The 71,455-nt window shown below is 40.3% G+C and overlaps 3 protein-coding genes across 3 annotated transcripts; 1 reads left to right on the forward strand and 2 right to left on the reverse strand.

Moving 5' to 3' along the window:
* Positions 1-2,462: 2,462 nt before the first annotated feature.
* On the reverse strand, positions 2,463-20,278 carry COMMD5 (COMM domain containing 5). Its single transcript, XM_032995949.2, has 7 exons — positions 19,891-20,278; positions 16,521-16,681; positions 15,367-15,395; positions 11,400-11,450; positions 7,298-7,393; positions 5,404-5,479; positions 2,463-2,992 (listed from the first exon to the last, which is right to left on the reverse strand). Exons 1-7 carry the CDS (start codon positions 20,276-20,278, stop codon positions 2,891-2,893), a joined length of 903 nt encoding a protein of 300 aa, XP_032851840.2. The 3' UTR covers positions 2,463-2,890.
* Positions 20,277-33,030, forward strand: FAM199X (family with sequence similarity 199, X-linked). Its single transcript, XM_032995948.2, has 6 exons — positions 20,277-20,464; positions 23,339-23,558; positions 25,344-25,493; positions 25,819-25,980; positions 27,083-27,343; positions 28,239-33,030. The coding sequence occupies exons 1-6, from the start codon at positions 20,277-20,279 to the stop codon at positions 28,407-28,409; spliced, it is 1,152 nt and encodes a 383-aa protein (XP_032851839.2). The 3' UTR covers positions 28,410-33,030.
* Positions 33,031-54,842: 21,812 nt separating this feature from the next.
* Positions 54,843-64,310, reverse strand: ESX1 (ESX homeobox 1). The gene is made up of 5 exons (XM_042807513.1): positions 64,109-64,310; positions 63,806-64,022; positions 63,661-63,706; positions 57,527-57,813; positions 54,843-56,218 (listed from the first exon to the last, which is right to left on the reverse strand). The coding sequence occupies exons 1-5, from the start codon at positions 64,299-64,301 to the stop codon at positions 55,993-55,995; spliced, it is 969 nt and encodes a 322-aa protein (XP_042663447.1). The 5' UTR covers positions 64,302-64,310; the 3' UTR covers positions 54,843-55,992.
* Positions 64,311-71,455: the final 7,145 nt, after the last annotated feature.

The following is a 71,455-nucleotide window of genomic DNA, read 5'->3' on the forward strand; positions in this document are numbered from 1 at the left end:
CCTGTTGGTCTGTGAACAGTGTGTAATAAGAAAAAAAAAAAACAGTGCCCTTCCCATGCAAACCTCCTACCTTCCTAACTGATGACTTAGTGATCGGCTTGACAAGACCTGGGGACCAACAAAACGAGTGTCCCATTCAAGTTGTATCTTTCATTGTGTGATACAAAAAGGAGGATTCACAGTGTGTCCGTGAAGTGTAACCAAACCTAGAGTGAGTTAGGTAAAATAATTTCTGTTCAGACAAACCCAGGTTCTTAGGTGGCTACTTTTGTTCTGTATTGGAACAAAAGGGCTACAGTCAGAAGTTCAGGGGAATTCAAATTCCGGAATATTTTAATTGTGAAGAAGATACTCCAGTGTTGAACAAATACTTAACACATAATTCACCATGAAGTTCTGAGAAGCCTAACAATAATCTGAAGACTCGTATTTTATCAAAACTGATGAACTACCCACCAGCCATTTTGGTGACAACTGCTGTTTCACTGGAAAGCTAATCTGTCAGAAGGAAAACCCAAATTAACTGTTAAATATAGAGGAATGAAAATCCCAAGTGTTTAAGTACCCCTCAGTGTGCATGGTAAACCTACAATTACAGTAAACTCCTGCTTAATGTGTGGCACAACAAACTTGAGACTAAGAGGTCCATCATCCCTTACAGAGAACACAAGGAAAAGTCAGGAAGCCTTTCCATTTCTGTAGAACACAGGCAATTGCTGTTACAGAACAACTGAATTAATATATTGACTAGAAGGTGAAAGTATTTATGGATTCTTCTACTCTGACCAGTAAAAAAACACCTTGCAAATGTCTTGAGAAATACGTCATTTCACACCCATGCAGTCTTCCATTTGTCTGAAAAGGCTTCACTTACCATCCCAGCTGAGACGCTTTTCCAGTTTGGAACCATGTAAACCTGAACATTCAGAAGGGAAAGGTTATAACAAGGAACATAAGAATGTATGTTTTGTTTCATAGCTTGTGATAATGTAATTCCTGAAAGAAAGTGAACAAACTTCACAAAGTAAAACCAAAAAGAAAACACCACATTAATGCAATTTACAGTCCACTTGAAGTTATAGGAGCCAATTCCTCTTAATATGCTTTGGTGTGACCTGAACACAGTAGTTAGGATGCAGAATGGATCAAACCTGGAAGTTATTGATGAGTAGCCTACAAAGCAAATGGAACATGCAGCTTTTGAACAGTTTGAAATTATGGCTGACAGGTTTATTTGAAACTCCAGGACATGTTCTTGCACAGGTTTCGAAAGCTTTCTGGACCACAGCTATTTAGCTGTCTTTAGATTGGTATGAACTGCTGTCAAAGAAGTCTCCTCTTAAAAAGTATAACAATTAAGTCTTTTTATGCCTGTTGTGATTCTTAAAGTCCAAGAGCCAAGTCATCTTTTCCTACACAAACACCTGTGGGAGTGCACAAGGCCTCCAGAATTCACGATTTTAATTTCTGCAGGGAGTGAGGAAGTTAAAGGCAATTTCTACAATCACAAAAAATGAAAGAGAGAAGTATGGGGGGTACTACTGAGGTAGAAACCCTGAAAGTAGGTAGAATAAGCCAATGCTTAACAATGGTAGTGGTATGTGCTTTCTAAACTACCTTTGACAGCCAGATAAATCCCACAGTTCTAGGGCCCACGGCCTGTGCTGCGTTTGGGCTGTTGCTCACAGCCTCCATATCTTTACTGCTGGGGGAAAAACTCATTCAGGCAGTGACTGAGGACTGCATCCCTTCTTGGCAATACTTTTAGGGACATACTTGTGGTCCCACAGTGTTTAAATGAGACTAAAAAACATGCAATTCAAATTAAGGGAGTTCTTCCAAGGTTTACTCATGGGGCAAAGGAGTGACTTAAGAGCATTTCAGTTGGAAGGGACCTACAATGATCACCTAGTCCAACTGCCTGACCAGTTCAGGGAACTTTAGCCTATGCCTAACTGTTTTCTTGATGTGGGGGCTTGGATATGCTCATACTTGTGACTTTCACACCAGAGGCTATACACAGCCTCTTCATCCTGGGGTCTGACTGACACAATTAATGAATATACAGCTGTAGTGGTCTACGAGGTTACTGCCCCATCGCAGTTCGCTATCATCATAGTGCCAGAGGTTTCTGCCCAGTAATAAGTTAGATGATTTCGTTCACATCAAATATACAGGCAATACATGAAACAAGCAGCAGGCATTTCCAGTTTGAAATCTGTGAGATTACTGCTATTTAGCCCATTCTGATCAACTACATAAAGACTTAGATTACATCTTTCCACTTCTGCAATTCCATGGAATTAGTTTTGGAAGCTCAGTCAAAACTTCTTTCTTCATGTACATACTTCTGATTTTCTTCAAAATTAGCCTTTAAATAGCTGTAGGTATACCTCAGTCACTTAGCAAGAAGACAGACAGCAATTTTACTTATGCAAAACTCAAATTCACATTTGTCATACTAGAGTGCAGGAGTGGTTTTTTTATTTTCTTTTTTATTTGAGATATTGCAGAGCTTTCTTATGATACACATTGACGGGGCTTCCGGTAGCAGGCTTTCAAAAATAATTAGAGTGATGAATCATAATCAGAAAAAAATGATTCGTACATCTATTAAGACAGTTATTTAAAAAATGTTTTGATGAATCATGCAAAAACGCTCACAAACAGCATTATACTTTTTCATAGAGACGTTTTTTGTTTTTTTTCCTAAGTCTTATGAAAAGAGCTTGTGCTTTTAACACTTGAGTCAAAAATATTTCCAGCAGACATCATAAATGCTACATTGCAGTTCAGACAGGCAAAAAGCCATGATGGTCCCCTGCTTTGCCATTCACAAATCACACTGAAGGCTTTGGATCTGTTTTATAACCTCCCAGATTAAAAGTGTTCAGTCCTGGATCTTCAGTATGCTCCTTTTCTCTAAATCATTCATTTCCTTTAGTATGAGTGCAATGTTATATCTCAGTTCTTGAAACTTTGCAACTGGCACCTGAAACAGAATATTCAGGTTAGAAAACATGAAACAGCTTCTGAACTTTGACTAGGGCACGCCTATGGATAGGGGACATTCCACAATGTCAGCCCAATCTCTCTTAAAGTAATATTTTTTTTTAAGATTTAAGACAAAGGATTTGAGGTTAATAAAATTCAGTTAATTCAACTAAATCATCTGGGTGAAAAAGAAAAGAGTGGGAAAACCCAGAAATAACAGCTACATAGTACATTTTCTATACTGTCTGACATGAGAAAGGAAGTACTCCGGTATGTAAACTGATGGTTTCTGTGGGGACGTAAGATAGTCATGGATTGGAAAGAAAGACACCTGGAACATCGTGGAGCCTACAGAATTCTCAGGCAACAAATTCCAGATATTCTGCTTCTCCAAACTTGCACGAGAAAGGAATTGAGCCTCAGAACAAGAGAGTTGGCAACAACCTCAAGAGCAAAGAGGACTGAGTACGGTCTATATATGAAAGGCAAAAGATTTTGACTAAATATACAAAACATTTTCAACCATGCAGGAAACTAATGGACTTCCTTTTACCATTTCAAGCCTGGGAAGCCAAATGGATGGAAATCTATTCTCTGTTAAGACACAGAGCCACATCTGAGCACAGGCATAGACTGGGTGACACAGATTAACATTTGTGCAGTGCATAAACGCACATGCTCACATGAGTACCAATAGCAGTCTAGCTAGTCCCAGGCTGCTCTGCAGAGCACTGCCTAATTTACTTTTCTTCTCTGACGACACTGAAGACACGCAGTTCTTCTGACAGAGTCCCTTGTCATCCTTCTGCCTACTGTAGCACAGATATCAATTATGGGAGAGGAATCCAACATCTGATTTGCATTTTCCATATGCATCAGAAATACATAAAAAGGCATCATGTCCTTTTCACTTTTGACATACATACAACAAGACTCAAAATGCTGCAATTCCCATTGCTTTAAAAAAAAAAACTTCATTGTCAGAAGTCACACTGCAACTAAAAAACCAAACCAAACCCAAGAGTGTAACTTCTCCCTGTGGCATACACGTTTTAAAACTGTTCATAATGGAATTATCTTCTGGATTTACCATCTTACATAAGCCCTGTCAGCAGGACCTTCTGAATGTGTCTGAATGAAAGGAATCTGAAGAGCTGAGGATTATATTTGCTTGCATGTGGTACCTTGAACCAAAACACAGGTTCATCCCAAAGAGCTACTAACTGTGGGAAGACCACTCATGAGATACAGAAATCCTGTTTACACACAGTTCTTTGGAATTCAGATCTAAGCAGCAACAGCAAAGAGCTGATTCTAATAGAAGCACATTGTTTGCTATCAGATATCCACACTTCTGCACATGCTGGACAGGCACACCAACACATCTCCACTGCAGAATAGCGAAGGATCTTCCACAGACTTACAGCAAAAAAAACTAAAACCAAATCAAAACAACCGGGAACAATGCCACCAAGAACAAGACTAGACATTATATACCAGGAAATAAAGCCCCAAATCTAAATAGCAAAGAATGTACTAGTTTTTTATTCTCACAAGTGAAACTTACTCTGTGACACCCTCAACACTTTGCAACGTAGCACAGAATTGGTGCTGTCCTCAATAGCTGCCTTCTTGTGAAGCATTGTAACAGTAAAATCAGTCCACCCCTTTCAACCCACAGTGCTTTGGTGCTTCCTCCAGACTACTACTAACGCATGAACTGAAGCCAAAATCTTTCCAGAATTCAAGTGTAACAATGCCTGCTGTGCACTGAATTCCTGTATGCACGACCATGTTATTTATAGAACAAATAGCATTCCTTTTCAAAGGTTAAAAATATGGAAGAGTTTATGCCATCTTCTGACAAGCCTTTACGTACAGTGTCATAAATGCTGCCACTGACTAAGTCTGAGGTAAAAAGCAAAGAGATTTTTTTACTTTCTTTCTGGCAGCAAGAACTGTACTGAAGAAAGAGAATAGAACTACCTCTGCTACAGAAGAGAATGTTACCATTCTCTACCAAATGTAGGAGGTTTAGAAATATATCATACGTTATATAAACTACTCCAGCAATTTTTCTGCCCTCGAGAGCCACCATCAGGTCTGAAGGTTACAGTTGATAACAAAACCATAATTTTCAATCAAACCGGGTATTATGCCATACTGCTTCTCACTAATTAGTATTTTTCTAACAAATGAGGTTTCAGCAAAATGTGTGTAGGAACAAGGTATGAAATTATTTTGGTTGGTGTTTTGTTATATATCGTATGTGGCAACACGGAACATGAAGGAAACTAACCAATGATAATGCATTGTTTACAAAAGCTTTAATATTTTAAATGGTAATTCAACTTTCTAAAAAGAACTTCAATTCATTTCTTTTTTATTTATTATGGCAATCAGACTTACTTCAAAGCGATGAGCTGTCCCGTCTGAAAGCTTCATCATCATTAGAATGGATGGTTGAAGTGCACGGGCCAGTGAACTGAAATTATTTACGTTATTAGTATTACAACAATAGTCATCAGCAGTGTGAGGAGTAGAGCATTTTACATTAACAATTTAATATGTTTGTGTAGGCTTTACACAGAACATGAGTAATTTCAATCACACGAGTCCTGTACCTGGCTGGCTGGAAACTCATGAACACTGGAGTCCTGTCCAATTTACCTCAGTATTGAGACTAAAATATTTTTTAATAGTTAAGTAGCTGAAAGTTTAGGAGCATTTTCATTTCACATAATAATCAGTTTAGTGGAACTATGATAGGGACAAAAGCTGACAATGTACTGCTAGTAATAATGCAGTTTTCTTATGCAGTTTACCATGTTGCATTAATCCTTTCCATCCCTTCATACTTTCAACTGCCATCTCATTTGGGAATCAAACTCTTCCAGTCTTCATCCTAAATTTGTGAGATGTTATTTTATTTGATGACCCAAGGAGGGGAAGTGAGTCATTCTTGTGCAGCTTTCAGCAACCAATGTTGCCAAAGCCTGCTCAGGTACTGACAGGCGTTACAGCCAGAAGCCATCCATACCTCTTTGCAGAGGCTGTTGCTGGATGATAAACATGAAATCCCAAGGGGGAGGTTGACTGGAAAGGAAAATAAGGAAAATAGAAAAGGATAATGTATTGCTCCTGTGTTGTTTGGAAAACAAATCATAGGATTTGCCTGCAGCTTGCAAGCATTGTGCCTGAGGATGTTTCTCTGCACATTTTTGCTCTCTTAGAGGTACAGATTTTTTCTGCATAGTGATACCTGTGTGGTGCTTATAGCACTGCTCATCTGAGAGTCACCTGAACTAGTAGCTTGTGGCCATTACAAGTTTCACTTAGGAGCCTTTTTTTCTTGATTTCAGGAAGACTATCCCCGATTACCCATGGGCCTCTCAACTATGGCAGCAAAGAGACTGCACACTCCCTTGGATGCAGGTATTCATGAATGCAATATGAAGTCACTCATGCTAACAATTTACACTACTGACAAATCATCTTCCAGTTTCTGTAACCCTGGTCCGTTGGTTAGAACTAGACAAAGACCAGGAAGACAACAGATTTCTGTTTCCTTCTGGCTCTAGCCAAAAATCCACCCCCCCAGCTGCCTCTGCTGTGGCAGATGGCAAGAAGCCATTCACTGCAGGCACAGACAGGATGATCACAAAGGCCTTTACTACTGTTTTGTAAAAGAAATGAGGATGTAGATCAACCACCAATTGCATAACTATGGCAGTGTAAAGGTGCTGTTCTGAAGCCTCTCTTTGTAGACTCTACAGCAGACTGTACAGGTAATGGAAAGTCATTTTATTTGACATATACAACATAGAAATGATAGCCTACTTGAGAAGTTGAATAGATGTTTTCCCTCCCCTGCTCCAGTAAAACTGAGAGCTTGGCTGGCTGTGTGTGGCTCAATCCATCTAATTTATTTCATCATCCCTGAGGACCTGTGGAATTGTATCAGCTCCATTAAGTTTTAAAATATTGAGAGACTCAAACTTGGAGTGCAATGTTTCTAGCACAGAGATTTTAGAGATCAAAACAAATAAGGAGACTAAAAAGTATCATTAGTAGAAGATGAAAGTGGCAGTCTGTTGGCAGAACCATGTTAACAGCAGTAACCTGTAAACTGACTTTTACCCTGTTCAGAAAATCCCTCGGGGTATTTTACCATTTAATGCTACATGCCAATCCCTAACAGCAAGATACATTTTAACACTGATAACATTCTTAAGCAGCTCAAGAAGTCAGTTTAACCTTGGGTAAAGTAATTTCTAGGGTCATGCTGGATTCTCTTTCATACCTTGTGGATATAGCTACATCCACTCTCCACTTGAAGTCCTGGACACTTGGCAGCCTACTTTTTTGTATCAGTGCTGTGCCTTCGAAAGCAGGACGCCTACAGAGTAAATCAGAAATGGGAGACTGAGATGCAAATTCATAAAAGAAACAACAATCTAAAGAGAAAATAAGATTCCTCAGAACAAACCTGTCCAGAATTTATTTCTCTCCTTCATCTATTCTCATTTAGAGAGGTCTGAATGAGTGGAGGTTTTGTGTATTTAAAACAGCTGTGTTCAGATTAATGACTTTTCCTACACTTAACTACGGTCCAAGTTAAAAAAAAGAGACCAAGTGACTCTATGTAATTCCAGTAAACTGATGTTGCTATAAAGTTTAGTAAGAGGCATTGTGGTGGCTGACATATCTGTTAATTATATGCATCTGTGAGGCATAGAAAGGGATCTGCAAATATATCTTTACCTTCATGCAGATCCAACAGGAGCAAGCAAGCAGAAACAAGACAGATGACTTGAGCAAAAAAGTTGGAATAAGGTCACTGTGCTCATTTAGCAGAAGGCATTTAGTATTAGCAAGCAGTAATGTTTTAAAATATAATATTAGAGTGTACTTTGAAGCATACTTTTAAAAAAATAAAATCACACCACGGTTCATGATAATCAAATATAATTTACAAACTAAGTTCCTTACATAATGTTCACTGCCAACCCCTGCAGAACCTTCAAGGTTTTTGTCTAGTCTAATGTGTAAGAAGCCAGAGACTTTATTTATTACTAATATTGCAGGAAGAATCAGGCTGATAAAGCCTCAGTTTATTTCTGCAAGGAAATACAGTTGACAGTGATTAAACTTCAGATGGTTGACAATCTTTAAAATTTTAACAGCATCTTAAGCTCCTGGTAAGTAAACAAGCCAATTCTGATATAAACACATAACAACCACCCATTTTTAGATATATATGCAGAAATATCCTCAGAATGAGGTCACTCAGCTGGTCCACGCACGAGCTAGTCTGGACATCATGTTACTTACCTTTTTTTTTTTTTTTTTTTTTTTTTTGCTAAGCATCCAATGTCACTGGAAGTTATTTATGGTACATTTCAAAGCTACTCCAGCACTCCCGCTAAGGGCAAGATAAGAAACGTTACATCCTTTATCTATAGTGCTAGACATAATCTAATTACAGACTCTACATCAGAAAGGAATCCTCTCTGAACAAATCAAGGACTGTAGGAATGATAGTCTAACATCCCTACTCAGATTCTTGTGTGCAAGTTAGCTGGTGCCTGTAGAAACTGCCCAGAAAGATTAATGATTTGATAAGGTGCACAGGACTGACAAGCTGAGATCCTCTAATTCTCTTGCATTTAGCAAAGGCATTACAAGAAAGAAGTTATCCTTTTTGTGTGGGGTGGTTGCGTGGTGTCAGAAGTGACACAGAATCCTAATAGTATGGTAAAGGAATGAGCAGAAAAAACAGATCAGCTGTTCTTACTGTCAACTGCTGGACAGGAAGTAGGGCACCACAGCTGGGTGCAACCATGAGGAGCTAGAGTTTAGGACAGTCATGAGCAGGACTAAGCAATAAGAACAGGCCCTTCCCTCAGTGGCGAGCTGCTGCCCAAGTATTGCTTAATTTGGGGAATGCCTAAAAATAGCCACACTGCTACCGCTTCCTTAAGACACGCTAACTCCCATCAATGGAAGACAGTCCATTCTGTGCAGCACCAGCATTTTGGGGGAAGAAAGACTGAGAAAACAGAAGATGTTCTAGTTAGTGGTGGTGGGAAAGGTCAGTAATGCCCAAACAGAGGGGAAGCTTGTGAATATCGTTAAGCTATGGCATTTCTACGGCCAAACCACAATGCTTTAGTTCTGGTCAGGACTGCACTTCAGTACCATTCCCTCAGAAAGAGTTGCGGCTTTTACAGTTTACTTAAAGCTTCTGTTAGCACCTTCCCAGCTCGGACAAGATCACAGCTGGAACTGCAAGAATCCTTTAAGGATGACAGAATGTGCATAATGTCCAACATACATACAGAAATTATACAGGCCATTAATCAAGCCATTGATTTCTAAGTGGAATAGCAAAATGGAGCAGAAAAGACTCAATTGATTTGATATCCAAAATCTATGGACTATAATTACATTTTGTAAACACTCTGTGCCAACAGCTGCAATACACTGTCAGTACATAGTGCAGAAGGCAAGTTAGAACAAGTAAAGCACCACAGATCTACTAGAGACCATCTAAATTATATGTCAAAAGGATGATACACCTGGTGACAAGAACATCATTTGCCAAAAGATTCAAAAGAAGAGCACTCAGAAATGAAAGATTAGGAAATTTGGAGCAGCAGTTGACCTAACAATATCAAAACTAAAGACAAATTCTGGATGGTTCCCTATGCATGTAACAAGTCATGCCTAGCAGGCCACTGAACAGGGAGAATGAGTAAACTGGTATGTGTGAAATGCTGACAAATGGCACAGAGAACTCACCCTCCTGGTAGAAATGAAGGCTATGCTATTTAAAAAAAAAAAAAAAAAAGCAGTATATTTATTATAAACATTCAGGGAGGGAGAAGATAAGGTTATCATTTTCCTTTAAAAAAAGTTTTAATTTCATGCAATTAGTAAATTTTTTCTTTCCCTTCAGTCTACATAGCTTGATGGAACTGTGGGGACACAGAAATACAAATGTCAAATTTCCAGTACTTCAGAGCTGTTGTTTAGTGAACAAAATTGCAAAAACAGGGTAAGATGACAGGAAAAGTATTAAAAATGGATTTTTCTGGGTTATTTAGCTCATACTGAATTTTTGATCAGATGCTAATACTTCCTTACCATCACAATCATATATATTTACAACTCAGTAACTGTATGTATGATTCAGTGTTACATTTAAGACTATAAAAGCAGATCTGTCTGGAAATCAAATCTGAGGTGCTCTTCTTTGGTCTCAAAACACAGAGCAAGATTACACTGGGTAATCACAGCTTTCAAAATCAGAAAAAGCTAAATTTTCCAGCATCGTGATTTCACAGTAGAAAACAGACAATCATGCATGCTTCAAATGACATCTAAATTTATCTTCTTTCTCCACTGCAAACAATATTTCCACTTTGCAACCATGAATTTTGCATTCTTAACACCTATAATTCAAACAGAAGAGCAAAGAAAAGATGAGAAGGCTGAATTTATTTTTACTTCAAGAACCTTTTGCTTTAAGCCAAGATCCTAACCAAGGAAATGAAAAATATTTTTAACTCTGGTAGCAGCATTCAGACTCTTATGAGGGTAACCGAAGTACCACAACTGTGATTATCAGGATTCCATGCAGAATATCTGGAGCAGCGTTGGGTTAGTGATGCTATGTGCTGAGTGACCTCAAATTTCAAGGAGGGAAGTTTTGCATATGCAAGAGGTTCAAGCAATTTCTAGATGTAGAATAAGCTAAAGATGGTTGAGCAGAGAACCATACAGAAAAAAGGAATCCCTAGAATGGAGAAAAGAGATAGGCTGTTCAGAAAGTTCTTGATTTAATACTTTGTCTGGAGCTACTGTGGCATACTGCTTAGAAAATGAATTACAGCTAGGACAGCACTTGATATCTCATATGTGTCAAGTCACCCAATGTGAATTCCCAATTCAATTGTACACTAAGACTTGATTAAACACCATATGAGAAAGCTTCCATGAACCATAGCACATAGAAACAATATGCAAGGTTGACTTGCCTCACAACAAAGCAAGTCTTTCACTTTTGCTCTAACTTGCAATGATAATGATGATAAAAATGCTTAATTCTGCAGTGCGTTTTTCATCTGTAGGTATTGATGTACCTTACAGAGTTTACAGAACATTATAAAAACTGAGGGGTGATGATCACAGAAAAATTGAAAATTGGCATGAAAGCTACTTACTGCATATATAGCGATACATGATGGACATCATGTTATATTGAATAAAATAATGGGACAAATCTTGTTCTCATTAATTTAGAGAATTTTGCTGTTCCTTCAATAGGCATGGGATTTCTGACAGCAGAGCTCTGTGCAGCCCTGCTGGTTGCACAATGCATTATACATGAAGATACTAACCTGTTACCAAAGACTATACTGGAAAAGTCCACAATGAAATCTTCTGGTATCCTTAAAGAGAAGAGCAATAGGAAATAGTTAAGTGTTTTGTAACCATAAATACATGGCCTTAGATTAAAAAAAAAAAAAAAATTATCTATTATAGAACACAGAAAATGTGTCAACTTTTTCCATCTTCCATTGCTTAAAATTGCCATCAGCTCTTACGTAAGCACTTCAGTATTGATTCAGCCTAGGGTCCCAAAAGGACAACCTATGTTTTTATATCAAGAACCCTAAAAACTGTATTACATTTTCCTGTCCTACGTAATATGGCAACAGTGAGTTTCCAAAGAATCCGGTATTTGCTTAACTTCTCTCAGTAAAGTCAAGAAAAGTTTTGCTGATGGCTGTGACAAGTGCAGAAGGCAGGCCTAGCAATGCATGCTTTCAGAAATCCTAAACCTACACGTTATTTCACTTTCACCTGAAGTGTAATTTAAAGAAGACAGAATGTATTGCTCCCTCAAAAGTAAAAATAGAAGTCCTTGTAGCTAAAATCACTTACAAAAGGAGCATATCTAACACGGGGAGGACAAGCATAAATTTGACAGGGACCATGAGAATTGGTTGCAAAGCCTAACTCGCATTCCATCCACTCTATGCCTCTCCACTATTTTACCATTCCTCTGACACTGTTGTTGCCTTACAAACAAGCTGCTGTTGATTTTCAGTTCAATATATCAGGCTGTGAATTGCAAAGACTGCAGAGCAAACACTACCCATTCAGCTGCCTTTGCCACAGGGACAGTAACCTCCTACAGAGAGGCAGGCTGGACAAGTGGCAAAAGTAACTACTTCTGGTGCCACAGTTAAATCCAGCACTCAGTATGAATCAGTGCCCAGAGACATTACTCAGCAGTGGCTTGAGAAACACAGCGGTATAACAAAGAAAAAATCAAAGCAAACAAGGAAGTTACCTGTCTTAAAGGGCTTACAGTGTCTAATGATGGGAGAAAAAACAACTCATCAACTCACACAGTAGGAAGATGAAACATCTGTTATTAGAGCTTGAATTCTTAATGGAAGAATGGGGTTAAAACACATTTTTAAATGGTGCTTGGATAAAACTGAATTCATATTAGCAAGGTAGTTATCTGAGGCAAACTGGGAAGTGAGGAGGAGGGACTAGAGAGTGGTTTTTTGGCTGCATGTGTCTGTCTTCCTTTCAGAAGAGTCAAGACCCTATTTCTCCAGACATTACTTATACTTTCCATGCAAGTTTATCACTTAACCCATCCTGATGATGACTGAATATCCTCTGTATGTAGTGGAATAGCTGGAGACAGGGGGATTGTAATATGATTATGATACCTATCACAATACTTGCTCAATTCTAAGAGCAAGCGTTACTAAAACGGAAGCATTAACGCTACCTTGGAACTTGCATTATTTTTGCTGTGCAGTTAATGACTTTGATGAAAATTCTGTTCCTGGCTCAAGCAGCTTACTTACACAAGGCCAGTCATACACTAAGCAGATCAGACACAGAGCATGGCACAGCTCAGGCCAGAGCTACAGATGGCAATCAGTTTTCAAAGGAACGTTCTGAGGAGTGGAAGGCAAGAGCAAGGAAGAAGGTGTGAAACTGTCTCAATCCCATGTTATTGGCCTAATCTGTACAGTTATTAAACAGCCTGAGAGGGGAGGGAAAAAATAGCACCCACAACCTAGAATGAATTTATTCTCACTGGCTCAGCCAATCAGGCCAAGAAACAGGGGATACAGAATGGCAAACCTGTGAAACCAGTAGTACTGATCTAATTATCAGAAGTGGGCATGTCTCCCAGCTTCTCTCTCCACCAAAACTAGAGGCCAAGACCAGCTGCATCACCAGGAAATTGAGACTTCCAAGACTTTATATGGGTGGAATTAGTCCAATCTTCAGCTTCACTGAAGGAAACAAAATAGAATGCAGGAGAGGTAGAAAAATAAGTAACTTGTCTCAGAGCTCAAACCTTTTAAAAGAAGACACAACAAAAAAAAAGGGAAATGGGCCATTTTTCTGCCTTAAAATGCAAAATATCTGCCCAAACACTGGGTGCCAATAATGCCAAGACACTGCTGTTCAACCAATTACATGTGTTCTTCATGCACATGATCACAGGATGACCCACAAGGAATCACTGCAGAAGGATAAGTGTCTGAATGTAATTAGTAGGTGCCTTAAAAACAAACAGGTATTTCATCTCCAAACTCAAGTGCATTAGGAAACATAGGAAATTACATTTCCCATAGTAAATTTGGTAGCACCTTTAACATCTTCAATTCCTAAGTATCATAGCTTTAGAGTAGAATAAGCTATTTGGTCTTCTAAAAGTTTAGCCACAAGGTGAGGTGAAAAGAGCTACTCACAGGAAATAAGACTGTCAGAGATGGAAGTTAGGAAGAGTCCCAATAATGTGAGAATCATGGGAGCAGAACAGCAACGAGCAGCACATAAAACATATAAGTCTGCAAGCAACACAAATGCAGTTACCGGAACTATTGCTGCTATATCACTCATGTTAACCAAAACAACAAGATAAAAAAGATTTATCAAGATACAAAAGATATAAAAAAAAAATCATCCAAACTGAAAAGTGTCTTCATCATTCCATGAATAAACCATAAAGTGAAAAAAAAAAAAAAGCAAAAACAACCCAAACCAACTACAAGTGTGTAAGGCATTAAAGTGTGGCCAAATGACAGGGGCGCCTAGGAGTCTGTATTTCTAGATCCAGCCAGTGACTTCTGGCACTCCTGTATACCAAATTTCTCCACTGCTCAATAGAGGAATATTCACCCACCCCAGAGAACTTGGCATGGAGCTTTCAGTGCTCTTCATTATTCCTTAATCACACTGAACACATTCTGTGTGCACCATAAAAAACACCAACTCCCACTGGGTCAAAAGCAATTCATCAGTTTCTTACTGACCTACTTTAACCTGGGTGTGAACTCCATGACGTGGCAGAGGAAGCAGCTTGCATTTTAGCTCACAAGACAAAAGGCAGGCCAAACTCCAGCACTGAGCTGCAGACAAAATTGTATCAACTAACAAGGAACCTTTCATCATGGCCCCAATTACACCTTTCACCGATTACACGTCTAAATCTGCAGCTTTAATTTGCCTCAAGTTGTTCATAAAGTAAATTATGTTTATGACTCTGCAGAACAGCCACTGTGCACGTTAACGGACAAATAAGGATGAAAACCGACACAATTAGAAATATATCTATCTGTTTCTCCTAGGTAGCAATCAGAATGCTAAGGATTATGGGAAATAAGCATTTTAAAAGAATTGATCCTTGGTGCATAAGTTTCTCTATAGATGAAAACATTAACTGCTCATTGCTACTGAATATGGAAATAAGGGAAAACCTCTAAATATTATTAGCATCTGATGTCTAGCTCTTAGCATATGGACTTTTATTCAGAGATAGTAAAAATCTGTATCATACTGCTCAAAGCAAGTCTGTAACAAATGTTATGTTTTCTTGAGTAATGGGCCAGAAAGATCATAGCTGAACAAGGTGGTATGATTTCATGAGCATTATAACATTGGCCTTTCAAAGAAGAAAAAAAAGTAGGGCAGTTTCTTAGCTCCTGAAATGTTACCACTGTCTTACTAAACTTGTTAAAGAGTATTGCAGGGCAAAGTGGGGATGGCAGTGAGAAGGTCACTCACATTTGCATAACCTACATTACGGACTAAATTAGACCAATCTCCCCAGCATGTGAAATTTACTGCTCATGCTCAGTGTTAAATCAAGTCTTACACAACAGCTGTTTTTTTCCTCTGGCTTCATATGATATTTGCCAACAGATGTATTATGCGTTATTTACAGGTAATTTTTATACCAACTTTGTGTGTCAAGAGCTGATTTGGGGAAGCAGTTATATAAAAGTTATGAAAAAACAAACAGATTAAAAAAAACAGGCATACCTGAGCTCCTTTAAGTCTTCCTTAAAAACCTAGAAAGACAAGGAAGGTGAAATTTTACAGGATGTAGTCTTGAAAGATCATTTCTTACCTAGTGAATTAATAGTGGTTACTTGCTTGGTATCTCTCCCCAAAAGTTTTAGTCTCTGGTGCCAGTAGTTTTGAAATGACAGGTTAAATATTGAGAATTCCCAGAAGCGTTCAGTCAAGTTATGAGAAACTAATTTTAAAGACCTAAGTCTCTTGGAAGCCTTTAGTTTTGAGAACAATATTCTTGCCATTTCTTTTATGTAGCTATCCACAACACATTCTTCTTTTAGAGTAATTACGTGGTCTTATTCTCAAATATGTTTTGCAGTAACTTGTTTAAACTATGACAACAGAATGGAAGTGGCAAAAGATAAACTCTGAATAACACAAGCATACTTTCACTATGTTTCCTGTAATATATGAGCTTTCCCGGTATGCCTGGGTAAATAGGAAAACAGTATCTTAAACAAGAAAGAGGTGTTGGATGCCCAGAAGTGGTTCACTCACATAAAAATAAAATGAGAAAAGAAAAAATGTAAGGTAAAGTAACATGAAAAAGGAAAGCAAATAGCCATGAAGAAGTGATAGGGGTTGGGAACATGGCAGATGTATACATATTCACACAAAACATCCATAACATAAGCAGAAATAGCACTTTCTCCTGATTTCCACTATATTGTTCTGGCTGTAAGACCTTCCTTCATCTATGGAAGAAGCACGAAAAAATGCAGGCAAACAAATATGAGAAATTTTAAGTGTGGACAAAGTAATTGGTGTGTGTGAAAACACAGTTAGGGTGAGAGAGAGAGTTGATGCCAATGAAATTACACTTTGCAATGGTTTCTTTTGGGGTTTTAATTTAAGAACGAAAACAAACAAGATGTTGAAGCAGAAAAAGATACAGGAATGTCTTTCCCAAAGCTTCAATAGTCTTCCAAAAATCTCACTGTAAATCTACCCAACAAATAAGATAATAAGCTCTAGATTTTTAACAGTTTTTTCCACCCACTTTAACTTGGAGCAACATTTTTATGTGCAGCTCCCCACCCTGGCAGATAGGGTTTCAATGGTAACTCATCTGACGCAGCTTTTGACTTAGCAGGACTCCAAGTACTCCCAGAACTCACTTCTTGTTTGAAAGTTGATAAGGGGAGTCTCAGTGCTTCTCGGAGAAGGGTATACATGCCAGAAATGAGGAAAGCAAGTTGCTCTTCTGAGAGATTAGTGCTTTCTGCAATCAGCTTGACAGACTCCTTGCAGTCTTTTCCTTCCAATGCATTAACAGTGACTGTGAATAAGAAAGCAAAGCAAGATCCCTTTAAAAAAAAAGGAACGCCTGGAGACTGTGAACATTAACATACACATGTCTATGATTTTACTTGACTTAAGGTACCAACATTTTTCAGGATGTGAAATTGCCACTGCAGGTGTCTCTAAATACCTCTGATCATCCACCACCACAGGTCAGTCTCGCAACACTTTACTAAGAGAATTTCAATGGATTAAGCTTTTGCATTGTAAAATTGAAGATGTTTTCATGTTGAAATTCATTCCAGTGGGATAATGCAAAAAAGATAAAAAAAAAATTCATCGCTTACAAGTACAAATCTAACTTGAGCTTCTATCAACAAACTTGCTCATATCAGAAGTCTGCTTACAGCTTCATTACACTTCTGATACACAGGATAAAAGAGGATTGAGAGAGTAAACAATTCAACACTGTTCTCCAACATTTTATAGAATTCATTTATCTTGCAATGTCAGCAGAGACTAAGGATTAAATGAGCAAGGAAACAAAACTAAACCTTCAAGTCTTGTAGTCTGCACAACTGCTGATAATACAACCTTTAAAGGAAATTACTGTTAACCCATGTGGCAATATTATACACTAATAATTGGTGTGGGTTTATCTCAATCTCAATCTTCATCTCAATCTTCATGATTTGGTTATTCTTCCCTTTTCCATATATGCACTGGCTTATATAAACTTCTGTTGTCATGTCAGCCTCTGTCCTGCACTCTAATCAGTCTTGAGGGACTGCTGGAGCCACAGCAAGCCCCACTGTGGATAAAAAATTAAGATTACTGACACAATCCCATTGCAGGATCAGGGCATTAGATTAGTCATTTATAATGAGCCATATTAGTGCTGTGAATAAAATGTGGGAAGTTAAAAATGTCCACCAAGTGTTACTGAAAGCCAACACTAAGAGATTGGCTTAATACTAATGTTTGGGGGAAAAAAAAAAAAAAAAAAAAAAAAAAAGGAAGAGTTTTAATCAAACTGCCAGCCTTACTTTTGATATTAGGTGAGTTCCACTGGCCACTATCTTGAAATTCTGGATAAATTCTCTTTGCTTTTCACATTTTTAAATGCACACCAAATTCAATGGAAAATCATGGATTATTCAAGTGGCTGACTGAATTTGTCTGGCACTATCTGCATGGCAGATTTCGCACAGCTTAGCCAGGGTGTGCAAGGTGCTAGTACCAAGCTTTCCATGCTGTCTGAAAAAGGCTCTGCTCCATGACAACAAAACTGACTTTGAGAAGAATCTACTCAAAAGGCCAAATACAGATCAGCACTGAGGTCTGCCTACTAGATCATGCACTGGGCAGGAAACAGGCTCCTGTCTACTTACCTACTTAAATACAACTCTGATCTGTTTCTTCAAAGAACAACAGATTGCTTATAGTTTTTAGCTAGACAGTTTTAATGACAATATTGGTCTTCCTTCTGTTGACCAACCCTAATAACTGGCTAAAAATCCATGTCTTATTTTTTAGCCTACTTGCATTACCCTTGAATACAAGATTTTTTACTCAGTATAGCTCTGGGAACTCAGAAATATCAGCTGTACCAACATTTCCAACTGTCAGTCTGAGGGAGAAAAAAACAGAATAACCCCAAAACATCCTAAGAAAATCTCACTACTGGATCATTTGCTCCTAGTAGAGGATTTCTGTGGTCTCAAACTTACACTTGCAGTTCAGCAGAGCCCCCAGTAACACTGGCTGGATAACACTGAGATAATGGTATATGCAGTTTTTACACTGTGAACTGAACAGGCTATGAAGCAGCATCTCATTTTTTATATTAGTTATTGTTTAGCAACAGGGTAACAGCAAGAGTCTTGAAAAACTAACTTAGTGCAAGTGCCAGAGCAATTTAGATATACTCTGTTGAAATCCATCATGTCTTCAAAGGCTACTAAACCTTCAAAGGCAAAAAAAAAAAAAAGCTGCTGTCCTGCAAGCTGTTAATCACAGACCAGCAAGAGCAGAAGCCGACTGGTGATTTCTGCCTGCGGTAGGGTCACCTGCCCTGGCTTCAGGTGGTTGAGGAGGACTGTTTGCTCCCTCTACAGTGGGAAGCATTTATTGCACACCTAAATGTAGGCTGTAATTTACACTGAAATTAAACCCAGACGGGGTTTAGAAGACGGTCAGGTCTTCCTGGTACCAACACAACTTTTTGGCTTCAATTGTCCCTGTGCTAGACAGCAAATATGGTTCAACATCTGCATTTACTTTTGTCCTAAATGCCTCTGCCTATATGTAGCTTTATTACTTTTAATTACTGTAGGGAAACTCTGCATACATTGCTCCATTTCTGACACTGTGCAGCGGCACTTTTAAAGACAAACCAGCTACCAGATGCTTTGACTCCTTAGTGACTCAAACCGAGGAAAAAACGCCAGAGAGGAGGTTGGCTGGGAGAATGGTCCCAGCACCATGCCATGCTGTGCAGCAGTTGGCCACAAACAAGCTGTGCTTTTTCTCTGCCAATCAACTCTTAGATTATTCTGTGATTATTTTGCATATAATAATTTACTTCAGCGAGGGACTCTGACTCTGGTGGTCAAAGATACCTTGAGAGAATCTCGCCCCTCTTGCCTTACCACTGGGAGAAACCTCACCGACAAAAATCAATTCAATGCATCTTTTTCAATCTTAGAGCCCCAACTTCAGTAAGATACCTGCACTTTGAGGTTCTTTTATTTTCTCCTGAAAATGTTTCTCTTATGAAAATAGCCATGGGGCCTCTGACTGTCACATGCCCTACACAATCTCCCAGTGACTTAACCACTGGCTCTGGGACCGAGGGATTAGAGGAACGATTTTAACAGTGCTCCGTGTGAGCTTGTGGGCCAGCCATAGTTTCAAGAGCTCACACCTCGTTCTCACAGAGTTTACAGAATTTTAGACTACAGCGAAGAACACCCGTCACTGTATTTAACCCTCAGCTTTAGCTTCCTGGAGGAAAAAAACAAAGGGAAGCGTGCCAGGAGAGCTGCAGCCCAGCCCACGCACGGCCGAGGGGAGCGATGCCCCCAGCCGCCTTTGCCTTCCCGAGAAGGACCCACGGCTGCCCCGAGGAAGCGGGCGCCCGCCCATCGGTGCCGGCGGGGCCATCCCTCCCGTTCCCCCGCGCCGGGGCAGCGGAGGCTCCTCCCGCGCCCGCACGCCGCAGGCGGGCCACGCTGGGGCCCTTACCTTTGAGGAGCCGCCGGAAAGTCTCCTTGCCCACGTCCTGCACGCCCCGGGCCATGGCCTCCACCTCGGCCGGCACCCGCGGCCCCAGGAAGCCACCGCGGCCGCCGCCGCCACTCTCGCCGTGCCCGCCGCCCGGCCCCGCCGCCTTGCCCGCCGCCGCCATCTCAGCACGGCCCCGCGCCTGGGCCGCCCTCCGCCGCGGCAGGGGGCGCTGTGCCGTCCCGCCGCCGGAAGGAGCCCGCCGCGAGCCTGAGGCGCATCCCGGGACCGGGCGCTGATGGCGGCGCTGGCGGCTCGCTCGCTGCGTGCGTGAGGCGTCCGTCTCCTCCTCCTCCTCCTCCTCGCCGCTGCCGGGCTGTGCCGGAGCCGGTCCCGCTCCCGCCGCCATGACCGAGGAGCCCTACGAGAAGTTCCTGGCCCCCGAGGAGCCGTGCCCGCTGCTCTCGCACCAGCACCCGCCGCGGGGCGGCAGCTTGAGCCTGAGCGAGGAGGGCTGCCTGGACGTCAGCGACTTCGGCTGCCAGCTCTCGTCCTGCCACCGCACCGACCCGCTGCACCGCTTCCACTCCAACAGGTCCGCCCGCGGCTCCGCGGGGCCCCCCGGCCGCCGCCCACCCGGCGGAGCGAGGCGGCCGGGTGATGCCGAGGGGCGGCCGGGCCGGGGCTGAGGCGGCGGCTGCCGCCCCTCGCCGGGGACCCGCCGGGCGCCGGGGCCGGAGACGCCCGTGCGGGAGGGCCGCGCTGCCTCCCCGCGCTCCCCTGCCCGGTCCGAGCCCGGGAACGGCTGCGCTCCGGCGGGTGCGTCCCGCAGCCTCATGCCGCTTCCCTTTGGCAGGGCGGCGTGCGAGCTCGGGCTGGTGTTGGCTGATGACAGGACAGTTGCTAGTGTGAGCTCGATCGGTTTTTAAGATGCGTTTATTCCTTCCCAAATTTCTTAAAACGCAGTTCTGAGCACTGTAGGATGGCCAACTAGAGAGTGGTGGTGGGGGGTGGTGTATAATAATTAAAAGCAGGCCTTGTGTCGACACCAAGCAAACCTGTGAAGGTTCAGAATGAGTCAGGCGGCTTGGTGACTGCACTGATTCCTGCAGAAACATTTCCATCCCATGCTCCTAATTAAGGGCAAATTATTCTGTCTGTAATTTGTAGAAAAAGTCTATTCTAAAAATGCCATGCAGCTCCACAAAGAAATGCCAGTTGTGGTTATAATATCAAAACCACAGCCGTGCTTACCTAAGACCCTAATTCTGCTACTATTTATGCATGGTATTGAACTTATATAGCTTTTTTTTGAGAACAGTTTGTGAGATTTCAGTCTTGAACATATGTGTGGGATAGTTTTAGTTCCTGTTCCGGAGTTGCAAGATGTTTTTACTAGCTGTTAGTGTTTCTACTACACCATAATGAATAGTGAATAACAAGGTAATTTTTCAATTGAATTTTGTGGTATCATGGAAATTACACTTTAAAAGTGTCATTCACAAGGGCAAGCTCGTAATTATTGATTCTTAAATGATTCAGCATGAAGAGCATTGATCAAATATGGTACACTTTCATGATCTGGTTCTTACATGGTAAGACCCAATTGTGACATGAACAGTAAGATGTATTTGTAGCATAGAGGTAGCATAAAAGTGTGATATTCACCAAATTTGTATTTAATTAATTTTGTAAGTTTCTCTTTGCATTGCCTTTCACTTCCCAAGTGCCTTATTCAGGCTCGCACATTTTACAAACCCAGGTTTGTAACCCAGGCATCTTGAATGGGTATTTCCCCTCTTTGGGCAAGGACATTCCCTGTCTTGCAGTGATTAAGCCCTTGCAGATGCACAGTTCAATCTGTGGTGTTCACATAAGGCTTTCTATTTTTTAACGTTACAAGTCATTTTAATGTAGTTACCACTTGTTGTTAATCCAGTTCACCCCAGCAAGTCCAGCAGGGCCCCCTAGGTAGGGGAAGGCAAGGGCTGACCGCCCCTGCCTGCAAAGATACTGCATACCTGGAGTACCTGTGCGTAGTTGGTTGGTGGTAGAGCCCTTATACCTCATCCTGTGTTTTGATGGGTCTGGAAACTTTGTCTACTCTATCTTTCCTTTCCTCAGTATTTCATGACTATTGAAACTAGTAATGTTCAAAAGCATGCTGTGTGACCATGCTCATATTCTGGTCTATACTGATTGATTGCCCTGCCCGCAAAAGTCTGTACCAGTAAAACATCACAGATGTGTAAAAGATGTGGAAAGGGAGGGAGGGCAAGATCTGAATCTGCTAAAAGAAAAGTTTTTGAAACCTCTTTAAGGTTGGATCAGTTCACAGCTGGCCAAAAAGATGTGGGCATGCGTCCATCACAAACATATTTAGCCAGCCTGGTATGCAGTTTAAATAACAATGGTGACAACCAGCCTTTCTGGATGATGGCATTGCTCAGCTTTTGCAGTTGGATAGAGGAATGTTTTTGTAGTTAGCCAGGCTGAAGGGGATAGGCTGATGGAACAGGGGTTGATCGCATGGGTTTGTGCAGTGAATGTTAGAAGCCCTTTTCAAATTGTTTTGGCCGTATTGCAGTGCTGTGCTGACTCATAGTTGTCTCGACCTACTTTTCACCAATATGTAAAATAAATCCAGATATGGAGTCTGATTTCATGAGCTTGTTAAATTCTGGCTTACTGTCATTAGAGTAAAAAAACCTGTTCTGTGAAGTTTGAGTCCTCAATTTCTTTCCTTTAGCAACAGCATTAACTAGCCTTTTAAATGAAATTATGAGGGGGGGGGAAAAAGTGTCTAGTTTTGGCATGGTGGCATCTTCACACAGGTTACTTTCCCATCTTGCGCTATCTCATTCCAACAGCATGTCCAATATTTTTGGCATTCAGAGTTGAAATCAGTGAATAATGGAGCCTTGAGTATATTCATAATGTGTTTCCTTTTTAAGCTTTAGTTTTATGTGGGATTATCAACCTAGGATTTCTTTTTGACTCCTACTTGCCCTGAAGGCCAGTTGATTTACTTCTGAGTTTCGCTTATTTCAATTTACATGGAAATTTAAATATCCTAACATATGGGAAATGATATTTTTAGTTCAGTATAGTTAAAAAAAATGCCAGTTCCCCCTCCTCCCGAAAAAAGACAATTTACAGACTACAAGAATCATGGCTTTGGGGTGGAAACTATTAATATATTAAAATAAAGTCGTAATTATATTAACTGTCTATGGATTTTTGCCTTGCCTTTCTTAATGCTTTCCATTTGATGTTGTTTATGGACCTTTAAAAATATTTTAAAATCGAATACTTCATTTTACATAATTATAACTTATTTCAATAAAATCGATGTGTAATGTTACTGGCAAGCAAAGTGGCGATAGTTTTATGAAGCTTAAAAGAATGTTTCAGCACTCATGATGCCAATATGTTTGCTGCTTTCTATTTGTTTTGTCCTGTTTTGCAGGTGGAACTTGACATCTTGTGGAACCAGCGTAGCCAGCTCAGAGTGCAGTGAGGAGCTGTTCTCATCAGTTTCAGTTGGTGATCAAGATGACTGTTACTCTCTATTGGATGATCAGGAGTTCACCTCTTTTGATTTGTTCCCTGAGGGTAGTGTCTGCAGTGATGTCTCTTCTTCTATCAGCACATACTGGGATTGGTCAGACAGTGAGTTTGAATGGCAGGTAAACTAGTTCCACAGTAAATGTAAAATTTTGTTTAGACTATTAAGTGCTGGGTTTAGCTTTAATTTAAAAGTCCTCAGCATTTGTTTCTTGGTAACTAGTGAACGTAAGAGCAGATATCTGAATCTCCAGCAATAAAGAAAATTGTTTGCTCCATTTTGTTCCAGCGTTCTTAGTCTGGAGGAAAGACTGAATGTCAGCTCTTCAAAGAGGGATGCTTAACTATCATGGTAGTTTGGGTTTAGTGACGTGTGTCGTGTAGCCATGAGCCTAGATCCTTTGTACTGAGGATCTGCCCTGATAATGAAATCTGGTTATAGATGTCTGCTTCCAGTGATTTAGTATTATTAAGCCTTCCTTTGGAACAGAGCTGGCATGTAGGTAAAGTGTAGAAGCTCTTGCCCTAGCCTGTTTCCCTCTTTTTTTTTTCTGTGCCAGTGAGAGTACAGAGCTCAGTTTGTCTCACCAAGATGGGAAAAGTGTGACGGTGAATCACAACCTCCTTTTTCCTAGTCTGTATTGGATGCAGTTCTGGTCAGGTATCTCTAGTTTGTGGTAGTGTTCTTTGTTCAGCAGTTTTTCAATTGCAATATGCAAATCTTTTTATATATTATAGACTTAAATTGACTTTTTATATTGTAGACTTAAATCAACTCTGAACATATACATAACTGAAATAGGAAACATGGTGCTTCAGAATACACTGAGGAATATCTTTAAATTTTGTCATAAAGCTTAGTCAAAGCATGTACAGAGTCTTCTAAGTGCAGTATAAGGACTGAAAACACCAATTTCAAGAAAGTGCAAATCCTGTTCCAGAAGATGCAAATGGACTTATATGTATGTGAAATAACATGGACTGAAATTAACTCTGAATTTCTTACTGTTTTAGTTTAACTGCTAGTCTCTATGTATATTATATCACAGAAGTTACAAGTGCATTTATATAACACAGCCTGTAGGAACAACTCAGATGGGATCCCAAGGAGTCGGTTTCATTGAGTTGTGAAATTTCAATTGCCTGATAAACTCAGCAATTGTTTTGAAAAGAAGGAATTTCTCACGTCTTAATTAACTGACAGCACGTTTGATTAGTAACTAGCTTTTTTTTATTATTCTTTGTTTTTTAAAACAAGCATTGCTTAAGAGACATACTTGATGAGACTTAGAGAATTTTAGAAAGACCTTTTTGTAGCTCTTTATGGTGTTATCTGTCAGAATCTGAGCATGAGTAATCCAACTGTCACACTTTAACTGAAAGTGCATTCAGAAATTGCATGTCAGTTGTACAAATGAAGCTAGCTAAAGTTCTGCAGTTGCTTCCAGGAAAATGACAGTGATTTTAATTGAATTGTCTTGTGTAATTATGGTGTGTGGTATAAATTATAAACCTACTTTGAAATGATCTTCCTTAAACTAGACTTCTGCTTTAAAATGGGAGGTTCTGATTTAGGTTTGGATTGTAATGGACAATTTACACTGGTGGAGAAGGGGAACAGTTGAAACGCCACAACATTCTGCTGTTTCCTTAAATGCTAATTTTTTAAAAGAGGATTGATAAGTAGAAAATATAGTGCGAGTTGAGTTTGCTGCACTTGCTGGTTGTTGGAAGGTTCAAAGGAATGCTGTAAGGTTATGAGTAATCATTAAGAAGTTGTTAGAGTACATAGATAAGGGATGCTTTGCTAATTTGACAGTATGTTTTGAATTGTTAATAGCACTAGAATGATTTTTAATCTGCCTACTGTATTCTAAGGCTTTGTTCTTTCTCTTGCATATTACAAGTTGCCTGGCAGCGACATTACAAGTGGGAGTGATGTACTTTCTGATGTTATACCTAGTATTCCGAGCTCTCCTTGTCTGCTTCCAAAAAAGAAAAACAAGCACAGGAACCTTGATGAACTTCCATGGAGTGCAATGACAAATGATGAACAGGTGAAGTCGACTTTTTTCCTATGTGAGAACTGTAATATGCAGTGCCACATCTTAATGAACATATTGATTCCTGTAAGTGTAAATGTAGACCTATGCAGTACTACCTGATTATTGAAACTAAATCTTCTTGTCTTTTGCATCTGTAGTAAACAGTTTAACGTGTACTCAGGCTTTTTACCCTGAGTTCTTGAGGGCACTCAGTGAGACTAGAATCATAGGAAATATGATGCTTGAGCACATTTTATTCTGTTGGTGCTTCCTTTTTTCTGTCACTCATTCAGAATCAATGCTACTTTTAAATGACCTGCCTTTCTTTGGGTCCTAGGTTGAATATATTGAATATTTGAGTCGCAAAGTCAGTACAGAGATGGGCCTTCGAGAGCAACTTGATATTATTAAAATTATAGACCCTACTGCTCAGATCTCACCTACGGATAGTGAATTCATTATTGAATTGAACTGTCTCACAGATGAAAAACTGAAGCAGGTGAGTTAAGGTTTGTACATTTGACTTTGGGATTTCAGCATCTGATATGTCTTGCAAAATCTCTTATGGAGTTGTGATCAATTTTTCTACATAGTCATTAGATATAGGGAGATACACTACAACACAATCTTTTCAGTGAGGGAAAACAGAGTTCAAAAGCATATTGTATGTATTAAACCTTTATGTGAAAGACTGGTTATATATTCTCAATGTGTGTTAAGCCTAAGCTGGTGTGTGTGTAGTGAATTACGCTGTGGGCTCAGTACTGCATATGACAAAGTGTATTCTACTTCATGACTATCAACTGGTTGAGGATGTTCATTTGCTCACTGAATATAAGCTAGCATTTAAAACTCGAAAGGATTAGAATTCATTAGGGAAGACCATACATTTCATGAAAAAAAGGAACATTGAAAAATCTGTTTTAAAGATGTTAAAAAATACAGATTATAACAAAGCAGGGTACCTGATTGATGTAGATATATGCTACTGTTTATTAATCTTTGTACTATTGCGATGCGTTGTTGGGAGAAGATGCAGTATCCAAACAAGCAGAACTCCTCAGTGTTACTCTGTGATAATGATGAAGGTAAAAATTGAAAATGGAAAACACTGTCATGGTCTTGGCCTATTTCATATTTCAAACATTTTACAAGTATCATCTTAAAGTAAAAAAGTACCTCTTTCCTTACACCTACTTTTGTTTGAGTATATCTAGCAAAATAAAGAGGTTTGATACGTTAGGTAAACAACTTAGTTCAGGTGAACTTAACTGATATTCATGTTTGGTGTTATAATAACTTATTGTTACGTAGTGGAAAACTTCAGGGGCAGGAGAGGGGAAAAAACCCCAAACCTTGTTACTTAGTTTTCTTTCTTCCATAATCAAGTTAATATTACATTAGTTCTTAGTTAAGTTCTCTTGATGACTGCCTGATGGGTTTGGATTTAACCAGCCACAGCAAAATGTTTTAAAAGACTGACTGAAGGGATCTAATAACTTGATCATTAGTACTAGGCAAACTGTGTTTTTTCCATGAAAAGCAGTATCTCAGTACAGTATTGGTCAGGCTTTAGTAATTCCGCTGCCTCTGTTCTAAAGGTGAGAAACTATATCAAGGAACATGGACCTCGTCAACGGTCTGCAAGGGAAAGCTGGAAGAGGAGTAGCTACAGTTGTGCAAGTACCAGTGGTGTGAGCGGTGCCAGTGCCAGCAGCAGCAGCGCCAGCATGGTCAGCTCAGCAAGCAGCAGTGGTTCTAGTGTTGCTAACTCCGCTTCAAACTCGAGTGCCAACATGAGTCGAGCGCACAGTGATAGTAATTTGTCCACAAGTGCTGCAGAAAGAATCCGGGATTCAAAAGTAAAGTTTCTTGTTACGTACATGTGCATTAAGCTGTCTAATTTGTTAAGGTTGCTTATGTAATCTTAACTGGGATATTTGGACTGAAGGAGCATGGTTAGCAACTGAGGATCTGCTGAAGTTATCTAGCTAAACCAGTGCTGACTGTTTCCTCTGACAGGACCATAAGGAATTTAAACCTTTGCTCTTCCCATCACTTCTCTTCTAAGTGAAAGCCTGATGTTTGTATGTAGTAGATCTTCTCATTACTTTTGTTTAGAATAAGGTGAGTGGGGTTTGAATAAGGGCTTGTGAATCTGACTTAATTCTTTGAATGAAGACAGTTTTACCAAAAAAAAAAAAAAAAAAATATTCAAGATAGATCAACCTAATCTAGGCATATTTTTTGAATAGAAAAGACTGTCTTGGTTGTGTTGATTTCCCAACTAGAAGTTTCATCAGGCTTTTTGAATCTTCTTCAGTTTATTCTTCCAACATGTCTCATGAAATTACTTGGTGAAGCATGTTTCAATTTAAGTAGTACTGTGGCAGTTGTCCTGTCTCTGTAATTTGAAGTATGGAGGAGAGGAGCATTTCCTGCTTGCTCTTCGACATTTCAGGTTGTTATTTTAAGACTGTAACACTTCCCCTGCAATAAAAATTCTTCGGATCAGGGACTCGGCTGTGCAACATCACAGGGTGACGTTGTGCCTCATAACTCAGATGTGGTAAATGGTCTTGATATTTTAATAATGGATATGGTTTTGGATGAACGTTTACACCACCTCTGAGAATTCATTTTAGCTATTTTTCAGAGCAGATATTATTTTAGAGGTTAACTTATATTTGCCAGCTTTAAAGGTGGTTTCTAATCTACAGAACACAATCTTATTTTTTCTTTTCTGTCTTTTGACAGAAACGTTCCAAGCAACGGAAACTACAGCAGAAGGCCTTACGCAAGAGACAGCTGAAGGAACAAAGACAAGCTCGTAAGGAAAGACTGAGTGGATTATTTCTTAATGAAGAAGTGCTCTCCTTAAAAGTGACTGAGGAGGACCATGAAGGAGATGTGGATGTTTTAATGTGACAGGGGTGAATTTATCAGTGTTCTTTCTAAGCCTTAAATGTATTATCCTTATTGTTTACATATATTTCTTGACCAAATTTTGATTAGTGTTAACAGTATGAACCAGATCTTTTCTCAAGTGTAACTTTGGTAAGAAGGTCTAAGTATTGAGGAACTTCAGCTTTTTGAGACTAATTTTGCAACAAAGACTCCAGAAACTTAACTGTCTTCTGAAAAGCTGCTGAATAGATACAATTTTAAGGAAATCTGAACTCAGCTAACATGCTGACTTACTTGCAAGATGTAAATCTAGGGGTGCTTTTGGATGACATTAAGCATGCATTATTACTGTGCTTCAGCTTTTTTTTTTTGCTTTTTTTTTTTTCCCAATTTAGAGTTACTATAATGTTTGGCTTGTTCTGTCTTCCCTTCCCATTATTAGGAGGATTGTTTAGCCTAGGAAAAAATCTTTAGTTCTATAGGGCTTTCTTCACCCTTGCTCTTGGATCATACAAAATTGAAGTAGTGTGATAAATCCTTTTCTAGAAGTTGTGATTTAACTAAAACGACACAGAAAACAGAAGCAGGACTTCTAATGCAGGGAATCTGTAACACAGATAATGCCTAATAATGTAGTTCTTTAGGAAGCAATCAGAATTCAGAAAAACAACTTGCAAGCTAGGTCTCCAGAAAGTTATTTTGCTGCTCAGTATCTTATAGTATGATTACTACTAACTAATGGTTGACCAGTACATCCCTAGTATTGCTATGAAAAGATTCAAATAAAGATATCTTTATGCATTCAAAGTACACTAATCTGCAATTAAGTTGTCTAGGACATTACTTCACAATAGTTTAAAATGCTACTGGAAACAGAAGTGCAAACAAGTGGCATACAACTTTGGTGGCTTTTTTACCCAGAAGCATATCTAAATAGATTCATGTTGTTGACAGGACAACTTAATGCAGCTGTGCTTTCTAATTGTATGTTTAGCTGAGGATGTGTCTTCTGTGTGGGTTGTTACACCATTATGTGTTTCAGGATTCTCCTTTTATTGTCTATCTGCTTTTGAAATTTCTCTTGCTAAAATGTGAGGTAAAATTGTGGCTTTCAGGTGGGGAGGTAAAAGTAGTTTTAACCTGTTTCCTAATTCTGACAATCTGTAAGGTGACACTTGCCTTTATCTTGGAACTACTTGTTACAGAATGCCTTTCCCCCACAGCTGAGCTAAAAGTGATACTTCCAAGTTTCAGTGTGAAACTTAAAAGATTATAAATGTATTTTCTAGTTCTGAGTTTAGGAAGTAATTTTTCATTATCTTCATGTTTCTTTAATTTTGCTCATATGAATTGAGGAGTTTGGCAGTTTAATGTGGCCCCAGGTACCTGTAATTGCAGGATATAGCCCAATCCTGCAGAATTGCGTGATCAACTTTATATAGGACTGCTCACATTCATTTTGCATGTCCTGCACAGACTTACTAGCCCTGACAGCTGAAGTATTTTTCTTTCAGAAGTGGCATTCCTTGTAGCCTCAAAATAAACTAACCAATAACATATCTGAACAATGGCCTCTGAAAAGGCTTTGATAAGAAGTGAGTGAAGTTCATAGTCAGTCTAGTATTTGTGAACTTAGTCACTCTTACAGCTGCTAGACAACAGGTACCAGACTTGCCCACTGACTGATGAAAAGCTGCGTAATGTCATTTTAAACTCAAGTGTTAGCTATCCCATGTGGCCAGATACTTGGCCACTAACCAGAAGGGGCTGTTACCTGTCAGTATTTGTTTGTGCTGCACTGTAGCTGTTGATACCTGTCTGCCTTCTGTAGAAACAATACCAAAAACTTCTTAACAGTATACAAGTTACTGAGAATTTAGATTGACTTAAATCCGGAGCTTCTTTTAAATATCTTGGATGGGAGAAAAAATTGAATTGCTGTCAATTCAGCTAATTTCAGGGTGCAGTCGTTGAGCTCTTGCAACTTACAATGGCTGTAATGGATGAATTCATCATGAAACGTTTCACTGTGTATACACTGTCACAGTTCAGTACAACCTTTATTTTCTGAAGTAACTTTGAAATGTAATTTTTTTTTTTATTTCCCCTGAAGAAAAATGCACACTTAATACTGTAGAGAATTGAAACTGAAATAAATTGTAAGAAAAGCAAGGTATCTCAGTGTGGTGGAGCATGAAAGTGTGTCACTTTATGCTGTTTCATCAGCTTTTCAGTTTAAAATCCCTCAAGCTTTGTTGGGAGAAGACCCCCCTCATTTTGATGAGGTACGGTTCTTTTGGTGACCTGTCCACTAGCTCCTAGAGATCATGAAATGAGGGAGGATAGTATTTCCATCTTGATCTTAGTGTGAGCGTGTAAGTGTAAACTAATTGAAATGATTACATGGATCCAGTTGCTCATCTGTTACATTGGATGAAAAGGTCCTGGGTGCCACAGTAGCTAATTGTGGTATGTCATCCCCAGCTGGGTACTTCAGTTACTTGTATAACAATTAAAATGACAGAAGAGAGTGGATTTCCAGGGGTTCCATGGTAATAATTTATAGCTCTGTAATCTCATAGTCACAGGATGCTAATAAGAATGACCTAAGAATACAAAACTGAATGTTCTGATAAGAATGCAGAATTAACATCTTGCTTACCTGAATCTTTGTTGAGTACTTGGCATCTCAGGGCATCAGGCCTGAAGTAGCTGTGGGATTCAAGAGTTTTCACATACTTCTGCATGTTCGTTTTTTTTTCCCTTTTTCTTTTCTCATCCTTCTTAGTTCTAGTGACATACTCATTTTGTGGAGGGGGAGAGGTGATTTTTGTCAGATTCTTGTCTTTCCCTGCATTATGCTGTCTGCTTACCCAGGGAAGTCATCGTCAAGTCACCATCCCTGAAGGTATTGAAAAGAAGTGTAGATGTGATGCTTAGGGACATGGTTTAGTGGTGGACTTGGCACTGTTAGGTTAATGGTTGGACTCAATGATCTTAAAGGTCTTTTCTAACCTAAATGATTCTATAATTCTATGAATTTATATTGGATACCCATGGCATTAGTCAAATGGTTGGAATTTTAGTTAAAGCAGGTCTTGCCAATTTGAGTGTTGGCCATTGTGGCTGCTGTTTTGTTTTACAGGAAGTTATCTACAGATTATTGGGTTCAGATGGATAAAGAAGAGTAACAGACTGCTAAAATCATGTGTTATTAGTGTTTTTACAAAAAATAATCAAATCTCTGCTTTTTATTCATAGATAAAACATGTCAATCTTAAAGGCAAAATAGAAATAATAAGGAAAAAGCTCAGTTGTACTGCTCCATAGTACTGAAGCTGTATATCTAGGTGCTTTGTACTCACTGTAATATGGATGTAATCAATTTACACTCTGTAACATTAACAGTTTGCTTCCATGGTAACTTTTTCTCTAAAAAGGCTTAGAAGGAGCACTGAAAGTCTTATTGCAAAAGGACTGTAAACAGTAGAGAACATTATTTTCTCATATGATTTTAAATATGCGGAAGAAAGCTAGCTGCCTGACAAACCTGTCTTAAATTTTGTCTGTGTATCTAATGTCATCCGTTGTCTCTGTTAAGATAATATCTATTTTTCTTTATCTGGGAAACTGATTGAAAGATGGTTATAGTATGTTCAGTATGAGATGCTTACTAAGAACAACAAGAAAAGCCTTTGTAAGACTTTTCTGGGCTTAACTTTTAGTTCTCCTATTGTGGTTTGAAACTCTGGGGAAAAACCAAACCAACTTGCTTGAACTTTCTCATACGCATTTACGTCAGTGTGCATATACAATACAGAAACATATAAAAATGGCAATATTTACTGTTCATCTATGCTGAAAGGCCTGAAGCCATTTCTTTTCTCCTAACACTCTTTCAGCTTTGAAATCAGTTGATGCATTGGTCTATAAATATTAATAAACCTGACTCTTTGGGGGGCTCTTGAAGTTCATTCTTGTAAGCCAGATTTTGATGTCAAATGTTGTTAGATTCATTGGTTTAATGTTCTTCTTGCAGTTCTTGGTCATAGAAAAGACAAGTCAGCATGCAATTTTTCCATTTAAGGATTCAAAGATAGTTTATTAATCTACTAAGGGCAAACCCTGGTAATATTGAAAACTCTATTTTGACTATTAACTCTGATTAATCATACTTGCATTCTCTCTTATCTGGCTAACTTGAAGACACTTCCAAATTACAAATAAATTCTTCACTTAAAAATAAAAATAATTGTAATGTTGAAGCCTTGAATATAGTTCATAACCAAAGCAAGGGGAAAGTGGGGTTTTGTGATGTTTTTTTCTTTTTCTGGGGCAAGATGGGGGTATAGATTAGAGTACATGGTACTGCTTAAATTGAGTTGGTTTTTTTTTTTTTTTTTTTTCCAGGTTCTCTGCTAATTGTATTGCTAAAATGCACTTTTGTATAGAATACTGTCCTTTGTACATTCTGTATCTACTTTACACAATGTTTATAGAGATTTTTCTGAAGTTGTGAAGGATTTACTGAAAGCTGCAATGCTGGTGACTGATGCTGTTGACTTCAAGTTTTCATTGTATTTGCAAATAGTTATGTGCATATTGAAGTACAGGTTGGAATTAAAATTGATGACATAGCAAAGATATTCTCATTAAACTATATGGTATCTTCTTGAGAGCAGGGGAATTCATATTTAGGCCTTGCATACTACCTGTTCAGGCAGAAAGTACAAATAAAGTAGCATGTTAATTGTGCTTTGTGACAGAAAGGAAACCAGCCCCTCCTTAGCTAGTGTGGTTTGTTATCCTCAAAATCTGATCAAAATTGTTTTATAGGAAAACAATTATTTGTTGTGAATGATATAACCCAAGATCTTGTACTGAAAGCTGTCTGTCCTTAGTTTTGATTTTTGTGCCAGAGGATTTTTTTATATACATATACTATATACTCTGTAGCTGTGGGCATAGGAAGTCTAATCACTTTTGTTGCCAGTAGTAACTCTGAATCTTCTTCTGCTGTCACCCTCAGTAGCTGTAGCCATCAAACCACCACCTATCCTGTGATGATTAAAATCCCTAACAGGACTTACAGGCTGACAACCTACCATGCTCTTACAGTTCATCATGCAGGCACCAGTGTGTCACTATTGTAAATCCAGATCTCATTTGCTGCAGCAGAAGCAGGTATGTGTGGCTGTACCAGAAGTTGCAGTGATGCACACCAAGACACGCAGCACCAGCAAGGACATGGCAGTGGCAATGGCTTTGCAGTCACCAGTGTTTGAGTAGGCTACAGTGAGGACAGTTGCCAGCCTGTGTATTCTGTCTAGTCCTTGAACCAAATTTGCCTTCTGTACTACTGAAGTTTCAAGTGTAATATTACAAAAATTCCTTTTTCCCCTTGGAATCTAGCAGAAAAATCCTCAAAACCCAAGATAATAGCTGTCATAAGGATGTATTTGTCAGCGTTCAGAAAGTGTCCTGCAGCATCTCGGAGATCTAAACTGCCTTGTTCATCCCAGCAAAGGCTCAGAAAATGCTTACAGAAGTTAATTCTCATCAAACACTTAGAGAAGTTAAAATTGTCCAACTGTTACTATCTCAGCCTGTTTCTGTAGATAGTGAGGGATGGAGAGAGACAAATGTGGGCAGAAACACTGCATATCCAAGCAAGTCTTGTCAGACTGTCAAGAGACCTTTAATTGTTGAGTCTGTGACTGTGAGGCTGCAGAATGTAACTGCAGAAGCTATTGCTCTTGTGGTGCTTTGCCTTCACTTCCACAACCTGCTTGGGGTTTTTTGTCTGTTTTCACCCAAAGGAGAGTGACAGTGCAGAGTGTTTTGCAGCAAAACAAATAGAAATGTGCCAGGGACTTTGACCATTTGTGGTGGTTGCTTGTGGTAAGGACTTACTGCTCCCTGGGTAGCACCTAGAAGCTGCAGGGAAGTTGATGTTTATGTTTTCCAAATCACAGGATCCCAGTGAGCTGGCCTGCTTTGCTGTGGACTGCTTAACTTTCCCAGTAAGTTCAGTTGCAGCAGTTCATTACCGAGGTAACAGTTTTATGGGTGAGTTGTTACACCTCCTGCAAAGCAGCTGCCTATCAAATGAGGGCATGTGGTCACAACTAAACACTGCATGTTATGCATCTCTTATTATCCCGCCTTAAACATTTCTTCATTTATCTCTTGAGTGTGTCAAGTTTCACTGAAGTGAGAAAGTCTTATTTGATGGCCAAACACTATTTGGGCACCAGCTGAACCACAATTTCCACACTGGCAAAAGAAATTGACAAACTGCTAAACTGATAGGAAAAGATGGCATTGGCTATGATCTTGCTGTCATCAGCCCTCTCTTACAACTGGCCAGAACTGTAGACTTGGCCCAAACATTTCCCGGTACAGAAAGAGTTAGAATTTGGTTTCCTGAGATCCTTTGTATGTGTTCCTCAAAATCCTGTGTCCTACTAGAGAGAAAACATTTTTTTTTCACCTCCTTCCAGAACATTAATCTCTTGTAAATGATTTCTCTGGTGCTGAGATGGAGCTTAAATTCAAATCCACATTTCTGCTTCTGACCTCATTTCATGCTCTTTTCTACACCCTGCAGTGGCTTGCACTTGGCAGCATCACTGATGTAAAAACTTGTTTCTCGTAATGTAGACCACAGCCCTGAGGCTTAAGCGTGATAATTCCTCTTGGTCGTAGACTCCTTCTAATGCTACTTCAGTTGAAGTACCTGCTGTATTGCTACAAAGTTTCTCGGAGAAACATTTATTGCTGTAGCTGAAATGTAGAGTTCGACCGCCAATTTGCTGTGATTTTAACGGAAGGCGAGCGAGTCACTCGTATATTGTCACTAGAGGGAGCACTGTAGTCGTATTACTTGCCTTTGCGAGTACAGCTGCCAACGTTGCTTTGCTACACTTTACTCTGTTATGTCCTATTAAAAAATTATTAGGGGCATTTGCTTCTCTTATGCTGTTTTTGTAGGAGGAACGTGTCTGTTAAGAGTTAGTCTTACAATAATAACATTTCCAGTGACTAGGGGAAAAAAAAAAAAATCTACTTTTTCTGTGGTGATTGCTAATTCCTGCCTGGTACTGCTTATTGCAATTGAAAGGTAGAAGTATATTTCTGTTTAGTGTTACATTTTGTATGCATACTGTATTGCTGCTTTAAATGTCCTGGTCTGCTTCAAAATTCAGCTTTCTTCAATGTGGGCTGAGAATTTTGCAGTCGAAACTATTAGGTAACAATAGAAAACAAGCAGTCAGCTTTGAATGTACCAAGTCTCATAATGTAGATACCTGCCTGTCCCTGGGAGGCAGGGGAGACAAGATATACCTCGACTACCTTATTTTTTTTTAATAATAACTTGTGAATAGGGCTTTGGGGCTTCCTTTGGAAGAAAGGAAAATACTGCTTCAATAGGAGCTGTTCTCTAGTTGAGTTTTTTTTTCTCTCTACTTGTCTGACAATTATTGCTAGCTTTAAAAATAGCTTACTAATGCACGTTGTAACTGCAGAGAACATGTGAGGAGTTCTCCCTGGAATCTCAGGTTCATTCCTGGAAGTCAAGCTTTTAATGGTCCTGTGCAGAATTAGAAAAGCTTTGAGCACTCATATGATTGTGCAGATATGCTAGTGACTCATCCTCTTCTGTCTCTGTGTCAGTAGCTGTCATGAAAACAAAATGCAAAAGAAATGCAAGTTCTAGTCATCAAGTGAAATACTTACTTTAGACAAATATTTGTTCGATGTGTGACTTATAAGGTCTTCGGTTCAAAACTGTCACATTACTGTAGTAGAGAGATACTTCCTCATGTTCAGCGGGGAAACTGCTGTCGGCAGGCCTTGAGCACGCCGGCTGGTTACAGGGTGATCTGAGGCAGCTTGCTGGAAACTGTCTGGCCCTTGCATTAGCCATGCTCTTTTAAGAAAAAGCAGTATCTTTTCTCAGTTCTTTTCACAGGAGCATCGTCATGCAAATCCTGTGATACAGCGACATTCACCTTCAAAGCACACTTGGCTGCTGTTTCTTCAGTGTTGGGAGAACTGATGTCATTGGCCTAGTACTTGTGAAATCCTGGGCTTCATAAGCACATGCACTGTGGTTTTCCTGATCGTTACAGCACGGCCTTGCAAGAAGGCAGGATGCTTCTAAGCATATCAGTTGTTTACATATTGCCATCTTGAATTTAATGAGCTGCATTATACCAGTATCTCATAAAAATATCATGTCTAGGAGCAGTATGCTGCTTCTGCTGTGGAAGAGTTGAGGTGGCTTGGCCCTCAAATGCACTTTTTTTTTTTGAAAATGGAGAAATGATCTGAAGGGTTGTTAGTTCCACTGTGACAACGATGTAAAGTTTCTTGTGAATGCTTTGCTTATCCCTCCTTACTGATGGCTTGTAAATGGGGAAAAATACAGAGCGAATGGTCTGAAAGCTGCGGTGCCAAGTTCAAAATAGCACTTTAATGTCTATATAGATGCCTGTTTGTAACGTGGCTCCTGTGAAGGTACACTTCCTACACAGGCTCTCAGTACCAGATTCTTAAGTCATTAATTCTAGGAGATTTTTCCTAGGGAAAATGTGTGCCTGAATAATCTTGAAAGGAGGGACTAAAGTTTTGAATTTAGATTGCAATGAGATTTAAAATGTGACATATAGCAGTTAATGTCTACACAGATCTCTTAATTTGTTTTTCTTGCCACCTAGTTCCTGTCTATACTTCCTGAAGACATTAAATAGTAATTACAACATGGCAGTTCATCATAGAAGTTGCTGAGAAGATATTTTCAGTTTGTTGCAGACCCTCCTAGTTATTTAGGTGATTCTCATTTCTTGGTATTTGTTTCCGTTCTTAGTTAGTCAAAAGGCAGTTGATTTAGTCCTTGCTTGCTTTTGTTCAGTATAGAAATAAATAGATTAGTCATAGGGTTTTGTTTCATCTTCCACTGTGTGTAATAGGAGCAAAGGAAGAGCTGAGACAAGTTAATGTTAATAACTGGTCAGTGTTGATGTGTGGACAGCTTCTTTCAGACATAGTTTATATCACTTTGTAGGTTTAATGTCTCCTGCATTTGAGAGAGATCTAAAGGTGTAATGTATCAATTGATACATTGAGGAGCAGTGGAAGTATGCAAGAACTGTTAATGACAGGTGTATTCTTTGAGCAAATAGATGCTCAACGTGCCAGACATTTTTATGCATGTCCAAAGATCTTGTACTTGACCTTCTTCCTAAGCCGGCGCACAGTGGTGTGTCCACTACCTGGCTGGTACTTTCTGGCAAGAGCAACGTGAGCTGCTTAGCAGTTAGTATAGATTACTTTTGCTTAGGACCTCACAACTTGTAGATGATTCTACTTGGCAACTCCTCTCTGCTCTATTAGAGTGTAGACCGGCTTGGGGACCTCCACACCACGTCCCTTTATTAACACTGCTACATTGTGGAGAATCTAACTGCAGTGTCAGTGCAAACCTTGTGTTTTCCAGAAAGGTGTGTGAATCCTAGTATTACAAATACTGCTGAGGAGAGCAAAGATACTGTGTGTGTTAAGAGGGTCTAAAAACTTGTGAATTATGGTGCTGACTATATAACTTTTCACCATACAGTCATGAGTATTATTCAACTAATGGCTCCCTTCTGAAAGCATAATTGAACGCTAAAGTTGATCAAATTGTCATGTATTCATTTAATGTTCTTTAAATCACGTTTGATACTCAGGCAGTTCTGCTTTCAGATAGTCCCTGTCTGGCAGCACAGGGATCCAGGACCTATCAGCTCTAGGATGGGTTCAATCTTTTGCCCTGTAAAATTACCCTTTGTAGGTTGGAAATTATCACTCCAGAAACAATTTACATTGGCAGATTAGGTAGGCAGTTAAAGATACTTGCGTGAGTCTATATGATTATTTAATTTCATTCAATTCAAGGTGAGGAAAAAAACATTATGATGCTAGCAAGCCTTTATGAAGTTTGAATATTTTTTTCTCCTTAATATTTAAATAAGGTGAATTTATTTACCAGATAAAAAGTATTCATAGTGTGTGTATGACTTACAAACATGTTGTTCAACAAATCCATGCACTTCCTCCTAAAACAATTTAGATCATAAAACTGTTTGTAGGAGTTAGAAATGTTAGTCAGCCGAAAATGAAGTAGTCTAAAATCTTAGTACAAACCCATTTGTGGACTGATAAACCCATTTGCAGAGTGATAAAATGAGTGTAATTTATGGTCTAGATACCTTATTGGCACATGTATTAAAATTCTGGTATATGTCTATTTTTCTTAGTATTGCATTAACTGTAATTTCTATGTAATGCTTCAATTCATTTATATATTTGCACAACAGACTATCAGATAAAAAAGTGCCAAAATGTGTATAAGGAGGTCATCACTTTAGCTTAATTGTGCACAAATTTCCTGCAGACTCTGAGGCTTAAGACCAATAACGAGACTGCTACAGCTAGAATAAACGCATTAGCCTATGAATTTAGAGCTTCTACCTGCTTTGCAAAGGGAGAATCATCTCTAAGTGAGCCTAGTAACATTGATTTGTGATTAATCATTTTACTTAGTGACTCATCTATGATCACAGTACAACAAAAATGTCATGTTTGCTTAGTGGCATTAACTCCATTTATCTTCTCTGCATTCGGAGAATTGCCTTGTTGTCAATGTGGGACTGAGAATACAGCTGAACAGTACTGTTAAAGGACTTACGATGTCAGTTTACCTGAAGAAGAGTATAGACAAAAAAGAAAAAAAAAAAAATTTTTTTTTGGCCAACCATTCCTTGAAACTTAATTGTTCTACTTGGTCAAGCCACACCATTTGCAGTAATGATATTGCGTATGCAAAACAATGCTAATTTAACTTTGAAAATCAGTATTATTTCAGCTGTTTCTGAATTTTTCTTTTCAAGGCCATTTCTGCAAGTTAACAAGTACTCTTAACTCTACTTTTGAGACAATATTGGTTTACATTTTGCAGACTAAACCCAACCCTCGCTCATTACTAGAATGCATGGCTTTTCCATGTTAGCACTACAGTTCTGCTTGGATGCCATCAGAATGTGTTTTTAAAAATACACTGTTAAAAGAATATTTATGGAAAGTGATAGTCATTGTCTCTAAGAAAACTTTTCTTAATTGCTTTATGTTAAGAAACAGTAAACCCTTGCAGCACTCCTTCCCTCAAGGAAAAAAAGGAGCTATACCGTTTTTTGCTCAGACTTGCATTGTTCAAGAACAGGAATCAACATGTTAGGATTTTGTTTTTTTGTAAATCTATATCATCTCTTATTCAACGATGTCATAATAATGAGGATCTGCCTCCCTGGTCCAGTGAATAGAGCACTGGGTCTGGAAAGGAGATGCCTAATGGATCATGTCTTGTTCTTTTGCTTTATCTCTTGGCAGTGTGCTTTCTTGCTATTCCTCTTTATTATTCAGCTATTGTGTTGAAAGTGAAGCTTCTTTCTTCAGACTTCTCTCTACTGCACTCAGCATTGCAGCACCGCAACCTTAACCAGGGGCTTATGCTCGTTACCAAGAGTAAAGACAGAAGGTGAAGGTGAGTCGTACTCATATCATGCTTCAGAATAATAGAAATGCCTGCTGCGAACGTGCCTGGAGAAGGATGGGGGTGTTGAAAACAAAAAACATTGTAAAGGCTTCCCAGTGAAACAGAACTTAGAAATGGATGATTGTTGCTATAATAATTGGATATTGTGTTTTGTGACAGAAGTCCAAAAAGGCTTTGCTGAGGTAAATATGCCCTGATTAGGTAGTCCTGATTATTACTCCAATATTGGTGAAATATCTATAGTCTATAGTTAAGCTATTTTTGTGCCATGTAGTAGAGCAGGTAGAAGACGCGGTATAATTCATCTTTTCTGACATTTAGGAGATATCGAAATGAAATAACAGGCTGCATAATGTAGGGCAGTACTGAAAAGAAAAAATGTAATTACTCACTAGACAAAGATTGTTGATTTTGTTCAGCACTGTAGAGAGACTTTTTTAGCAAAACAAAACCTCGTATATGCAGAGCAGGCCACCTCTGTAACTGAAGGTTGAAAAAGGTTAAGTTACAAAAAAAATGACACAGCTAGATGCTATCTTATCCAAAATGATATTTTTGCTAAGGTGATAAAAGGATTTATGTTGAGTATCAGATCTGGGAAAGGGAAAAAAAACCAAAACAACTCAACAGCCCTCAGAGGAAACTTTGTTTTAAACAGTACAACCAGAAGGTTTAGTGAGGGTGAAGAATTCACATCTGCCCTGTATTGCCTACTCAGTGTCTAAAAGTCCGAGTTAGGTCTCGGCACTAGGAAATTGCTTTAAAAAAATCATTAATACTTACATGCATGCATAAATATAGCTGGCCTCTGGTTATGGATTTAGGGGATATGTGTTCAGGGTTTCTTGTGACTATGGAAGCTGAAAGTTATCTTTAAAGGAAGAGAGGCAGTCCCACAATTTCATAATGGCGTCAGTGAAGCTTTAATAAAAACACTACCTACAGTGAATGCCTGCAACCTTGGATAATACATCTGGAGAAGGGCATATCAGTGTGATGAAACTTTAATTTAAAAGAGTCAAGGACTTGTTGTTGCTTCTGTGGTAGTGTTTTGTTTTTTTTTTTTCTTTAACTTTACAACTGAGACTGCCTGCCTCTGTGCAGTTTAGTGATGATCAATGTGAACATGCTGGAACTATTTACATGAAGTAAGCTGAATCATTCAACCTAATATTCATTTGTTTGAATAAAGCCTCTTTAGAACCACTTCTGATCTGATGACTAACGTGGCACAAAGATGCTAATGCTCAGTGTATACATAAATCATTAACTACTTAATTTGGATTTGGAAACCTGAGGCAACAGAGTGCTCCATGGAGAAGCAGTTATATTTATCTCTCTCCATCCTGAACCACCTGTCTCCAGAGACCTGGAATGCATTAGAAAAATGAATGTAATGACTGAACTAAAATCTAGGTCCTCTGTTCCAGAAGAAACCAACGGTTTTTACAAGCAGAAAAGCATGGAAATCTAGGATCTGTTCTGCTGAGGCAGGAAAAATTAACTTAAACAGGAAGATCTAGTGATCAAGACAGATTTATTTTTTTTTTAGTACTGACAGAAAAAATAAGTAAAAGAAGAATCTGAGGCCAGATAGATGTATATATTTTAAATTAAAATATATTTTTGGAGGTGGTCTATGTAAGAGTGCTTGTAGAAGAGAAAAAGAGGCTTTGGTCCCTGTTTTGCTCCATACAGTAGGATTTGATGCTTTAAAGTCAGACATGAAAGCCCCACTTCAGCAATATTTCAGCCCATTCCTGAAGGCATATTTGACTACATTTCTTTAGTGAAGTGTATTGGCACTGATGAGTCAAGTATGTCTTCCAAACTGATAAGCTCACCTAGCTAGGTGCACATGGTGTGAACAACTTCCTGCCATTCAGATCCAACTTTTCCTCTTCTTGTCACTGTTACCTTGTTCCTTACCCACAGTTATTTATTAAAGAGCTGTATCCCACTGACTGAAATACCATAAAGAATATTATTGAGATTGGAGCCTAATGGAACGTGTAAATGGGATTCTGTCTTTGTGCTGGTGCAGGGCAATAATCTTTAAACTCCATAAAAGGAATTTTTGAGACTAAATTTTTACATATAAATTGTCAGTAAGAGAGATAAGCATTTCTTAATGATGTCAGTGAAAGAACTCCATCCTTTTGTTTATTCTGTGTTGCTTAAATAGGGTTAGGTGGGTGTATTTAAGTATGTTGCATACCTAGAGCATCAAAGCTGCTTTGTTACCGAAGCTGGTTGATCCTACCTTCTTTCTGCAAGTCCAAGAGGTGGTGTTATTGCCTCAGTTCAGAGAGGGGAAAACTGAAGATGCTGTGAGCTAACCAGAATTCTGCTACATGTTGAGCAGAATGGGAAGCAGGACCCACCAACCTTCTTCCTGACTTAATTATTTATCTATTCCTTTTTTAATGCTACAGTGCTACCAGACTGGACCTCTTCTTCTGCACTGAGTTGTTAATTTGATCTTCTCATGTAAAGAGTATGGTAAATGAGAATCTACTGGTACAATGCCAGGTTTCTTTAATTTGAGATATGTCGTCACTCTGTGTTGTTATTGATGAGTGTGACTGTTTCAGGAAAAAGTATTTTGTTTGGTATTTCTGTATTGTGTTGTTTAACTGAATGGAAAGCTCTGTTCACCGAATCTGAATGTTAGACACATTTTCTATTTAGTAAAGCAGACATTTTAAAAATTGTTTTGTTTTAAACATCAGATAAACTCACTCATTCTTACAGAAGCATTACTTAAATATTTAATGATATTATCTTAAAGTGTTTGATCCTGGATAAAATGTTTGCTTCATTTTTAAATATATAGCATCTAAACCCTATCCCTTTAGATCTTTATGGCAATAGCACTTTGGAAAAATGATATGCAAAAAAACTCCCACAGTGTTGGAGGACCAACAGGCATTATCACAGGCTTCAGAGAAATCAAAATCACTTCAGTATAAGGATTTTAGCAATGTCCTTTTATGTAGCTTAAAAGATGGAAAGTGAAATTTAAGGGGCAAGTCAATATTCTCACAAGGACTTGTTTTACTTCATGATATAAAACTTGGAGATTACTTGTCAGCTACATTTGTTTTTAAAGTCTGTTTTTACAATGACTGATATATATACTTTGGAAGAAGTAGTTCTATTTCAGGGATAGCATTTTAATTTTATTTCAAATATTGAGTGAAGAAAGCTCCAAAGAATTTAGTACAATAAACTATTGTGATGTTCAAGACAGTAATATAAGGGTTTTTTTTGTTTTTTACAGTTGCTAATAGCAACTTATGTGGCGAACATAAGTACAGCAATTTAAAAGGACACTGTGGTAATGTGAATTTCTTCAAGTAGTTAAATACTAATGTCTTTCACCACAACATCAATGTCAGCTCTGCTCCCAGTCAAAAAGCAAAGGACAATTGAACTTACCATATTTATTTGCTTTTTTTTGAATGGAAGGGTTTTCAGAAAACTGACAGTAGGCAGTCTAGACTGTGATTTTAACTTGATTTATTTGAATTAGTGAAATCTTCAGTAAATACATCTCAGTACACTTCTTAAATATTTCCCCACAGAGATTAAACATCCATTTACTTTAACTCCACTAGTGCTCACAGACTTTTAATTGCAGTCCCTGACAAACTTCTCAAGAAAGGGAAAATTAAGAAAGAGGACGAGAAAGTCACTCATGTAGAGAGCTGCTGCACTGAGTGGGAGCACTGGCCAGCACACTTCAGCTGCTCATCTGAATGCCAGGCAAGTGTGTTCATACAGCAGGAAGCATAGCTGGATCATTTACACTACAGATTTCTTTTGTGTGTGTTGATCTGGAGGAGTATTTGTCTACTGCTAAAGAACTTGCCTTTTTGTGTGGTGCTCCCAGCTACTTGCTGCATCTGTGTGCATGTAAGAGTGGCTGTGTTCATGTTATTCACCTTAATCTATGTTCAGGGTGACTGGTTAATAGAGAGAATGTTTAAAGCAAAATGTTAGATAAGAGTCCAATGCATAGTGTCAGTGGAGCGCAGACCTGTCAGAAGAGCCTAGCGATAAAATTGACTAATTGTCAATGTACATCCTTGAGGTGGAGTTCTACCCCTGTTAAAATCAGTGCCAACAGTGTAGTTGATTTTAGCCCAGGGTTTATTTGTTCTTTGCTGCTAGTAACCATGGTATGGCATGTGTGTTCTTAAAGAAGAGTAAGTGCTGTTGTCTTAGCTTGAGGTTTTATTGCAAAGGTTGTAGAAGCTGTCAACAGGATTTTTCCTACCCGCAGCAAGGTCTGGACTTGGCAATCTCATAATGAAAATAAAAGGCCTGTGCCCTGTCCTTCATCTCTGCAGAATCCCCCACTAGCTCTCATTAAGCCATCCTGGTTGAAATGGCAGACACAAGTGCAAGTAACCTCCCCACCCTGGCATCACTGCCCTTACAAAAATAATCCCAGTGGGCAAACATCTTGGATTGAGCCAGAAGCATTTGCCAGAGTTTGCCTTTAATTCTTTGTATTCTGCCATTGCTGCTTCTGTTGTCCCAGGAGTTTTCACTCTTTAAAGAAGTAGTATCCTGGCTTCCTAGGGCTTGCCTGTTCCCTGGTAAACCGAGCAACACAAATAAAGACACACTAAATATCCCTTTTGAAACAGAAACGAGTTGCTTAAGAAACAACTTTTCCAGACTGGAGGCTTCTCTCAGTGTCACATGCTGCAGTGCCCTCTGACTTGCTTTTGAGAGGCATGTTTGCAGACTGGCTTCAAGGAGTGAGGAGCTGGCCTTGCTGATTCAGTGTGCTAATGTAATCATCTCTGAGATGTTGCTTGGCTGCGATGTGCTCGGAAGTGTCTTCTCATGCCCTTTTAGTGTTTCTAAGCAAATCTGGGCTTAACAGAGAACATCAATTCTCTATTCTGGTAAAGTTCCTGGACACTTTACAAAGGGAAAGGTATGGTCAGTATTTTGAAAGATATATGTATTTTCTGCTATAATAAGGTAGAATATTGGACATAGCATTATAGGTTCAATTAAAAGCATGTCAATAAAAGGCAGTTGTGTGCAACATAAAAGTTTCTTTTGTTGAAAACTGGCCTGAGTTACGACTGTTTTATACACATTAATTTGCTTTGTACATACAGAATGGAGCTGATTGAACAGCATGACCGTCTGACGAGAGCTGAAAAGCAGCACTTGCTGTAGGTAATTTAAGTTGAGCCCTATTATCATTTACGGATTTATTCTGCTTAGAATCAATAAGATGAAAAAGGGTCTGAAAGCTTTACACTAATGCTAATCACTTCTGGGTCAGTAACTCCTTGTGTTTAAGTTATGTATTTCTTCCCTGTATTCACAGAGCTACTTGCAAAGTGAAATATTTAAAATATTTTCCACTGAAGAGAATCTTTCCACCTCTTCTTCACAGAGAATTTAGCATTGATAAATATTTTGTTGTACTAAAAAACTTCCCCAAGAGGGAAGTGACACAAACCAAAAGGACAAAAGAAACGCTCTAGAAAGACGCTCAGCACAGAGTGCCTTGAAAATTTTGTTATAAAGCAGCATTCTTGGTGGCTTGGAGATTCAACTTTACCCTAAGATGCAGGGTGAAGCTGGGTTTGGGTAGCTGCAGTCATTTCCCTTTCTATTATGGCAACAATTTTGTTCCTGGATAATTTATCTTTTCACATTAGAGAGGTATCACTGGGCCGAGGACAGAAGAGAAAAGACAAAAGAGAGGCCAGAACCAAGATGATTTTGGTATAGTGATGCAATCAAGAGAGGGAATACAATGAAAGGAATTTATATTTATCAAGCTGACAAAAAGGTAAAAAGACCCCCCAAAATCAGCTCAACAAATTTAATTGTCCTGTAAGACCTTGGTTATAGTCTTTGGGGCTGCAGACAAGGGGCAGAGGTGTGCTGTGCTGAAGGGTTGTGTTTGGCAAACCGGAGGAGAGCTGACAAGTTCTTATGAGGAAGAAACTTAAACACAACTTCACTCTGAGCAAGGTGCCATGGTGAATTTCCTAGTCACTCAGACTTGTTTTGTTCCTTTTGAAGTTCAAAAACTGTTGCTAAAAGTATGACTTAGAGAAGGTGGCAGGGGGAGGGGGAGGAAGAAAAAACAAACAAACAAACAAAAAAAAAAACAAAACAAAACAAAACAAAAAAAAAAAAAAAAAAAACCACCCCAGTAAGGATGTCTACAGCGTTAATGTTTAATTGTCATTTATTGTCTATGCTGTAGTGGATGGACTGAATCCCCTGCAAAGCCAGGAAGGGTAGCATAAGTGAGCTGACCCAAATCTCTTCAGGAATTGGATCTGCAATGCCATGACAGAGCTTACTGCTGTCTGAAATCTGTGACTTTTCACACAGAGCAGCAGAGAAGAGATGATACATAAGCGACACTGCTGTGAGAAGTGCTCCTTGAGTCTTGGTTCTGCTGTTTCTGCTGACTCCAGCCCCTCCTAGCTTTGCCTGGAAATATCAATTCTGCAAACTGAGACTGGGCCCAGGCCATCACTTCTGAAATGACTTACGTCGGGGATTGTGCTATGGCAGTGCTGAGGCTCAGGATCCTGGAGGCACTGTAAAGTAGCAGCGTGAGCAACGCTCTTCTCCCTAAGGAGACTGTGCTTTGCAGACAGGGCAAAGTGTGGCAAAAGTGATGAAACATCTTCCCTAAGGTGTGTAGAGCTGCAGGGACAAAGTCAGAAGTAGAATTAGTCTTTCAAGTCCCAGGTGAATCTTCTGGCCTCTGGACCCTGCTGCATCTCTGTTCAGATACAGGAAGGTTAGTTCTGGATGATTAAATCATCAGTACTGTTACAACCATAGTCCATCGTGTACACCACTGCTGGAGTTGATTGCCAAATCTTTGTTATTTCATCAATGAAGTGGCTTTCCCTCCTCACACTCAGTTTCCCCAGATACCTGAGAGTGCTACTTCAGAGGTTTAACTTTTTTTTTTTTAAAGTGTTTTAAAAAACACACGTTAAACTTTTCTTGTATTAAAATGGGCTAGAGCAGCTAATACAATCTTTTGCAGTAAATAGCTATAAAAACATCAAAGGTTTTGATAACTGTTAGCTGTATATTTTGTAATGCCTATTGTATTTCCATTTTGTTAGTTCTATTTAAAGAGCAGTATTATCATGCCCCATTTCCTGTTAGATAGTTCTATTTGTCTGCTCTACAGGAGGCAGAAGATTTTAGGTCCAAAAGAAATTATCTCTCAGTAAATTACTCCTAACTCCATTATGGAATACTAAGCACTCTCCCCTTACTGTTTGAGCAGCTTGAAGAGATAACATTGCAATTTATTTATTTGTCTTGTCCCACATATGGAGGTGACACACAAACTCATCTGAGCAGAGACGTTGATAACTGACAGGTACATTAGATCAGTCACATATAGCAAAGTTTACTTTGATTATGTAGTAAGTGTCAAGATGTACAGTAGCTGATGTCAGTTTGATCTCTCTTATAGCATATAATGGCTTGTCTTTTTCATGGTTGAATGGACACTAATTTTTGTCTAATAAGTAAGCTATCAGTTGAGTGTTTTAGAGAGTCGCTAGAGTTTTTTATCCTACTGAAAGGGAAACCATTCGTGAAATTATTTTAAAATTTGTTTGGATTGATTGTTGTATTCATTTTTCTCCTGAAGTCCCCTGTTTATTCAGAGGTACTGAAGGTACAATATTTTCTAAGGACCTGCTGTGAATCTATTGCATTGTGTATGAAACCTTTCCATATTGAAATAGTAGCAGAGAACAGAATGTTTTCTGTCTCTTTTGATGTATAACTGCAAAGTCTGTATGTAACACCTTTTAAACTTTAAAGGGAGAGAAATAACGATGTTCTGTTATTACAACACCCACCCTTCACCCTGTATGTAATATAGGAATTATCTAAGACTGTAGGTTTGTTTTATTATTATGCAGCCATGATTTCAGTTGAGTTGTATTTATGAAAATAACTTAGAAAATTACATTTTGCAAGGCATAATGTAACTGATTAATAATGGATTTAAAAAACCCCAATCAGCCAGAACCCCAAAATAATGCTGGTGAGCTCTGGAAGTGAAGGATAATCTTCTGGGTTGTCTAGCATGACTTAGCCTCCTGGTACAAAGGAAGTTCCAGGGGAAACAGATATTACAGTGAATACTAATTTTTAAATTTTGAGGAATATGTTAATTAAAAAAAAAAAACCAAACAAACTACTTTCTGGCTACTACAAGTAATTATTAATGTTTCTGAACCCTTTACTGTTAGCAGTATATAACAGTGGGAGCGGAAAGACTCAGTTCAGTATGGTTAGATCTTCTCTTGATGACAGATTAAGCTGGTTTAGCTTGAAATAAAATGATCCACAGCTCTTATTCATCAGGGTGCAGAGGCCTTTGCCTGGTATGCATGGAGCTAGGTGTTTTCTTGACTGTCCTGTTCTTTAGTTTGTTTGTTTGTTTTCCAGTCTATAAATATGTCTTCCTTTTAGACCATTATGAGTGTATAGGAGAACTTCCCATAAAAAGCACTGTATTATTGGGGATGCAGGAAAGATTTAACACTGAATGGAGACCACCTAGGCCAATGCAGGGTGTCAATAACTAGTTTTTAAATAGTGACAGTGGGGATTTTGAGGGTGCTTTTAGATTTGCTACAATATTCAAATCTTTCTTTCATTGTCAGATATGTTAACCTTAGATACGCATGTCTGAGTCTCACAGGACTGGGACTTGTACAGATATCTGAATGGCATGCACTATTTTTTATTTCTCCAATCAGTGTTCTTCCACAAGCAAAACTGCTGAACGCTTCAGTGTTGAGGCTGTGAATGATTTCACGTATTTGACTACAGCATAGACATGCATTTTTGTCTTAAATATTTTTGAGAATAACTGCTCTTGAAGTGGCACCTTCATAAGGTAAAATTCTGGAAGTCATTAGTAATGGCCATGTCTGTGCTAAAAGGAATAAATTAAGTTCTTTCCTGCCTTTTCTTGGATTTAGGATGAGAAACTGAGATGCAGATTGAGTTCTTTTTAAAACTGAGAATTTTGTGAGTGCTCTAGTAATGTCTGGTTCTGCTCTTTTATTGTCTTCAAGGCCGTGTCTTGGCAGTCCTTAGCACTTGTCATCCCCTCTGCTTGGGGAGGGTTATTGTTTTATGTCCGGGGCTGGGCTCAGAGCGGTGGACTCACCACAGTCCCAAGGCAGAAATGCTGCTGTGGAGCTGGGAACTGAGTATGAATCTCTTCCATTTGTTCCTCCATCCTCCAAATGTAACCCCCTCACTCCTTCGCTCTCTCTTTGCTTATCTCTGTACAAAGGAGGTGTATGCTTATGGTACCACTAGTAAAACATCAACTAAAAACTTTATTACTGCAGTCAGCAACTTCTCTACTAGTTTAGTTTGAGAAAGCACTAACAGAGGTAAGACTTTGATGTTCTGATAACTTACTGACAAGAGTATCTCCAGGCTCTTCTCTAACATTGCAGCCTGCTTCACTTCTCTTCCTATATTCACTTTGGGATATACAGAAAATAAGGCTATAATAATGCTGTTCTTTCTTGTCTTCTTTCACAAACATTAATCCCGTGATTTTTTATCAGTACAAAATAACCCTGGAGATAGGGCAGTCTGTGGTTCAGCTTCTATGAAACTAGAAAACTGAAATTATTTTGTTTAATTGTGTGTGAAAGTCAACTTTTGTCAAAATCTCTAGCTGTGACTAGGTGCTTACAAAATGCAATGTATTCTTTTCTTTAGCAGATCACCTAAATACATTTTACTAGCAACCCTTTTGAACCAGATGAAACTGTAATTCAAGCTGTCTTGTCTGCTTCTGCTTTAGTTCACAATAATGTCACTATGCTGCTCACACCAAAGACTTAAGTTTTTATCTGTAACAGCTACATCAGGTATTTTATCCTAGTTTTTCTGCAGATCATTACTAATAAGGTAAGTTTCCTAAAATAAAAATAAAAACAAACACCCCAACAGATAACAATCCCCCCATTCAGTATATATTTTAAATGTAAAAGTTTTGTTATTCCATCAGTATGATTTTGCAAGCTCATCCAATCTTCCAGTGACTTTCTGCAAGCCATCGCAAAGCAGTTCTCCAGCTGGAATATAGGAAATGCTGCAGCCAACAAATGAAGTTAATTGAGACCATCATGTGGATATTGTGCCTTGGCACACTGCTTGACTGAGCACTGTCAGTCCTTGAAGGTTAACCTCACATTTTTTAGTAAACTGAATATGTTAGGATATGGGGGACAGCATGGCCAAGGGCTGAAGAGAAGACAAGCAGCTGGGAGAGCTGGTTTCTCGTGGGTGCTCTGCCGCTGCTGTGCAGTAACGCATTAACTCCTTTGTGCTGTGGCTCCTTTGCAGCGGGGACAGCCCTACCCTCCGGGCTGGATGGGGCGGGGGGATGTCCGGGACACGTCCTGTCCTGGAAGTAGCATATAGGCAGTGAACGGACAGGTCCTGTACGGGCAGAAGGAACAGCCTTGCCTAAATTCAGGTATTTCTTAAACCACGGGGAAGCCCTAGGTGCAAAGATGAGCTTGTGACACGTCCCTTCTTATAAGTACTCATCACTGCTGAGGGTGCCCGTGCCCGGGCACTGGCTGCGCGGCCCCTGCTGAGGGGAGCTGAGGGGCTGCCCCGGGCCGGCCATGGCCGGTTCCGGCCGGTTCCGGCGGCCCCACCGCAGGGCGCGGCTGAGCCCCTCAGCGAGGCTGGCGGCGCCTCCGGGAGGGCGGATTTAGGAAAGGGCCGAACGCTGCCGGGCGGTGAGGGGTGAGGGACCAAGTGTGAGAAACGGCCCGCGGCCCCGAGGGCCGGGCAGGAGGAGGGAGGAGGCGCTCCCGGCCCTGAGCAGGGGCTCCCCTGCGGCTGTGGAGAGGCCCCGGGGAGCTGGTCTCCCTGGCGGGAGCTGCAGCCACGGAGGGCCCATGACTCCTTTTCCTTTTTGTTTTCTTTTTTTTTTTTCTTTTTTTTTTTCTTTTTTCCTTTTTTCCCTTTTCCCTTTTTCCTTTTCTGCAGTCTGAGCTTTATCTAGTTGTGAGCCATGGCATTTAATGACAGGGTTGAAAATCATCAGGTTGTTAAAAATCTCAATAATAGCAAAAAGAAAAAGCAGTTCTGCCTTGGAGAGAGACATCTGAAGTTTGAGAATGTTTCTCCCTTATTCTCCTTTTCCTTTAATTTCAGTCATCTTTTGCAGGATGAACAAGTAGAGCAAAATTATTGCCTGGCTGGAGGAGACAAGAATTTTTACAGATATATTCTTATTTACCTGGTTTAGATTAAAGTCAGAAGATCACTACTTCCATGTGGCAGTGCATTCAGATTTATCGTTCAGAATAAGGGAAAAAAAAAAAAAAGTAACATCCCACCCTACGGTTGGCAAATTTGCAGTGAGGACCCCATTGAAAGCTGGTGGTTTACATCTCATGTAACTTGAAATAAAGGAGTCACTCACACATTCATAATCAATACAATTACTTCTACTTTACATGAATTAAGTAATTTGTATGGCATTACTGTTTGGGGCATTTGTATCCCTATTCAGAGCACTTCTTCAGTATTTCAACCCCACTGATGGTAAAGGCAGGTGCATGCCAGTTGCCCACAAAACCAAGGCAAAGCTCTATGGGGAAACTCTTTTATGTCCATCTAGATTTGAATTTGTAGTCCCTTTCCAATTACTGTGCTAATTGTTTAAGAGATTGCTAGACTAAAAAAGTTTTTAATCACTAATCTGTTTTTGAAAGGAACTTATGGGCTCAAAACCTGAACTACATACTTCTTAAATTAATTTTCTTCATGAATACTTCTTTCTCAATACAGATTTGTGAGTCAGAACACCCTACTGTGCTTGTTTCTTTGTCTTTTCTTCAAACACCTGGCCTATTATTCTCCTTTTTTTTTCCCCCAACAAAATCGCTCTTTCTTTGTAGGCAAGGTTCTGATGATATTATGTCACTGGAAATACGGAAATTTATCCAATGTCCTCTTTTATCAGAACTGAACTTGGGGCAGAGAACAAACCTGACAATTTAGCCAAATGTGCACACTGCAATTGAAATACTTGTGAATATTTCTTGAAGAGATACCAATATGCTGCAGAATCTTCCAACAAAACACCTCAAATTGTGACATGGAAGGTAATGTCAAGAGGTTTAATTTGGAGATTGAGGTTTTTTTCCACAGTGGGCTGGTGGCTGTAAAAGTGAATGGGGGTGGTGGTATATTCAGATCTTCTGTGCTGCTTTGAAAATTCTCCCCTATATTTTTGCTCGAAGGAAAGCCAGACAAACCCAATAAAACAACCAGGGCTCCAGACCTGCTTCGGTTGAAATCTGTGCCAGGAAACCATCTTGATGTTACCCGGAGAAGAATTAGGCTGTAACTCTTCTTTATTCAGAAGACTAGGCCTAGGGTCAAATCCTGCAGTTTTAATCCAGATTAGTGCAGGCTTTGCCTGTTAGGACTAAAGAATTTAGTGCATAAGGCAAGATAAAGTGTTGGGAAATAATTGCAATGTTCAGTGTGAGAAACTCTGTAAAATGGCTGGCCTGTTGAGAATGTAGGATGCTGCTCTCCTCATTGCTCTGAGAAAAGCTAGGAAAGTGAACGTCCCTTCTTGGTTCATGGTAAGAGTGTTGACCCATTCATAGCTATGAAACTAAGATGGTTTTCAGTTAAATGCTCCCCAACATTTTTTAAGTGTAATTTTGATACTGTGACCATCATAGGTTGTAATTAAGCCTCTTAATTTAAATTTAAAATAGACTGAATAAGTAAACCTTCTTCCCTTGGTGTGATAATTCATTATAAGATAGCAATAATTAACATAAAAAGCTTGTTGAGTTTTGGTTACAGATGCATTCTGATTCCTAAGCTGATTTCAAATGTTGTCCTACATATTTATTTTCATAATATCATTAGCTCTCACAGCTGGCTTTTCAATTCACGTGAAAGAATGGAAATTTCTTGGAAGGATTCATTAAAGGAGAAAAAAAATAAATCAGCTTAAAGAAAACCTCTCTGCATTTCAAACTAAAACTAGATGAAACTTCAGTGAGCTGTATTCTATACCTGTACGCACTGGGAAATGCTAATGATTGCAGACACCATCTTCTGCCCTAATAGCACAGGAAAGGCAGCTCCTAATTAATCAGTAACGTAACAAAACAGGCAATGTACTACTTGCCTTTGCAATTCTGTCATGCATCAAATAGGACACAGTAGCTTTAAAGCCACAGAGCCATGCATAAATATACACCAAAGCGGAGACTGTCCCTGCCTCGGGGTGACAACGCCAGGAGAAGCAGAGGCTGCAGCTTGCGCTGGCAGGGGAGTGGTACTGAACAGGTACTTGGCTGTGGTTTCAGTAGGAGAGGAGGGTGCCTGGGAGGACAGGTTCCTTCTTGTAAGGAGAATTAGGAAAGAGCAACTCAATTTGGCAGGGGTTTAGGAGCCAACTCTGCAGTTCCCAGAGCGGCATTCAAGTGGCTGTGTGTGCTGGAGAGACGTAACAGCTCCCAGCTCTGGCATGAGTTATAGTGCAAATGAGTGAAGTTACTTGCCTCTGTGTGTTAATTGCTGTCCCTGAAATTACTTCTGTCCCTAGTTCTTGGAAAAACTTTGTTGCTAGATTCAAATTATGTCCGATGTAACTGCTGAAATCAAGGGAATTTTAGACTGTGAATTTGATCCCCCACCTGAGTGAGATCTCTGTGGCCAATGATGACGATTTTTGTGACTACATAGGACCTCTTAAAAACAGCAGTTTTTTCACATGGTGCTTCTGGTGAATTTGTTTAGGAATAAAATTGGCAAAAATACCTAGGTTTTGTATTTATTGCAGAGTTCTTTACTGAGTGGCTCATGGCAAATGCAGGACAAGTTTCTGCTACTTTAAGCGAAACAGTGGCACAGTCTCCTTTCCCGCAGAACCTTCTTGCATTGCAAGAGAGACACTGATGGCAAGGAAAGATGCCACAGAAGCTTGTACAGAATAGAATGAGTTGTGTAATGACAGTTTTTCAAGCCATTAACCTACTTAAAAGGTTAATTTGGAACAAACTCAGTGGTTGAGTGGATACCGTGTTGTGCTGCCAGTTGGCAGCCTGGGCCATGAGTGAATTGGTGGAAGCGAATAGCTGTTGTGGAAGAAACACACTCAAAACTTTGTGTGAGAGGTCCTGGTTACATCACTTCCCAAGCCTCCTGCTGCTTGACCCACAGTGCAGGCCTAGTGTAACTTGGGTAGAAAGCTTTTCCTAACAGGAAAATACCATCACCTTCTCCTACCGGTGCTAACAGTGAGGTCGATGAGCCCAGAAATACTGCTAGTCTTGTAGTAGGTTATGACTGAAAAGCAGTGAAAGCTGTTAATATTTCAGAGGAAATGGAAAACTGATCTGTCTGATCCAGCAAACTGCCTTCTCTGCCATGTACCTAAGTGCAGGCTCAGTGGAGTCTACAGAAGCAGCAGTTAGGTAGCTGGAGCTCTGCACTCAGAACTATAGCCTTGAAAACACCTGTGTAGTCTTAAGAGTAGTCTCTTAAAACTGCATTGAGAAAGCAGTTCTAAAATACACAAAATCTTTTCAGTGTAAATGTAAGCACTTGCGAATAGTCTTGAGGAACCAGGCAGCATTAGTGGAAGAGTTCCATGTTGTCCAACCAACTCACAGAAACAGAGCTTGCTTGGCTCCTCATTATGTATGCGAGAAAGGCAATCTTCACATGTAGTCAGCTGTTGGCCTTTCTTTTGTAATTGCTAAGCAACAATTAGCACTTGTAGAACTCTACCATTTGCACAGTGTCATGTTTGTTTAATCAGTCCTCACAACAGCCCTGTGAGGTAGGTGAGTAAGCTGCAAAAGGAGGAGGATACTACTTACCCTCACTTTACATTAAAACATCAGACCTCTAGATGAGATAGTTCTCAGTCCCATTTTCTGGATGGGGAAATTCTGCAAAAACTTAAAAATGACCTCAGGCCAGAAAGGGAGTCCAGGACTTTGATGGAATTACAGACTCCTGCTCAGCAAGGCCTCCGTTTTCACTCATTCCAACATCAGTCCAAGGAAGAATTTAATACTTCACATGTAGTTTTCACTTAAATTCTGAACCTACTCAAGCCATGAAATGTCTGGAAATGTGTAAGTAATCTGTTAACTTACTGGTCTGGTAAGATGTGCCAGTAAGCATGCAAAAAGTATTCAGCGACCTCGTATTTACAGCCATGAGCTACTTACTGATATACATATATAGAGAACTACACACAATTTACTGCACATTGATAACCTACTTCCACAGGATACAGTTTTCATATACAAAGGTTAAACTTTGAACATAACCATTTTCTTTTTAGTTTGAAACAATGTACTCTTTATACAAACCCAGTTCTGAATCAAAAGCCTATACTGAAAATAATTCCCATCTTGTTCCTGCTAAGTCTGTCTAAAATGTGAGATTTCACTGGCGTTTGCACTTCAACATGAAGCATGGCCTCAAAGTTAGTAACTGTGTACTGAATCTTATGTCTCAAGTACTGCATGTAAGGGTTCCTCCTGAGAAATCAGTTAAGAATTGCTTAGAAAACAGAAGTTACTACTACAAAGAATTCTGAACCTTTGGACTAGCATCTGATGAGTTTGGGAATTTCAAAGCTTCGGATTCATGTTAGCCTGAATGACAAAGATGAGATAGTTCCTGCTTCTATTTCTGTAGTGTCAGAAATGATACAAGCCAGTTTGCTACCTGATTTCACGTTGTAATGAAGGAAACCAATTTTTAGTGGGGTTATTTCCTTTCAGTCCATTACTGAAGATGGAGCAACTATGGCTCTATGTGTGTGTGTGTTTTCTTTTTTTTTTAAAATGTGTCTCTCTAGCAGGAGCTACTTATTGGAGAAGGCATTCCCTTTCCCCTCTGCGGCTGTAGGCTGTGGGAGAGCTCCTAACAAAGTTCTTTGTTAGTGTTTGTAAGACTGGACATGAGGTTTAATTGAGGGATTTGTGCTGAATGTTCTTTCGCTTTGAGTCTTAGTGCTGCAATGCTTGACGTTTTCCTTTCAACTGCTGCGGGATCAGTGAAGGCAGTAAGAGCAGGGTCTGATGGAGGTCCAGGAGTTTTCATTAGTACTGAAGCTGTTGTCATGAGAGGATTTAAAGCACTGAGAAACCTGTATTTGAAAGAAGTCAATATTATCCAAATGAAGAATTATTTGAGGACAAGTACCTGTTGAGTTGCAGCTTCCCCCACCCAAAGTACTAGAAAAAAATGTGCCAAAATTTCACATTCTTCCAAATGTACATTTTGTTTTCCAGAATGTATTTTAGCTTTATTTTGCAGTATAGTGTCTTGCCCTTAAAAAAAAACAAAACAAAAAAAACAAACCAACAAAAAACTCACTACAAACAAAAACCCAAGCACTTTAAAATAAATGAGAGATGATCAGACATGTTATATAGATACCTAGAACAGCAACCATTTGCTTAACTCCTAATGCTAAATCATTTCTAAACAAGCCTTGGACACTGCAGATCAGCCTGTTCTGTGAAAACAACAGACCAGCTCACAAAAAGACCAATTTACATGGCTGTTTATGTAACAAATTTGTTCAGACAAGTGTATTCCATATGAAAAGTGGCATTTGTCTATCTGTCAATGTGGAGCTATGATACAGGCTGTAATTTCAGCGAGAGTGCTATCTTTTTTATATATATCTATATATCTATCTACACACCTACTATACATATATACACACACACTACACACGTGCTTTTTTCCTAGTTTATGGGGCGCACTAAAGCAGCAGCAGCACTTTGCTGATAAATTCCAGGTTGCCAGGCATGAAATCTCAGGCAGCAGGTTCAGCCGAAATGACTTCCTGGAGTTCTAGGTGTCTGACTATAAAGAAAAGGAAGCTAGCTGTGGGCTCGTTCTAGGTGTTGGGAGTACATCACCTGCCAAGGGGAAAGGACTGCCTTTTAGTAGGATATTTAAGAATCAGGAATCTCTCTCAATCCTTTTCTCTAGACCTGTGTCACTCGTGCATACGTAGCCAGGCTTCTGGTCTCCTGAGAAGAAACATCTAATACCTTTATTCTGTCACATCACCTACAAGCCACATCTATCTGCAGTCACATCTTTCTGGTGTATAATCTGTGGCAGTCTGAGATAAGGATGGTGCTGGAGCCACCTAGATTACAGCAGTATGTGTGAAGGCTAGAGTTCAATGAGACCAAAATTTCAGTAAGCATGCGCATTTTTTCTTCAAAAAGCAATTACATATTAAGTTTTCTCTAGGATGACTTAAAACTAAATCTTGCTATTCCTTCTCATGTGATCCTACATAGGAACTAACCCCATTTTAGTAAGTTTATTTATCTATGAGAGCACATATATTGGGAACATGTGAGTAGCAAACTAATAAAAATACAGCATTTTTTAACAGTGCTGAGATTTAGAAAAAAATGTAATTCTATACCTTCCAAAATGTGGATTTAAAATGGGATTTCTGAAGAGAGAAGTCCAGGTAAGGCTGCTGAGGCCAAATGGCCCTAGGGTTGAAGGACTAAAGGCTGGAGACATGGATGGCACAGCCAATGTTGAAAGAGGCATTGACCTCCACGTGTGATCTAGGAAGGGAGAATGACTCAGTGGAACATCCAAAAATAGACGAAGTGGGTGCGTTAAGGAGATTCCTGGAACAGTCCCCAGAATTTCATTTTTTTCACGTTTCCTCCACTTTGCCCTTCTGTTTTGGAACCAGACCTTCAATAAGAAATTATAAAGGCATTAGCTGAACTTACCCTGCAGTTTGTCTTACCAGCTACTACTGCATGCAGTGATACAGGCGGCAAAATACTGTTAAACCAAAAAACACTTCTTTAATATTAAAGATCCTTTCATAAATGCCTTAGTGGGTTTATTAAGAAATAAATCAGTTATAAATATTGTAAATTTGACTACTCTTTAACTCCGACTCAATAGTCCCATATGTTTTAACACCATTGTAATATATAAACCTGTCACCTGAGAACTCATCATCAGTTATTAAAAATGATCATTCTTCCTTTTACAAGCTATTTATTGAAAATTTAATTTCAACAAAGCCATTCAAGAGCTGGTTATTTCTGTACAGGTACCTCAGGAAGCAACTTAACCATGACTGGAAGAGTAACTAGGCCAAATATATGGTGTGTGCCTCTTATATTGATAGTGGGACCATACATTTTTATACACAAAATTCAATAGGATTCAAATGAGAAGCTTTTGCTGTCTACCATGAATGCAAACAGCATATAGTTACATGAAAGTGATTACCTGAATTGCAGTGAAAGCCAATACTAAACCAGAAAAATCTAGTAAGCAGTATTAGAACAGGGTATCAAGCTGTTCCTAAAGGGGCTTTAGCTAGTATTGGTTTTGTGTAGTAAGCTGTTGAGTATATTGCCTATTCAAGCCTGACTAGTCATTATTTTAGCCCATTAAACATCTTTTAAATACATTAGTCAATCAAATCTGCAGATCAGAAAAATGACTCTTCACACTGTTATTCTTCAGCATTCACTGAACAGAACCTTTCAGACCCAGGATGGTAGCAGAGTGTGGAGGGAAGAGAATCAGCTCTAGAACAAGAGAGAGAGGACCTAAACCAAAGATATTTAAAAACGGATGGTGCCGAGGTTGAACATTCAACATCCCAATGTACTCAGCTGCTCAGGTCTTCCAGTCCCCTCTGCAGTGGAGACCACTGAAGGTGGATTCTGAACTGGATCTGGATTTGGAAGAAAGGCATTAGCTGTGGCCCATAATCTCATTCATCAGTCTTGTATATAAGCACCATTGAAATTCCATGAGCTGCTTGCAAGTGCGCTCTATATATAATACCTGAATGCACTAATCAGGATTCAGTATTTAGTAGAGTGGTAACACAAGGAACAAGAGTCACTGGAAAGACCAATTTCTGTCTTGTACAGAATTATGACTTTCTGAAAATGACTTCTGATTTAGGACAAAGGTAAACTTCAAATATGAAAGTCTTTTTTTACCATACAATGCAGGTAACTTTTTAATAAGAACCTAGCAAAGCACTAAACTAAAAATCATAAAATTAAGTTGCAAAACTTCAAGTCTCAAAAAAATTACAACATATGCTAAAAATAGTTATTCCTTTAGTATTAGTATTTCTGAAATAGTAAAATTCTGTGGAAATCTTATTATTACAAAATCTATGGATGCAGGTTTTATGGATGCATGATTTTTTTTTAATAGTTGCTTTTTGTATCTGCGATTATATTTCAGTCAAAAAATGTTTTCAAAGATTTTTAAATTTCTATTGCAGAACATCTGAAAATCAGGTTTTGGGGGTTCCAAGCTTCACTGCTTGCTTTAATCTCAGACATACCATATAACCATTTCCAGTGGTGTGACTTACCTTCAGGTGCTTAAATAATATTGTGTTTGGAAGGAGAGCCCTCCACGCACTAGGGTGCTGATACCCAAACCAGAGGGTCATAGCCTTGCTGTCCTGAGTTTGATGTTGTTCCCACATAGGACAGTAACAAATTACTCTTTCAAAGCACTTGCTATAGGGTTCAGCTGGCACTCTTGGGTGCCAGCTGAAGAATTACTACTCTAGTCCTTTCATTGCATCTACCATCTTTACCCTGGAAAGCTGCTGTCCTCCTGGAGGAGGGATTCATACCCCTCAGGTTATGTACGTAACATGGAATTGTCTCACTGTACAGGCAGTTGGCAGAGGGAGGTGCCCTTAGAAGAAAAGTCAGAACATCAAAATTTTGAAGTTGGTACTTAAAATTCTTGAGTGCTCCAACTCATTCTTTGGCCATTTCTCCAGCAAGCACAGACTTTAAATAATCAGATGTATTACAAAGGAGTATGTGAATGAGTGAAACACCAGATGGCTATGCCTGCACGACAGTGAGGACTAGACACTTGGTCTGTATTAGTCCAAGGGAGGGATTGGGTAAGAAAAATTAACTCAGTTACTGGGATCGGATGACTTTAAAGCACTGTAAACCAGTAATCCCAAATATCTGTAAGTGGGTCTTAGCTGAGATCTTACAGAAGACCACCAACTCAAAGGTGTGTTTTCCATGAAAATAAAATCCAGTTAAAAAGGCAGTGAGCTGTCTTACATTGCTGATATTCAGATAAAGCCTTTCCTAAAAAAAGATAAAACTAATGCTGCAAAGGTATTAATTTCCTTACTAAATCTTAGCATTGTTCTTCAATCTGTTCTTCATAAACAAGCCTAAGATGAAATGAGATGTCTGCTTTTCTGCTTTCTCTGTCTTGAAGTGAATCCATTTGATCACTCAGACATGCACTTTGACTGCAAAATAACTTTGTTAATGTTACAGGTGATTTTGGGTTTACAACTGAACTTATTTAGTCATCTCTCAGATTTTGTATTTACTAAACTGTAAGGAAATGTCAGCATACATATTTAATAATTGTATTTAGAAAGAAAGCTGGTTTTCAGTTCCTTACTTGTACAAACTCATCAATGCAACTGATAAAAGGAGCAAAGGCATGCCTCATTCCTTAGACTGACATGACAAACAGCTTTCGAAATTTAGTGTGTACATTATAGTCATTAACATTCAGATTAGTCATCTTGAACCTTTTGTTAAGCAGTTTTCCTTTGCTTCCAGTATAAGGCTTAACCTGCCTTCACTCTATTTTCAGACACATTTGAAGTGCCAAACTAAACAGAACAGAAACTGCTATACCAGTCTTAAGATTTTCATGGTATGACTGTAGTATCAGTGGTAAAATACTTTGGAAAAAATGCATTAGTTAAACATGAGTTTCAAACCATCAAGTTTGAAATGTATACTAAATATTATCCAGATTATTATTTTTGAAATTACTATCACCACACATCTGACAAAAGAAATTTAGGTTTTTTAAGAAGAAAAAGGTGAGCGTGTAATATTTGTTAGCTTTCTTGCTGTAATTTTCTTTAAAAATGTATCCTATTTAATTGATGTCATAGCTAGCAATGATAAAAAGACACATGGATGTGACTATATCATGTTTCTGCTGTAGCTGAACACAGGATTGTAATCAGAAAATATGACAAGGATGCTTTAGATCAGTTATATTTGTAAGCTAATGTTTTAACACTGATGCAGTTTATGGTACTGAAATTCCCAAGTATTGTTTTACTCCTCACATTAAAAAAATATTACTTTAACTTTTTCTTATTTTCCTCCCATCCTAACAGTATGAATTATGAGAAGCGGAATGGCAACAACAGATGTGAATGCTATTGAAGAGCATCCCAACATGGTTTCAGATCATGAAAAGGTTTTGCAGACTCTCGGACTACCTCTTTCTAAGGTAAGAAAGAATACAAAGGTTCTTGCTGCCATCTCTCTTCTTCTCTATGAGTAAATAATGGGGGTTGGGTGAGGGGGATCTCTTTGAAGTGATGCTGAAATGAGAGTATGTTAATGGGAATTTTTTTTCATTATCTGTTCATTTTCACGTAAGACTCAAAATGCAAGAGTGAGGTACAAGGTAGCGGCTGGTACCTATTTCAGCTGGATGATGGAGGGTTCTCCCAGAGAAGCATACCTCAATTTGAAACCACACTGGGGTGAATTCATGCTCTGATTAAATTTGGTAAGATTAGTTTCCTGGGTTTACACTTGAATAAATAAAAAGCTATCACTTTTCATGCCAGCTGGTTTAGCCAGATACTACGAGGGAGGTATGGAAGTCTTCCTTTCAAACAGAACACCATGCAGAACAACTACGAGCATGGGCATACTTGGGAATTAAGATAGCTTGTTAAGTATAGTACATCGCCATCCATATAGTAGCTGTTCCTCTTCCCTCCAGGCTAAGTTGTTCCCCATCTACCACAGAACAAGAACACATACACAGGCAGAGGCACTGGAAGTTCACCCTAAGCAAGCTGTGCTGTGTGCTCATGCTCCGGAGACTTGGGTTAGTATCTGACAAGGAGTAAGGAGGCGCAAGGAACAGCTCTCTGCTGTTCCTTTCATCCACTGAGGATATCTCAACTCTGCTATTTTGCTTGTTAATTCCTCTTCAACTCCATCAAACATAAACATTTCCATTTCTTTTAAAAGAGCCATTAGGAAGAGAGTTTCTCTTTGCCATCTGCCACTGCACCATTCCTTCACAGGTCAAAGGGACTACAGAGCAAGTACCCCACAAAGTGAACGTGACAGTAACAGGTAAGTTAACAGCTTTTCACCCATGCCCTTTCCACTGGTAGATGCCAGGTGTAATTGCCAGATATTGGGGTATTTCAGTGGCTAGAGGTTTTAGCGCTTGGTGGTGGTAGGAGAAGGGAGGGCACATAATTTCCTCCAAGTCCACAAAAGAGAGATGAAAAGTGCATCTAGGTATTCTCAGGTAAGTTAGTTATGAAGTACCATTTGTACGTCTAGGGCCTTTTGTAAAGATGGTGCATATTAAAATAAAAAGCTAAAAACCTTACAGCTTTACAGACATTAGCTAGTGTAAAGCATCACAGATCCAGTGACTGAAGTAATGACAACATACACAAATAAGGATCTGGCATCAACAGTAACAAAGCAGTGCGGGAGTCCGTAGGGCTGTTGCACTGAGCAGCTGTGCCAGTTCTCAGTCTTTCACAAGCACGCACGTACCCAGAGCTGTGCTGGAACAACAGTTCAGTCAATATCTGATATACAGCACAAGCCAAATTTAGCACAGTTGTCACGCTATGCTTAAAATACTTTGAAAGCCTTCACACCTTTTGAGACAACTTTTTTTAAGCTAAAGTTTCTGTATCAGAAGGGATTTCTAGCTTATATAAGAGATGACTCTAAAGAAACTGCTTCTTAAGAGGTCCTGTTAAGTGTGTTTAGAGTCTGAAAAAGCTACTCGGGTCATTTGTAGTTTAAGAAAACTGCAGACTACGAGGTGATTAGTGTCTGTTGCTGTATGCTGAAGTTCTATGGACATTGCTATTATTGCAGCCCATCTAGGCCATAAAATTCTCCTGGACAGCACCTGTCATATGAATGTCAGAATAATCTTTTATTTGTTTTAACCAGTCATTTAGAAGTGCGACTGTTTTATTGAGCTAAGTTAGAGCAAGAAAAGGGTGTAAGCTTCTCTGAAGCTTAGGTAAATAACTTAGGATGGCCCACAGAAACCTCATTTGCTGTAAAGCAACTGATTTTTTTTTTTATGTATATACCGTTGTTTATGATCTCAGAACTCAGGAGACAGTACCTGCCTTTAGCCCCATGAAGCCGGCTGCCACTGTGAGCGTGAAGTGCAATCGGGGAAGGTTTTTAAGCCGCGGTTTGCTTTCCCAGCGCTGAGGGAACTTGGCAGTTTCTCCATCCTCTCAGAACTACCCGAGGCGGGCGGCACGCTGCACCCCCGGCCTCCTGCGTCCCCCCTCTGCTACTCCCGGCCGGCCCAGCTGAGGAAGGGGGGGGGACAGAGCGTCACTTCCAACCGGCCGCCCCCAGCCCTCGCGGGGTGGGTTTGAAACTCGGCCCGCGGCCCCAGGGACGCCGCGGCGGGAGGGTCGGTCCCTCGGCACTAGCGGCTCCGCGGCCGCCCCCCGGCACTCACCTGCACCCGGGCTTCCGTCAGGTCCAGGCGCAGGGCCAGCTCCTCTCTGCGGGGGCAGCACACCGTTAGCCGCCGCGCTGCCGGCCCGGCGCACCCTCCCTCCCGCCGCCGCCCGCCCCGCTCCGCTCCCGCCGGCGGCCGCTACCTGGTGAACACGTCGGGGTAGTGGGACTTGCGGAAGGCGCGCTCCAGCTCCTCCAGCTGGAAGGTGCTGAAGGTGGTGCGGTACCGCCGCTGCTTCCTCTTCCCCGGAGCCGCCGCCGCCGCGCCGCCCGCCCGCCCGCCTCGCTCCGCCGCCCCGGGCTCCCCGGCGGGGGCGCGCGCTCGGCCAGGCCGCGGCGGGGGCGCCGCGCGCGCCTCGCCTGAGGGGAGAGAAGCGGGGAGTTACCGAGGCGAGCGCCCAGCGCCCCGCCGCACCCCCCCCCAGGCCCCCCCCGCCGCCCCTCACCGTGCCGCCCCCCGGCCGGGCCCCGGCCCAGGATGCTGTCGATGAAGTAAGAGGTGAGGAGGTGCAGAGCCGGCGGGGCGGCTGGGGGTCGCGCTCTGCATCGCGGCGGGCTGGCGGCGGGCAGGGCCCCCCGCGCCGCGCCGGGTTTTATTGGCGGCGGGCAGCGCCCGGCTCCGCGCCCCGGCATTAGCATTTCATTAGCGCGCTGGCGTCAAGGCCGGGGGAGGGACGCGCCGGGCCCCGCTCGCCGCGCAGGGGCCGGGCCCGCGGCGGCCTCCCCCCCGGGCGGGCGGAGAGCCGCCCCGTCGGGGTTGCTCCCCCGCGGGGCAGCCCCACGGCCGGGCTCTGCCCTGGCGCCGAAGCCGCCGCCCGCTCGCGGGCCGGCGGTTACTTTTTAAAGCCACTTTCGAGGGGCGCGGGTTTGGAGAGGCTGCGCTGAAGTTGTGCCGGTGCCCGGCCGGGGTGCGGCAGAGCCTCGCCCGCCTCGCCGAGGGGCCGCCGCCGGGTCGGGGCTCGCGTTCAGCCCCTGCGCTGCCGCGGAGACCGGAGCGAGGCGTGACAGCTCCTGCCCGAGCTCCCGGAGTGCGAGGGGGAACCCGCTCGCTTACACAGAAGGAGAAGGGTCACTAGGGTTTGGCTCCCTATTGCTGCCGCCGCACTTAAGGTTGCTGAATTCAGCTGTTTAAGACTGACCTTGCAAAGTGCCGTGTGCTGACCGGTGCAGGGAAGAGTGTGCGAAACCATGCAGGATTGGGCCTTTTTTTTTCCCAGGAGATCTTTAATTCTATTCCTGCTAGAGTTCTGTTGCTGGTGCTGTTACAGCAATGATTCCTCACCAGGAGGTCTGGAAACTATTTCCTACAGAGAGACTTCCAGCGGTTCTGTGATCTTGCTATGGCGTACTGCTAGAGACTGACATAAGATGACAAAATTACTTGATCCTGGGAGCTAGATTTTGGGGGCTGAGAATGAAATACTGATTTCTAGAGAGTTTTTCAGAGTGCAGCACAAAAGGGCTTAAAAAAAAAAATCCAAAACCCAGTGGTTGAAAGCTGGAGCCAGACAAATTTAGATTATAATTGAGGCATAGATTTAAAAGTCGGTGTGTTTATAACTAACACTTGGAACAACATAGCTGATGAAGTTCTGGGCTCTCTGTCTTTGCATCAAGGCTGGATGGTTTACATTTTAGCTGAAGACATAAAGGCTGTCAATGCAGAGGTGCTTCCTGAATTTGTGACCTGTCTTATACCAGATGTCTGGCAGAATAATCTTTTGGTTCCTTCTGTCATTGCAGTCCACAAAGAAATTATTTTTTTCTTTTGTCCTCCTCTTCTCTTACCTCACTGGGCTGTATGAGTGCTTTAGTGCTTCTCACTTTGGTTACTGACAGACCTGCTTCTTGCTGTTTCACTGCTCTTCTGCAAGGCTTTTCACTGAGTCAGCCCTCAACTTTATTCCTCTCACTACAAGAATGGTGTTTGGCCTGCAGCGATGCCTTTGTGAAGCCATTCCTGCAGCACCTTCCATGAGAAACTTTGGGAAAGCACTTACCAATTATAACTCTTGAAAAAATAGGCTGCCTTTATGAGAGATGACTGTATTTAAGGATAACATTTACAGAAAGTGGGTTTTTTCGTAGAGTTTTCTTGACCTTTCCCAGATTCTTGTCCTGTTCAGATCCTGACTCTCAGCTTCAAACCTCAGACTGCCTTTGCTCTCTTTGGCTTTGTAAGGTCCTGCTTATGTTTGTAGCAGCATGTCATCAGAGAACTAAGGCCACAGAACCATATATAATAGTGGTAAGTGCTGAGGGGAACACGGGAAGGCAGAGAGAGGTCATGTAACTGAACTGCACTCCCAGATATGGCTGCAGTTTTCAGCTGGGGCCATTTTAGAGGAGTGGGGTTTGAAAGCCATCTTCCCTTTTCAGGATGCATGTGGAAAACACAAGGTCCATGTGCAGCCTGTTGGAGGGGCAGGGGCTGGGCATGTGCTCCCATTAAATTCAGAATGGAGAGAGAAAACCTTTAGTCTTCTCCATCTGCCGTGAGTTTACCTGGCATACTGAAGGGAAACAGCATACCCCGTGTTATGGACAAAGACTTTCTGCTGCATAAATTCCCTGGCTGGTGTGGGCCTTTGGCTAAGGGAACTCAGCACTGTTTGACAGAGGAGCTTATGTTAAATATATGTTTTTTTTTTCCATACAGATCAAGCAAAACAAAATACTTAATTTCTTCACATTCCCATACAGTCAGGTGTGTGTTTCCTGTGGTTTTAAATTACTGTACCATAAATTTGCTTTCACTAACAGTTAACCAGGATGTGTATGCTATAAGTAGGGAAAGTATTGTACTTTGTTTTTTGGGAGTGACTGTAAGGTCCACTGAGTGGCTGAAAAGTTTTCTGTCTGAATCACATCATGAGTGGTTTTGCTTGGTGCAAAAGTTTTTGAATTTGGATCCCAGGATATGTTTTCAGTTGCTGCATTTGCTTCTGAGCTGCTTATTGCTAAACCATTCTGAATCATTGGTAAAGGTAGGTGTGTTTTGTGCTTCAAAAGTGTTAGCTTTTACTGTAAGAAATTAACAGTTGGAATGATAAGAGATTAAAGTAGATAAACTTAACATTTTAAAATGTTTATGTATTGTTCAGAATATGCACTGTTACCTGCAGTAGTGGAGGGATGCAGTTTGGTTACAGTGGATAGTGGAAAAAAATTCCTAGTATATCATAGGAGTATTGGGATGTGGTCCAGGAGTAGTACAGTGAAGAGATCATAGGTCAGTCCTGCACAAGTCTAGGTTAAATCACTAAAATTTACTAACTATGCTCAGTGTTCTCTTTTGAAGTATGACATGGGGTACATGTGCGTGTGGTTGTCTGTGCTCTTCTCCTTGACCAAACGGGCCTTTGGTATTTGGTCCCCTGCTTGCTCTTCCTTATGTGCCTCCAAGAATTCTCTAGGCACATTTTTTCCAACAAACTCCCTGATATTTCAGCATGTTAGGGCACTGCCATTGTTTTCTGTGCTTGCAATTGTATTTATAGTAGCTTTTGGCTTTGCATACCAGAGACTTTACCTGTGTGCAAAGGCTTAGGGACTCATTTGTGGTGGAAAGAACAGTGGTTCCATGCATACTGTGGACCACATGTCTATAACACAGTTTCTTTCAATTCCAGGAAACAGGATTTGAACAATCTAATTTCCTCAGGCCACAAGAAGCTTTGTCAGAACCTTATTGAGGAACCTGTTGGTTGTGGAATACCCTGTGATGTGCTTCCTTCCCACGTTACAGTCACATACATGTCTTTGCCCAAAGAGAAGCCACTGAATCTTGGAGAGCTGGCCTAGGAACTTCAGTGAGATCTCCCAGAGCCAAAAGTGACTAAGTTTTGTTACTTTTGTGTTGCAAGCAAACCAAATCCAAGAATAACCCAAATAGCAGATAAAGCACCATTATCTCCTTGATAGTTGTTCAGCAACAGCCATCTGATGCAGTCTGATTTTTGCAAAAAGTATTTGCCCGCATCGCCCTCAGCAGAGCTGTCTATTAGGAAACTCTTTTTCTTTCTACAGTTGTGTTTTACTGCTGATTTCTCTTTTGAAACTGAGATAAAAATAAATTTTTTTGGTCAAAAAATGGCTGGATGAGGTGGTCAGTCCTATTCTGTTTTTGCTCATTACTCTGATATACTTCATTGTATTAATTGGCACTCTTCCTATTTTATGATTAAGTGAATAATGTTACACCTGGAAATTTTCAAGAATGAATAAATTATAGCCATTATTTCTAGGATATGGCGTAGTCTTCCTTTGATCTTTTATTGGGTTTGCATGACAAAGTTTTGGTAGTGAGGGCACTACAGGGGTGGCTTCTGTGAGAAGATGCCAGAAGCTTCCCCCATGTCTGACAGAGCCAATGCCACCCGGCTCCAGGATGGACCCACCGCTGGCCAAGGCTGAGCCCATCAGTGATGGTGGTAGCACCTTTGGGGTAACGTATTTAAGAAGTGGGAAAAAAATACTATGCAAGAGAAAATTGCAGAGGGAGAGAAGAGTGAGACTGTGTGAGAGAAACAGCTCTGCAGACGCTCGGGTCTGTGAAGGAGGGGGAGGAGGTGCTCTAGGTCCTGGAGCAGAGATTCCCCTTTAACCCATGATGAAGACCATGGTGAGGCAGGGTGTCTCCTGCAGCCCTTGGAGGTTAATGGTGGAGCAGATGCCCACCTGCAGCCCATGGAGGACCCCACACCGGAGCAGGTGAATGCCTGAAGGAGGCTGGGACCCTGTGGGAAGCCCACGTTGGAGCAGGCTCCTGGCAGGACCTGTGGGCCCATGGAGAGAGGAGCCCACACTGGAGCAAGTTTGCTGGCAGGACCTGTGACCCTGTGGGGGACCCACACTGGAGCAGTCTGTGAAGAACTGCAGCCCAGGGGAAGGACTCACATTGGAGAAGCTCATGGAGGACTGTCTCCCATGGGAGGGAGCCCATGCTGGAGCAGGGGAAGAGTGTGAGGAGTCCTCCCCTGAGGAGGAAGGAGTGTCAGAAACAGGGTGTGATGAAGTGACCGCAGCCCCCATTCGTCATCTCCCTGTACCGCTGGAGGGGAGGAGGTAGAGAAAGTGGGAGTAAAGTTAAACCTTGGAAGAAGGGAGGTGGGGGTGTGTGTGTGCGTTTTAAGATTTGTTTTTTATTTCTCATTACCCTACTCTGATTTAACTGGCAATACATTAAATTAATTTCCCCAAGTTGGGTCTGTTTTGCCTGTGATGGTAATTGGTGAATGATCTGTCACTGTCCTTATCTTGTCCCATGAGCCTTTAATTGTATTTTCTTTCTTGATCCAGCTGAAGAGCGGGAGTGATGGACCAGCTTTGGTGGGCACCTGGTGTCCAGCCAGGGTCAACCCATCACAGTCCTGTTTTGGCACCCAGCGTGGTGCCCAGATAATGGGAGTCATTTCTAAAATAACCTAATAAATTCATGGGCAAAGAAACACGGCACTGAGTGTGTGTATATGTATAAAATCATGTGGGATCTGAGCATGATCCAGATGGTATGGAATAAGGGTTGGAGGTTGTCTAGGGTCTGGCTGAGATGGAGTTAATTTTCCCCATAGCAGCCCTCACAGCGCTGTGCTGTGTATTGGTAGCTAGAAAGGTGTTGATAATGTACCAGTGTTCTGGCTGCTGCTGAGCAGTGCTCCCACAGCATCAAGGCTGTCTCAGCAACATTTCCCCTCTCACTCAGTAGTCTGGTGGTGGGCAAGGTCTTGGGAGGGGACACAGCCAAGACAGCCGACCCAAACTAACCAAAGGGATATTTCATACCATATGAAGCCTGCTCGGCAATAAAAGCTAAGAGAAAATTCGTTATTATGATGTTTGTCTTCGAGAGCAACCACTACATGTACTGAAGCCCTACTTCCTGGGAAGTGAGAAGACATGGCCTGCTGGTGGGAAGCAGAGAATAAATCTTTTGTTTTCCTTTGCTTCCATACATGGCCTTTGCTTTTGTTTTATTAAACTGCCTTTATCTTGACCCACAAGTTTTTTCTGTCTTATTTTCTCTCTTCTGTGTCCTGCTGAGGATGGGAGTGATAGAGTGGCTTGGTGGACACCTGGCATCCAGCCAGGGTCAACCCACCACACATCTGTGTTTTTTGGATGTCCTCAGGCCAGTCACACTTCACTGGTATTTGTGTGATGTGGTACTTTGGACTTGGATTTGATATATATGACTTGGTATTTTGGAGCTGTATTGTGTCTTGTCATGAGCTGGACAGCCTGTGTTGTAGTTGCTGCCTAATGCTGTTGAAAAATGCCCTAAAAGTGTGTGATCTACATGACATTTTCATAATTTCCTGTTTAATCAACCTTGTTGCTAATGCCTTCTTGGTTTTCATTGGCTCACATACAAAGTAAAATGTGACAGATGAGTCCTAAAGCTCACCTTGTCCACAAAGTGTTTGAAAGATGAAAGGAAGCCTATGTGTATGTTTATGGATGACAGCAGAGTTGCAACTGCATGAGAGGGACTGGTGTTTGCTGTCTTTAAATGTTTCTTGGTTTGTTTTAAAAGCACATTGATTACGTGCATCAGCATTCTTTATAGTGCTTTAAATACCTAAATATATTTTAATGAAGTTTAATATTTAGGCTTAGAAAACAAAGCCTGTCTATATCGAAATAATGTTCTGAGATAAAATATGTGATGAGGTTAACAGGAAAAATTTATTGAAGAAAGTCCAAGGAGTTAGTTTGGCAGCTCAGCATGGATCTTTATTGGCTTGAAGAAAGATGACTGCTTACTAGAGACTTAAGTGCAGAACCTGGAAAAAGCAGAAGTGATTCTAATGAGAACTTTGAGTCAACTTTGGCTGATGTTCTGGGAACCAGATTCTGAAAGGTGCATCTTTAATGCCAGTGTGCCTCTCCAGATTGTTTCATATGCCTATTAATAAAATTGGTATCTCATTGTATTTCTGTTTTACACAGCTTTCTGAAGATCTGGGGGAACTTGAAGATCAGCACCTGTCTTTCTTTTTATGGTTTTAGGTCTAGGTTGTATGTGGCAATCCTGTAGATACTGGGGAACTGCAAGTCTGAATGCTGTGGAACTTTGCCTTAGTTGACATAGCTGGGTTCTCTCAAACCAATTGATACTTATTACACCAGCTGCACTTGAGTGCAGTAACTCTTTTGTAATGGAATCACAGTATGCTGGTTTCCCATTTCAGTTAATAACTTCTGAAAATAATGTAAGTGCTTTTTGCTGATTAGGCATACCTGACTGCTTGGAAAAAAATGTATGCACAATACATGGCAAATCAGCTTCCCCTTCTGTGCTGCATATTCAAGAGCACAATAAAATATTAGTTGGAAGACAAGTGAGATAAGAGTTGGGGTGTTGCTGACTAACTCTGGAGAAACCATCGTGTTGAGATGGCGGATGCTGCTGTCATGGTGCTCATTCTGACCAACCAGCCTGGAGCAGATGCCCTTCTGTTGTGTCCCCATCCAAATCTGTTTGTGGTTGTAATTTCAGATCTGTTCTTTTCTCCCTCTGCAGGCCTTTTATTTTATGGAGGCGAATAAAGTGAGAGGCTCAGTCTTCCCTTTGTGCATTTGATTCTTGAAGGAGATTGTTCATGAAGGGCAGGCATGTAAGAGATTGTAAGAGGTTCCCGTTGAAATTACATGATAAAGAGAGAGACCTTGAACAACCTAAGCATACGGCATTAAGTGTTCTTTCAGCAGCTGTTGTAATGTACTATTTCTCAAACCCTCTAGGTGAAAAGTGAAGACCTCTCTGCTGAATGGGTACCTCTGGCAGTGCT

The sequence above is a fragment of the Tyto alba genome, unplaced genomic scaffold, assembly GCF_018691265.1.
Source record: "Tyto alba isolate M040663 unplaced genomic scaffold, T.alba_DEE_v4.0 Super-Scaffold_5, whole genome shotgun sequence".
Classification (NCBI taxonomy): domain Eukaryota; kingdom Metazoa; phylum Chordata; class Aves; order Strigiformes; family Tytonidae; genus Tyto; species Tyto alba.

What these genes read in the sequence shown, in the direction of transcription:
- FAM199X (XM_032995948.2), top strand. Translation starts at nt 20,277, where the DNA reads ATGACCGAGGAGCCCTACGAGAAGTTCCTGGCCCCCGAGGAGCCGTGC. An exon ending in CACCGCTTCCACTCCAACAG is followed by an intron (nt 20,465 to 23,338) that starts GTCCGCCCGCGG and finishes CCTGTTTTGCAG; the next exon opens with GTGGAACTTGACATCTTGTG. An exon ending in CAATGACAAATGATGAACAG is followed by an intron (nt 25,494 to 25,818) that starts GTGAAGTCGACT and finishes TTTGGGTCCTAG; the next exon opens with GTTGAATATATTGAATATTT.
- ESX1 (XM_042807513.1), bottom strand. Translation starts at nt 64,301, where the DNA reads ATGCTAATGCCGGGGCGCGGAGCCGGGCGCTGCCCGCCGCCAATAAAA. An exon ending in TACCCCGACGTGTTCACCAG is followed by an intron (nt 63,707 to 63,805) that starts GTAGCGGCCGCC and finishes CTGCCCCCGCAG; the next exon opens with AGAGGAGCTGGCCCTGCGCC. An exon ending in TTAAATCCACATTTTGGAAG is followed by an intron (nt 56,219 to 57,526) that starts GTATAGAATTAC and finishes TTTCAAATACAG; the next exon opens with GTTTCTCAGTGCTTTAAATC.
- COMMD5 (XM_032995949.2), bottom strand. Translation starts at nt 20,278, where the DNA reads ATGGCGGCGGGAGCGGGACCGGCTCCGGCACAGCCCGGCAGCGGCGAG. An exon ending in GAAGACTTAAAGGAGCTCAG is followed by an intron (nt 11,451 to 15,366) that starts GTATGCCTGTTT and finishes CTTCTCTTTAAG; the next exon opens with GATACCAGAAGATTTCATTG. An exon ending in GATGTAGCTATATCCACAAG is followed by an intron (nt 5,480 to 7,297) that starts GTATGAAAGAGA and finishes AAATAATTTCAG; the next exon opens with TTCACTGGCCCGTGCACTTC.